This window comes from Liolophura sinensis, chromosome 10 (assembly GCF_032854445.1).
Source record: "Liolophura sinensis isolate JHLJ2023 chromosome 10, CUHK_Ljap_v2, whole genome shotgun sequence".
Taxonomy (NCBI): Eukaryota; Metazoa; Mollusca; class Polyplacophora; order Chitonida; family Chitonidae; genus Liolophura; species Liolophura sinensis.
Window position 1 is genome coordinate 15,802,704 of NC_088304.1, and position 72,089 is coordinate 15,874,792.

Consider the following 72,089-nt stretch of genomic DNA (forward strand, 5'->3'; position numbering starts at 1 on the left):
TCGTTTATCTGTTTACTAAATTCACTGGAAATGGGCACAGCGAAAACCGACTAAATACAAAATCTATTTTCTTGGAACCGGACGTTTCATAAAATTGCGTTTTAATTTAAATAGATCGCTCTACAGAAGGTTTAAACGTTGGCGTTTTTTTTATAGCTGGGTTGCTACTCCAAATGACGAGGGTATTTTCGCGTATGGTAAAGAGTAAAAAACACTTGGAATCAGTGGAAATAATAAAATTCAACATAACTCAAAAAAAAGTAGAGCGTGATTGCAGGGGCGTATTTTACGTCTGACCCCAAAAAGATAACATTGGTGATGCTATTACATTACAGTTATTAACCTATTGGCCCTATATCATTTTAATACTTGGTATAGGGTCTACATTCACGACTCAGTGCGCACGCTTTAAGTACTTTCTCCTATTGGCCCATATATCATTTTAATACTTGGTATAGGGTCTACATTCGCGACTCAGTGCGCACGCTTTGAGTACTTTCTCCTGTTGGCCCTATATCATTTTAATACTTGGTATAGGGTCTACACTGGCGCTCAGTGCGCACGCTTTAATTACTTTCTCCTGTTGGCCCTATATTATTTTGGTACTTGGCATAGGGTCTACAATGGCGACTCAGGGTGCATGCTGTGAGTCTCCTTTCTTACTATTCCTAATGACCTAAGGACTTCTCTCTTTCGCACTAGGTAGATCCATGTATTCGATCCGTTTATCATACTTTTCGCCTACATTGCCACTCGTTTGTGGCCTAGGCATTCTTCGAACTTTGCACGGCACATAAACACCTCTATGATGACTATGTTAGAATGTTTTCAGCCTTCCGTTCTCCGCGCAAAGGGGATACCAAAGAGCTGTCGCGTCAACTGTTGTAAAACTTGGGAAAACTCAAATAGCTTAGGCTATCAGAAGGACATGCATGTTGGAGTCTGTGGTGGTCCCGTACAGAATGAATATGAAAGAGCCTTTTTCTGGGACAAGCCACGTAGTAAGGCAGCTCAAAGTATGTCCTGTTTCTAGGAAAGGCGTACCTGTCAATGTCCACGAGGGTGTCGCTATGACCATCGGAGTACTGAAGTGTATGCGTGAACTTCACATCCTATCTGACTTTGAAGTCAACCCGAAAGGTGTTGTTGACCATGTTGACTAGAGGGTCGTGGTGTGAGTTCCGCTTTTGCCAACTCTGTTATTTCGATGGCCTCTGGCACCCAGTGGCGATGGGTCATTTCACCCACATGTAGTGAAAGGTTTGTCCACGGTGGTATAAATCCAGCAACTCAGCATGAGTACAGTTAAGGCAACACTAATTTACTGACTGAAAATCGTTCACTCTGGCTAACAGTCAACATGGGCATTCTAAAAAATGACCTCTTCACGGACACGACTTGCTTTTGTTCTGTGATATGGCTTGCCCTCACCCCCTCATTCCAATTTCGCCAACTCCACATTTCTACTTCAAACAAAAGGAGTTGGCAAAAGTGGAATACACCTGTCTTCAGTCCTGTTCTTTTCGCCTGCATCAAGCGGGGTAACAAATTAACACCCCGCCTCTGCATCTCACCTCACATGTTCTGTTTATCCCACGTGTCCTTCTCACTACATGACAAACAGACTCCACCCCATTCCACCCAGTTAGTACGTATTTGGCCTTCTAGTGTCCTGTTCCTTTTAGACAAGCCTGGCAACTGGGGTTTTCCTTCTAGAAACAGTTTTACGGTTTTGTGTGCCCATTTCCTGCTGGGTACAGGTTCATTGTTTCAACTGTTTCTGTTTTATCAGAAATTACTTAATCCTCGTCAGTCATGCCATTAATCTATGAACTGCCATCTGATATAGGCATCTCCGGTCGTAAGTGGGAATGTCTGTCAGCAACCTGTGGATGGTCGTGGTTTTCCCCCGGGCTCTGCCCGGTTTCCTCCCACCATAATGCTGGTCGCCGTGTATAAGAGAAATATTCTTGAGTACGGCGTAAAACACCAATCAAATCAATAAATATATGAGATAGGCATCCCGCTGGGTATAAGCCTACAATTTACCTTGTATGTTTTCAGTACTTAAGTAAACTGTCCTGTTAGATTATTCATATAATTTGCCAAGGCATATTTTGCTACCATTTGAGACAAAAAGACTTTGAATGTTTTCTTACCATACATTTACTTAATAATGACCTGTGAATTACAGTAATTTAGCTGTTGTTGGTAATTATGCTTAAATCAATGCTTTTTCTAAATCTTCTTTATTACGAACTTACGGGATACCCATTATATCCAGCTATTTTATACAAGTACACAGAATAAATCGTTATTTTAGATATGGCAAATATACTCGAAATTATTGTGATCATTTTCTAACTAAATGCGCCACTTCCACACCATTGTATAATGCTTTTATTTTATATCTCTTCTCAGTAACTTAAAATGTTGGTTGTACTTCCGAGTAAAACAAATTGCAGCATGGGAGAGTACTGTTGTACTAGAAACAAGCCAGCTGTGCGAGCATTTACACTTCAAAGTGAAAAAGGAGCATAAGTCTGAGATCAAGAGTTACCTTACCCGGGCTGGATGGGATTAGAATTGAATTAAGATTTTACCACCAAAACTGAGAAGCATTGCCTTTTGGGTGAAGATTCTGAAAAAGCAGTCAGGATGTTTACTTATTTATCTAATTGGTATTTTGCGCCGTACTCAAGAATATTTCACTTATACGACAGCGACCAGCATAGTGCTAGGAGGAAATGTTATCAACAATTTAAACGACACTTTTTCAATTCAATGATAAGCTAATCGTCCATAGAAATGTCCAAACTGCCTAACTTGCCTCTCTTTAGACACGGATTTGTGAATGTCAGCGTTCCTGAGTCTACGTTTGTGGTCCGTACTTACTCAAAATCACAAAGAACAAAAGGACGCCGTTTGAGATCTAATTATTTTACAGTAAAAGATGAAGTCATGAAACACATCACAGATTTGAATAATATGATAGATCAAAGACAATTGTATACTCTTTGTGTCTCCTTTCTTATACTTTGTGATACATTTCCTGTCTTTCCTGTGCTGATGCCCCCAATGTTGTAAGTCCCCTATAATCCACCCTCTCCCATTTTAACACAAAGCAGAGAGCATAAGCTAAACATACTGGTGGCATGTTTCCTGTAAGTCCTTTTCCGTTGTTCCTAATGGCATATGTACTCTACAGAGCACTTATTAACACAACAGACACCCCTTTTCCATCCACTTAACGAAGATAGAACTTGCAAGTACTTTTCCAGCGTTTCCTTTGTTGTTTAAATAAATGCTTCTTCCACACAAAGTCGCACCTGTTGGGAGCTAGAGTGGATAAATAAAGGTAGAATTTAGATACTGGGTAGCCATTTCTTGTTCTAGCTTGAATGTATAGCTCTTCTCTGTACTCAACTTTACGGTGCATCAAAACCTGAACACAAACTTGAAAAGTACAAACACAAAGTAACTTTATTATTTCCAGTTTTTTTTAACCACAAATCTTATTGTAATCTGTACAAGATTTGAAGACACACAAGAAATCGACGTACCTACATAAACATATATTGTAATGAATTCTATATGGGTTAGCTAACAAAAACTCCCTACATAGTCTATATAAATATATATATATATATATATAATGCCAAGTTACAATTTAATGTAGTTAACAGATAGCCTAGGCTTAAACAACGAACGATGATTATACACAATTGTAAAAATAATGTCCAAAAAATTGGATTACTAAATAAAGTAAGAAGAACACACAACAGTTATCATGCAATACTTGCATATCTTGTTCTCAGACTACGTAGCATTCTCTTCAGAGATAAATAAACTACTGCTGTCTTGGTAAAGGCCTTTTCACACGGTGCAATTTGTTGAATCGATTGCACTAATGGGTATAAGAAGAACACCATTTCGTACGACATGTAGAATCAGACAAATCATACCGCAACACCAGGTGAGGCACGAATGGGTATAAGAAGAACACCATTTCATATGACATGTAGAATTGGACAAATCATACCGCAACACCAGGTGAGCACGAATGGATATAAGAAGAACACCATTTCATACAACATTTAGAATTAGACAAATCATACCGCAACACCAGGTGTGGCACGAATGGATATAAGAAGAACACCATTTCATACCACTTGCAGAATTAGACAAATCATACCGCAACACCAGGTGAGGCACGAATGGGTATAAGAAGAACACCATTTCATACAACATGTAGAGTTAGACAAATCATACCGCAACACCAGGTGAGGCACGAATGGGTATAAGAAGAACACCATTTCATACAACATGTAGAGTTAGACAAATCATACTGCAACACCAGGTGTGGCACGAATGGGTATAAGAAGAACACCATTTCATACAACATGTAGAGTTAGACAAATCATACCGCAACACCAGGTGAGGCACGAATGGGTATAAGAAGAACACCATTTCATACCACATGTAGAGTTAGACAAATCATACCGCAACACCAGGTGTGGCACGAATGGGTATAAGAAGAACACCATTTCATACCACATGTAGAATTAGACAAATCATACCGCAACACCAGGTGTGGCACGAATGGGTATAAGAAGAACACCATTTCATACCACATGTAGAGTTAGACAAATCATACCGCAAAACCAGGTGTGGCACGAATGGGTATAAGAAGAACACCATTTCATACCACATGTAGAGTTAGACAAATCATACCGCAACACCAGGTGAGGCACGAATGGGTATAAGAAGAACACCATTTCATACCACATGTAGAATTAGACAAATCATACCGCAACACCAGGTGTGGCACGAATGGGTATAAGAAGAACACCATTTCATACAACATGTAGAGTTAGACAAATCATACCGCAACACCAGGTGTGGCACGAATGGGTATAAGAAGAACACCATTTCATACAACATGTAGAGTTAGACAAATCATACCGCAACACTATGTGAGGCACGAATGGGTATAAGAAGAACACCATTTCATACCACATGTAGAATCAGACAAATCATACCGCAACACCAGGTGTGGCACGAATGGGTATAAGAAGAACACCATTTCATACAACATGTAGAGTTAGACAAATCATACCGCAACACCAGGTGTGGCACGAATGGGTATAAGAAGAACACCATTTCATACAACATGTAGAGTTAGACAAAGCATACCGCAACACCAGGTGTGGCACGAATGGGTATAAGAAGAACACCATTTCATAAAACATGTAGAGTTAGACAAATCATACCGCAACACCAGGAGATGGCACGAATGGGTATAAGAAGAACACCATTTCATACCACATGTAGAATTAGACAACTCATACCGCAACACCAGGTGAGGCACGAATGGGTATAAGAAGAACACCATTTCATACAACATGTAGAATTAGACAACTCATACCGCAACACTATGTGAGGCACGAATGGGTATAAGAAGAACACCATTTCATACAACATGTAGAGTTAGACAAAGCATACCGCAACACCAGGTGAGGCACGAATGGGTATAAGAAGAACACCATTTCATACCACATGTAGAATTAGACAACTCATACCGCAACACCAGGTGAGGCACGAATGGGTATAAGAAGAACACCATTTCATACAACATGTAGAATTAGACAACTCATACCGCAACACTATGTGAGGCACGAATGGGTATAAGAGGAACACCATTTCATACCACATGTAGAATTAGACAAATCATACCGCAACACCAGGTGAGGCACGAATGGGTATAAGAAGAACACCATTTCATACCACATGTAGAATTAGACAACTCATACCGCAACACCAGGTGAGGCACGAATGGTTATAAGAAGAACACCATTTCATACAACATGTAGAATTAGACAACTCATACCGCAACACTATGTGAGGCACGAATGGGTATAAGAGGAACACCATTTCATACCACATGTAGAGTTAGACAAATCATACCGCAACACCAGGTGAATCACTTTTGTGAATCACTGTCTGAACAACTATCGGGTCATTATCTCCACTAATACTACACTTACAGACTTAAAACCTGGAATGTAAATGACACTTAATGCGGTCTATCATGTGATACCCGGTGTTGTAATTCAGATCGAATATGTATATCACGTGATAGCCCACATTAAGTATCATTCATATACCAAGTTTGAAGTCCGTAGGTGTAATATTGATGGACTTGACAGTTATTTGCAGAAGCGCCCCTTGGTGTTGTAATTCGGATGATCGCCCGCATTCGGTGTCATTAACACACCAAGTTTGAATTCTGTAGGTGTAGTAGTAATGAATAGTACTTTTTATTAAAATAATGACTGGTCCCCCCTTGAACTGCTAACCGCTCACTGCAAACTACTGTCTAAACTATTATACGTCTTAGAGGAGGTTCTTTCTGTTGTAATCAAATCCTATCAAAACTGTGGTGTTTTCTTCGACGCTGTTGTAACTGCGGATCAATTTTTATCGACCAGTACGCAAGTATGTGTGTGCGTTGTGTTGTTAAAGAGCTGCTGACGTGGGAACATCGACAGGTATTGTGAAAAAAATCCATGCTGTCTACCATCCAGATAAATTATAATTTATTCACTAATTACTTGTATTTTAGAGCACAGCCGTTCGCATGACGGAAATCCTCCGTAATGTCAGCTCATTTAAAATTGATTCATTCTGATGACCAAGAGTTTACTTGGCTATGGCAAACTGTTTCCCCGTACTGATTAAAGCCAGCAAGTTATCCCATAGATCCGGACTTTTTTTCATTACATTTTACTGACAGTGATTTTTTTCTACTTCCTGTTCTGCGCCGTCAGCCATACCCCATCTTTTGTCTTAGTCAGCATAAAGTTTGACCCAAACCTCAAGGGCACCTGCAAAATGTAACAATAGTGTTTAGAGCTAAACATTTAGATAACTGCGAATTTTCATTAACCACGAAAACCCTGTTTCGGCTTTGAAATTCGTCATTTAAAAACGTCAGATACCTTGGGGAATTTTTAAGATAATTTCAAATACAGAAAATTAAAAATGAAGCAAATGTCAGTGGAAAGAAAACTATTTTATTTGTTTGCTTTTGTTTTTGTTTTACTGAATGAAATCCAAGTAATCATCGGTACATGTTTTCCAGAGGGAAATTTATTGGGCACTTTAGGTGCTAATGGCGTCACGGTTTCAACTCAAACACCGGATTTAATGTGACATAACTCAATGCATGAGTAAATAATGCACACTCGTACAGACGTCACAAAAATTAAAGCAGAAAACTTCAGTTTCATAACTCTTGCTTTAACCAATATCAGAGTCCAGTACATAATGAATTCAAGCTTTTCACTGTTTTAAACCAAAACTACTCGCATATTAGTAAAAGTTTCTGGTAAGAAGGTTTTAAGGATATTTCTGTACTAAAGCTTCCTTGGTGGCTCAGTAGCCTAGTGGTTAGCGTGCTGGTGCAGCACGGTGACCCAGAATCCTCTCACCAATATGGTTGCTATGAGTTTCAAGTCCAGCCTATCCTGGCTTCCTGGAATGAAGGAAGGTCAGCCAATATCCTGCGGATGGTCGTGGGTTTCCTTCCATCATAATGTTGGCCCCAGTCGTATAATTGAAATATTCTTCAGTACAGCGTAAAACATCGATCAAACAAATAAATAAATACTGAAGTTTACTTGCATAAAAAGCACAAGTTAAAATAGACGCTTGATTTGTAAGGTCTCAGTTTCAAGTTCTACCATACTTGCTGGTCGAGCCATACAAGGATTCTTCCGATTCATTTCCAATCCACTGAGGATACCTTGATTTGTCTGAGCTTGGTATCAAAAGATTTGTCAAGTACCTTGCAAGTTATGGTGTTTTTTGTCTGGCCCGATCCGTTTCCCCAACTCATTAGCATTAACAGCCATGCTTAACTCAAAACACTCCGATAGGCAAATGTTGTGTAAATATTGAAACCTCCCAGATATACTACAGTACGCTAATCTTTTTGGTGGAGCAGAAAGAATAGCTGTTGGCCACCATATATGCAAAACGTATTTCTTTATCAACCTTTTCTTTCATAACCTTATGTATAGTCTATCAGACTCACGGTTTTGTTGTTGGGGACAAATCGGTATCTCTGTAGTAGCTGAACAAGTCCCAGCTTCATCTCCATCATTGCCAGCCTCATGCCAATACAGCTCCGGGGACCGTAACCAAAAGCCAGCCACTGGAGGGGTCGATGGGTCTTTTTGTTCTCTGGGCTGAACCTTGAAACCACATCGAAAGTTTGAATAATAAACATTTATGCTATGTGGTGGGTAAGTTAATTTAGCTACTTATTAAGCATTTACATGGACAGTTAGAATAAACCCTAACAGAGGCAAACTGAGAGGAGGCCGGATTTCATCGGCCAAGTGACTATTAGACATCTGTTTTGCCGTCGCCGCTGCTTTGGTTTTACGCGTCTTTTGCGTTTATGTTCAGAGCACCAAAGCCACTTGAGCAAGAGAGGCAGTTTTACAACGTGTATCGCACACCTAAATTCACTAATTCTTGGGGCATTATTTTGGGTGTTTGTACTTATTTTCCTTTAACTTTCCCGCAAATTCCCAACTCGATTTTTCTCACAATCAACGTTTCCTATATTACTTTTACCTTTCCGGATCAAACTTGTCCGGGTCGGGCCAGTACTCCGGGTCATGATGAATGTTGTAAATAGGCAAAGCTATGCCCATCCCCTCCGGTATCTTGTAACCATGGACTTCTGTAGTCTTGTTACACACACGATCCATCCTAATAAAAGAGAAACGCATTTCAGATCAAATTATACTTTTGTAAATTGCCTCGGTGGTTTTTCGCCTGGTCAACAAGTCATTATATGACATGGATGGATGTACATGTACTGCGAATCCGTACTGACACTCCCCCAAATATCACTTTTCAGAAAAGTTCTCTTACCAGTTCTGAATATTCGGAAAGTCAGTTCGCACATACCTTGCAACCGGTGGGTTCAGTCGCAAGCTTTCACAGATGACCATATCTAGATACTGGAGGTCTTGCAGGGAGTCGTAACTTGGTAGAGTTCCCTGCAGGAATGGTAACCCAGAAATGAAGACAAGTTTAACACGTCGGCATTTACTTCCCTGTTTAAATATTACATAGTTTAAGAGCTATAATACATTTTGTGTATTTTTTTAAAATTATAATAACAATAGAGGTAAGTTTTTACCTGAGATAATACGGTGTGTTTATCTGGAATCAAATTTATTTGTTACTTAACATTTGGCAGAAATCTAAGATTAGCGTTCATATCAATCATTTAAATACTAAATAAGAATCAGAGATTGCGGATAATATAGTTTGGGTCCCTTTTTGGGCAGTACGTATAGTTTTCTTCGTTTTGTACCAGACTTATCCACATTTCTGCACTTGTAAGAGTTGTTTTGGTGGCATTGTGGTGCATACACAAGTCATTTAATCAAACATTGTAAACGTCGGGAGGTGCACCCAACTCTCTGAGGTCCCAAAGCCACATTAGTACATGTATCAGTAGTAAAACTGTGGTAGACTGGAAAGACAAGGCTGATATGAAGAACAGTATTTCTCAATACGGCATTCTACCGGCGCATCTTCGGAGCCAAACTGTAAATAATTTTAAACTTTCGAAACATTAATTGTAAGAAATGTTTTAAAAAAATTCCTGAATATTTCTAACCTGAAATTATTCACAATAATTCACTTATTTAGACCAAATTTATAAAATTAACAAAATGATTCGAGAATAAAGGCCTTGTATGTGGTTGTATGTGCGCACATTAAGCCTAATGCAGGATCCATGCATCCAAGACCAGTTTTTTTTTTACTAAAAATGACTAACAAAAAAAGGTGTGCCTTCATATGCCTTTTAATTGACACTGTTAATATCAGCACCAGCTAAGTGAAAATGCACTGAGAGTAAAGCAAATTTTGGATGTGATGCGCCCGAAGACTACTTACACCAGGGAACTGTTCGTCAATCTCTGCGATCAGTTTGTCTTGACATTTTGGGTTTAAGGCCAAATTGTACAGGACATAGGTCAGGGATGTCGCCGTGGTGTCAAATCCGGCCACCAGAAACGTGATACTCTGGGCCAAAATTTCATCATCGGTCAGACCTTGATATGGGAGTGAATATATACAGAAATGGCATGACTTAAATGTGTGAAACGTACCAAGCCATTAAAAGCGATGTGGAAAAATAATTTATGACACATTCCAAAACATAAACAGGGAATAGATGTGGTCCGGCATAAGTCCTGCATAAGAGCAGACATTACCTTGTCAGCCAAGCAGCCAAGTTGAATATGGCTGTACAGATACATCTAACATAACCACTGATTGGTTGATTTTGTCTGTACAGATAAATCTAACATAACCACTGATTGGTTGATTTTGTCAGAGATAATTAAGTGGGTGTCTAAGGTAACTGTACCAATGGTACGCTCGAGTTAATACTGCTCTTGACTGATAGGGTACCGCGCCCTGACATACAGCTCAGTTATGAATCAATGGATTTGCCTAACATCCGGACTAACTATCTCTCCGTGAGAGATTAATCCAGGGTTTATCATGTTTTTAAAATACATTAAAACGATTAACATGTGCCCCATACAAATGTCATATAAACTTTCATGAATAAGATCAAATTTAGCTCAGTTCAGTATTTACACTGGTCTCATGTCTCATGATATACAGGTAGCTGTTTCCATGGCGGAAATAAAAACTACCATAATGTTAAGAAAACAACATGAACGGCGTTTTCCACAAAGCAGACACACTTAAGAAAAAACGAAAAAAGGGAGTCGGTCGCCGAGTTAGTCTTCTATCTGAGTGCTAAGAAAACTAACGGCGTCTGCTGGGAGACGACTGGGCGTTAACCAACGGCGTCCGAGGTTCGATTCGAGCTCTGGATATAATCCGGCAAACACGTGCAACTCTAATGATGCAAATCAACAGCTGAACTAACGACAACTAACTGGGTACAGTTTTGCTATATGTACTTCGTTGTAAAGTACCATGGCAAAGGAACCAGTTGTAACCAGTCAGGTTCTGTGGTAAGTGTACCAGGTAGGTTTGAGGTAACATGATACCACAAAATATATTTAACAACCTCTGAAGAAAAATGCATGCTGAGAGATTCTAAAGAATGATCCAATTAAGTCAAAAATGTACCTGTGTCGAACTACCTGCCGTCAAGGCATCGCGTGAAGCGAAACGAAAGAAAAACATTTGACCATGCCAAGTTGTGTTTTAGAATATGTGTACTTGGGACAATGACCTTGCCCTTTTCTCTTGTCCACCCAATGAGTAGAGTCAATCACGTTGTCCGGGTGATCGTCCACGTGAGCTGTGTGGTCACGGGCCTGGTTTTCCGCAGTCACCATAATCTGCAGAAAGTCCACGAACTCCTGCGAACACAAAATATACGTATAGTATACAAACAATAATTTGAAACACAAAATACGAACACAAAATAAGCTTTTCCTGTTGCCTGTAAGTTCAAATGTCAGAACAGCATTTACAATAATAATACCAACCTTGGGATTATTTCTTCGTTCCTTCAAGGCGTTTTGAACCAATTTTGTGAAGTAAACCATCGAGTCAGCCGGTACCATTGATACCTTGAACAATCCGATCAGAGGAAGGAGGGACGGCATAAAAACTGCAGAAATACAATTGTAGAAGAGGCTATTCATTATGATAAAAATCTTCTCGGTATTTATGTTTTTTGATTAAGTGTTTTTACGCCATACTCAAGCATGTTCCTCCTCTTGCATAAAGTGGGCTTAAATTCATAGCGACCGCATTGGAGAGAGACTTCTGGGTCATTGTGCTGAGCTCGCACGCTGGGCACTAAGCCATGGAGGCCTCATCTTCTTGATGATTATAGATTTATTTATTTGATTTATTTGATTGGTATTTATATGTAAGTTTATATGCCGTAATCAAAGATACTCACACGCCACTAGAAAGTGGGGATTCAAGAGAGAACCCTCGAAGAATTTCCTAGCATAAGTGGTGAAAGATTGGGCCGTAGTCGCATCGACATCCAAGCCGAATAAACTGGAAGCTATAACTTCCATAGAATAGCCGTTTGCAAGTCTAGAAAATAAAAGATTAATCAATGCCTTCACCTCATAAACAGGGTTACCAACTTGGCGTCTCGAAGTCATTTCCTTTATTTAGTTGATGAGTTAGAATTACACCGAGTTCAAGAAATCAAGTCATTTTTGTAAAAATGCTGTTGACGACGCAAACTAAGATAAGATGATTCCGTATTTATGTCCAAAACACTGTGTTAGGGGGCAAAATTTCCCTCAGTCCTAAATCCGAACTTGAAATGGTTGAAAGTTGCACCAAACAGACCAAAAACAACGTTGATATATTTTCATTTGCCCATAAAATTTAGAAACATAATAAAACTTTGTTCATGGAAGAGGTTTGTGAATCACTTTGTCATCTCTTTTTGTATTGAGATCCTACAGAAAGTTTGTTATGTGAAAGGTAGTCGACGAAAGTCTTACTCTTTAACATCGAATGGTTCTCCTTTGTCGGCCAATGGTTTGACAGTTTTCACCAAGTTCTGTGCCGCCTTGCTAACATTGTCATACATCTGGCAAACAACAAAAAGACAAGTTATTATGCAAAAGTCACACGAGTTGTTTACTTATGTGTAATCTAATAGGTATTGCGGTAGTATTATATGAATGTACAATAAATTAAGCGGTCGTTCCAAGAAAATTTACATATAAAGTTAGCATGGACAGAAAGACAATAACACATAAGTAAAGGTGATTTTTAGGATACAGAGTTCAGTGGTGCTTCCAATGATCACTACTTCATTTTATATGTTCTTAGGTTTTTGACGTTTTTAAAACGCCTGCGATGCTGAAGAAAACTTAAACAGAAAATCCATTTATCCTTTACTTTCAAAATGATCTAAACGCCAACGAACGTTTCGCTTGCTATAACTAGAGAGACTGCACTCGGTTCATCCGTAGGTGAGTTCAATGTCTGGAGTTCTCTCTATTTTTCTGTTATTTAAATTAGATCAATTTTGTCTTAAATTCATAGCAAGTTATAGAATTTTGGATCGAGCTGTGAAGAGCCGAGCTGAGTATTTGCTATAAATGCACCATAATTTGAATTTGATTCTATTTCATGATTTTCTTTGGCGGAGTGCGCTTTGAAGAAAAAGACTGAAAGTGATCCGTGTTTTCAGAGGTTGTGTGTACCGACTATCCTGTATGCGTATGGCAAAATATTACATGCTTCTGAACCTCGGCATATGAAGTTGGATAACATAACAAATCTATAGATCACAAATACTATTTATTCAGTGAGCGACGTTTCGGTATAGGTACTCATATTTATTTATTTATTTTATTGGTGTTTTACGCCGTTCTCAAGAATATTTCACTTATACGACGGTGGCCATCATTATGGTGGGAGGAAACCGGGCAGAGCCCGGCGGAAACCCACGGCCATCAGCCAGTTGCTGCCAGATCTGCCCACGTACGGCCTAGGTACTCACATTATAATGCTTGGTAACGGTATTATTACTTATACCCAAGCGTTGATCACTGAATAAATAGAACTTGAGACCCATACATTTGTCATCTTGTCTGTATCACGCGGGTAACTAACGAACGGTATGTGATAGAAAGCAGTGTCAAAGGAAACCCGCTTATAGAAGAGACAAATCAGATTATTTACCCTTTTAAGCTTAGCAGTGCTGAAAGCTGGCGATAAGGTTATACGGTTGTGTCTCCAGTCATCGTCCGCTTGCGCCGTAAGGAACTGTCGTGTAGCAACGGGTTGACCGTATTTCCTCACACTCAGATCCTATACAGTGACATTAGACAAACGTGGTTTGGAAAGTATGTTTAAAGACATGCAGGTTACAGAGTCATTTATCTGGACATGATATCGATTACTCAACCACCATGCCCCGGTTTCCTCGCAACATGGCCGCCGTCGTGTAAGTGAAGTATTCTTGAGTACGGTGTGAAACATCAATAAAATAAACAAATAAATCCACCTGTATCAAGCAGGGATGTACTCTTCAGATAGAACAATACAGGCCCATAGAACATCCATTCAACAGGCGTAAGGACCGGCCCCGATAGCACAGCTGGTAGAGAGCTTCGGGGGCGATAGATCCGGGGTCAATCCTGTCTCGGGTCACACTAAGGCCTTAAAGAGGAAGTTGCGCTGAGAATGAAGGGGATAGTGCAACGACTGGTTGACCCGTATCAGTGGCTGATATGGCTCGGGCGGGGCGGCTTACTTACCTTCGGTAAGGCGTCTCAGTGAAGCAGTACTAGATAAGGTGAAAATGCGTCCTGCAACAAGGCAGCACATTACACGCACTCTAAGGATTCCTTTGACGTCATGTTACTGAAAAATCGTTAAGTACGACGTTAAACCCCAAGCACTCACTCAACAGGCATAACCAAGTATGGTCATCTAACCCGATGCTTATTAACTGTAGCCTTATGGTATCCAGGGTCCACTTCTACAAAACTTCGTAAGTCCTATTTGTCGTGACAATGTTTTGTTATCTAGGTTATAGGGCCAAGAAGGGAAGGGATTTGCTATGGGCCCAGAACAGCACACTTTACAGAACTACTTGTCCAGCCTATGGTATACTCAACCTTCCGCGCTTCACAGAAAGTAATCTGCGTTTTACAGAAAGAAATATGCTTCATTCGTTTTGGCCATGGTTTAACGTCATACTCAAAAGTTGCTCACTCATAGGGAGGCGGTCAGTTCTATGGGTGGGGTAATCCGGAGTAGCCGTGTAGTAGCCGTGGTGTACCATCGACCTCTGACAGGTTACTGACGAACTTTCCCACTGGTGGCGTACAGATAAGCATTTACCATGTACATGGTAGACAAGACTCAGGGAAAGTAAGATGACTGCACAATGGCCACACTAGCATCGTGCAACGTTTCAAAATTGTTAGGCAACATTTGCTGTCATTAATTTACCAATCACCCGTCTCGACATTTTCTGGATAGGCCACTGACAACGCTTTGTTTCAGGAACTTTTTAAGTACGCAAAGTCTCAGCTCTTCATTTTTCTCCAGTGTTCGTTTATTCTAAATAACTTTTTCGGAAACTCTTCCCCAGGTCCCCATGGGATAGAAAATGTAACCTGTAGTAGTTGCCTAACATTTCTGATAGCTCACGTGGTACATTAGGATTATTTTTACCTTCAGCAACAAAAGAGTGCCCTATCACTATCACCAGGGCCCCTGTAAGAGAAGATGTCTACAAATTTCACGTCTCAGGTCGAATTTGAACCTGCACCTAGTGTATTCAGATTGTTGAAACGTAAGTCCCTTTAACACCTGGAACATGGCTCTGCCTTGTTACCGAAAATTAGACAGATCGTTACAGACATGATCACACTGCCAAACAGTTCAGTTCGACAGAAAATGTTCCTTACCCGTCTATTGGTGAAGTTGTTGAAGTGTTTGACAGTGATGTCTCTGAGCATCTCCACGTCTCCAACTATCAGCAGTGGGTAATGGCCTTCATGGATCCTAAAGATTCATGTACATTAATAAAACATGAAAGATATTAACCAGTGGGAAAGATCGTCATTAAAAGTGTTGGTATCATTTGATATCACTTTCGTGTGTGAAATGTTTTACCAGACGCCCTCTTATCTCTGTTAGGATTGGCAAGGTTTTTTTACCTTCTACTTTTACAAACACCTCTATTGCTAGAAAACATGCCTCCCGTCTCCTTTCATATACTGAAACATTTGCCCAGTTGGAAGGACTTTTACAATATGCAGATTTTGAATAAGACACCTCGATCGACACCCATCCGTCGTGTATATCCGGTAGGTAACATTTGCTGATTTAGGGTCAGTAGCAGTGGTACCCACATTTATCCTACATGTTCATCTATATTCACATTCTTTTAAACCATCTTACTAAACAAATACACGTTGTCACGCTTTTAAAATGACGTTATTTGAAACATAAACATGTGTAAGTCACGTACCCATATACTCGTCCGAACTGTCTCACCCATTCTGACTCAGCCTCAATAATGCCCTACAAAAACAAAAAAGTATTACAGGGCATTTTATTGTTGTTTTGCGGTTACTTAAGAATAATGCCATTAATTTATGGCATGAAATGGTAAGAAACGTCATCTTCATGACAAAGTCATTAAGACCATATGATTAATCAAGGCTAAACGTTGACATCATATTCGAGGTAATCATTTAAAAGAAATGAGAACTCCCGAATGACACTGACCTTTATTAACGCCTCCTTTGTTATGGCCAGAGCACATCTTTTGTCTGTTTTTCTTTTTCGAACTTTTGGGGAATTGTAGTTTCTTTGGAAAAAATCGTCAGAAACACATGCTGTCTGCTACACAGGGACTGTTGACTGTGGACCTTTATATCCAGTCTAATTGATCTGACAGTTCTCTTTGAGATATGTTTAATATTCAAAGAGAACGACACAAACTAAATTTGATTTGAAACTTGATTTGAAATATTTACGTTTCACACTAGATAAATGTAAACATATTTAGATAGAGATGTCTTAAGTAAGATCTTTGTTTCTTACGGATTCTTTTATGCCCAATTATCTAGTCAATACCTTTCTCACAATTTCGTGCATATTGCCGAACACTGGGATTGGTTTGGGACCCTTCACACCCATCTTTGGGAACATGCCATGATTAGCCGTTGAATAGCTGAAATAAGATCATTGTCATGGTACAGACTGGCAAAAACACCGACGTTAAACCCCATGTGTACACATACACACACACACACACACACACACACACACACACAAACCATGACTGGGTATTAGATCAGATACGAGTCGTCCACACAATGTTTGTGTCATTGATCCTTTGATTGATTCGTTTTAAAAACATGTGTCACCTGTGTGACGGTGGTGAGGTTTGGTGGAAATACGAGTGGCCGGAGAAAAACCACTGACCCTATTCAGGTACCTGAAAAACCTTTTCACGTAAAGCGAGCCCAGGTTTAACCATCTGAGCCAGCGTGGACCAGATGTTTACGCGAAATATGGCTATAAAACTTAAAGGCATTAATATGAGAATCTTCTGAGCTCCAGGTCTTGGCTGATACGTCAAGCTGGTTTCCAGTAACTCTGCAAATAGGTTATCTATCTTTATGCTTTATTTGTGGCTTTTGTGTATAGCACTGCTTTTTTCCCCATTTTACTTTGTTTGTAAAAACCCAAACAAATTCAAACAATAGAATTTAATGACTTATTTACATAGTTTGACAAGAAGAGTGTTATAAAAGTTCAAAATGATGTTAAGAGTTAAAGGTGGAGAAAACATAAAAATGACATAAAGTTCAGATAAAAGAGTGCGAAAAGTTATTTTTCAGTGTGGTCTTCAATATTTTTCCGATTTTTCCTTAAGGAGAAGAAGACATTTGCAAATAATTTTTGTATGGTGGGTATTTCGGACCACCTTTTGGTATTTATAGTCTTTCTTTAATAATGTTATAAATGAGGATGTAATACAGGTTTAATAAATATTTTTGCACCAGAATTTGTTCTTTTCAGCTAACAAATGTATTAAACCTAAATTTTGATCATATTCATATTTTTAATATGTTCAACAATATTATATTAATTTAGGTTAAATGCATATGTTTCGATATAAACAACAAATTTACATTCAAGTAAATTTATTAGACAAGCATCACAAATACCCTTTCCTCTTGAAAAAAAAAATTAAAAAAAATATTAAAGATCATATTTGCAAATAAGTTTTGAAGCTCTTTCATCTGATTTTGCCATCATTTTTATGTTTTCTTCTTCTTTAAAAGTAAAGGAAACACTTCTCTGTATATACACATTAATGTACCCCACATAAAGTTATCATATCCATTCACATATATATATATACATATATAAACATATCTTGTCACTTTCGTAATGTTGCATGACCGAGATGTTGTAGTTCAAAGTAAACAAAATCGGGCGCATTGAGGAAATTGAACGCGCCGCCAGCTCTTCTGCTGACGTCACGCGTATCTATTTTTGCCCTCAGGCCATGTGCATGTTGGGCACGAGAGACGCGAGATCGTGTTTCCGATTTTTGTAATTTGGCGTATCCCATGGCCACATAAAATTTCCATTTAAAAGATGATTCATAGAGTTACATGTTCCAGCGGCCGTGCTTGGGAAGGTCTGCCAGCAACCTGCGGATGGTCGTGGGTTTCCGCCGGGCTCTGTCCGGTTTTCTCCCACCATAATACTGACCGCCTTCGTGTAAGTGAAATATTCCTGAGAACGGCGTAAAACACCAATCAAATGAATAAATCAATAAACACATGTTCCAAACACGTTTAGGTCGGTTTCTGTCCTCTTCCGAAATAGTGAAGGTCGCGGTACTTGCTGTCTTTTCTGTTAAACTTAAAGCAACTGAAAAAGTTAACTGCAGAACAGCCTAGTATAGTGCTTAGCATTCCTCACAGTAGGCCTACAGGCTATCTTATACATACACCACACGCAGTTCGTTTTCTAGGTCACCTATTCTGAGTCACTTCTCCACCCTGCTATCTGAGTCCACACACCGTGAGAAGTTTGAACCATTCAGCTGTCTCGTACAGTCATAAAAAGTATGTAAAAAGGAATCGATATCCTTAAGGAAATGACAACTTTTTGCACAAAATAATACTGTTTTCGATGCATATGTGTTACGTCTTTTCCATCTGCATAACACTGTTGGGATTTTGTGAGGTTTGATTGCTAGAGTACCACCGTTTTTGACATTTGAATACACACCACACTCCACCTGCAGTCATATATGTCCTACTTGTAATCAAAAGGTTTAATACTTACAAATAAAACAGGACTGTTAGTGTCAGGAGTATTAGAAACCACAGCGGGATGTCAACCAGGCCTAGTATTTCCATGGTGATGAATCGACGAGCGTGCACGATCTACAACCCAGGGCAGAAAGAGTGCAGGCTGCTGGAGAACTGGAGGGATAGTGCAATGACCTCTGAGCTATATATATATATATATACTGTACGTGTGCCTTCAAAACATCCGCTGAATTAGTCTCGGTAAGAAGGGCACATGCGCGAGGTTTGCATTGTGGCCTAGTTTGGCCTGTTGTTCGCAGAGAAAACAGTTGCTTCACGATATGGAGTATCTACTTTACCCTCACAACGAGATTCATACGCATATATCAGGACAATTACATAATTATGACACTAAAAGAGAACATCGGCTTAAACATGTTCATGAAATTGCAAAGAACACAATGAACTGCGCATTATTGGTGTTTTTAACAGAAGTGTTTTGGAAATTCGTTTTAGTGCAAAGGTCTACAGCTTGGGCGTCACCGAGAAAAGAATCTTCGGCTTATTGCCGCACCTCCTTTGAACTTCCTTCACCATGCAGTATATGGCTTCTATTGCGAGAACGTCATCCATAGCAACCTGGTACAGTTTGTTGCCATGAAAACCAAAAGTTCATTAAAATATATTAATTACATACATTATATTTTTAAATAGTGACTAAGAAATGCTTTAAAAAAGAAAATACTTCTCTGGGGGCAATTTAAGAGACACAATTATATGGGCATATGTGGTATGTCTTTATTTCACAAACAAAACTCATGCAAATATTTATCCGGGTCAGGCTCGGTTGTCATGATGAACTCGATTTTGGAGAAGTTTCAAGTAAATGCTGCAAGTGGCCCAATATCCAATTTTGACAAAATTTTGCCTCATATAAAAAGTAATTTGTGTAGAATTAAAGTTACGAGATAATACATTTTCCAGGCTCAGAGAACCGAGCATGTCGACGTGACAAATGTACAAAGTAGTGCAGTGTTTGTTCGAACAAGACAGGCTAAACTCTAGACATGCTGACACAGATAGGGTCATAACGGGCCAGACAAGCTCGTCTTGTTCCTCTGCAGGCATAGTCGATGAGAGATTCGATATGGATATTTTAGGCCTCATCGACATACCGATATGGGCTGTTATTCTGACGATGATGTGCTCCTTATACTATTTGTAAGTACAACAAGCATTGTAATGCAAGCGGTTTTTCCAATCTATACCTTGGTGTCCATAATGTTTACTCTCGAATGTGCATAAGAAAAGAAATTTAGTCATGCAAATCAAAGTTATGTAGAACTATACTCTCCAGTCTGTTGTTTGAGTGATAATCTGCTACAATAACAAAATACATTTTAGCATGACTCAGGCAATAAACATTCGGTTACAATTATTTATTTATTGATTGATTTATTCATTTATTTGATTGGTGTTTTACGCATTACTCAAGAATATTTCACTTATATGACAGCGGTCAGCATTGTGGTGGGTGGAAACCGGGCAGAGTCCGGGGGAAACCCACGGCCATCTGCAGGTTGTTGGCAGACCTTCCCACTTACGGCCGGAGAGACCGCACTGGCGAGAGAGTGCTGGGTCATCACGCTGCGCAAGCGTGCTAACCAACTGAGCCACGGAGGCCCCCTGCTCTCTTGAACGTGTAACACAATCGTTCCCACTACATTTAAACTTCGAGTTTGGGTGTGTTTCTTTTTTTGTTGAAATGTTTATTATAAGAGTTTGTGTGTGGGACAGCAGTTTGGGTTCTGCTTTACACAGCTTGGAGAAAATCTTTTGAATAGATCTTCTTTACTCAAACATTACAGAACAAACAAACCCTTCCTGAGAAGGATAATATGTTGAGAAAGAGCGAGGTCACCATATCTCTTGATGTTTCTTGCGTTCGACTTGAAACACAACACAGTTAGATCGCTAGTGAAGCGGTTGCGAGTTCGAATCCAAATCAGCCGTTATGTGACACTCTGGGAGATGAGGAAGGAGAATTGTGGAAGTTGGGAAGTGGTGGGGTGGGGGGGGGACACTTGGGTAGGTTGAAGAGCACATTCGTGGAGGTCATGAATCTTTCTCTGAGAGATTGTTAAGCACACTCAGGAGGTAAGGGAACACGCTCAGGGAAAATGGAGCACTCTCGGATTGGTGGGGGAACACCATCGGAGGGAGGAAGGGAGCGCAAATGTGGAAATGGGGGAGGAGAAGTAAGGAAGCGCAGTCAGCGATGTGCACATTAGGGGCGATGGGGAGCACACTCGGGGAGGTGAGGCATGGCACTAGGAGAGGTGGGCAAGCAAGCTCGGAGAGGTTGAGGGACACACTTAGGGTGTAGAGCACTCGAGGCGTAGAGCACACTCGTGGTGGGGAGCACATTCGGGGAGCTTGATGATGTGGAGGAGTGTATTCGGGGTGGTGGGGAAACACACAAGCGAAAATGTAACACACTAGGGGGGCGGGGAAGCACACCAGCAGAAATGAAGCAGTACACTCGGGCAGGTGGGGCGGGGGGCGGGGGGGCACACCAGCGGAAATGAAAGAGTTCACTCGGGGAGGTGGGGAGGCACACTAGCGAAAATGGAGGAGGTCACTTGAGAAGGTGAGGGAGAACACTAGCGGTAATGGAGGAGCTCATTTGGGAGGTAGGGAAGCACACCCGTGTGTGTTAAATACTTTCGGCTTTGATGTTAAACGCCAAACAAACGTTAAGCAACCCTTCAGTGCATGATTGTATCAATCTCCAAATAAATACTCTCTCAAGCGTCGTTATGTTTTTTTTTTGACAACTCTGGTATATGTAAGAAGGCACCCGAGTATTTTCCCCACGGTTATGCCGGCACGAACTGTGGACTTTGAACCCATAACCGGGTCAGTTTGAATACACCGTGGATTGCACAATACTTACAAGGTCATGGCATGGTATTTGGAGGCAATGTGGTTGATTTGACCTCGGTACGGTTTATTTAATAAAACCTGTTCTGCAATTTATTGTGCTCATGATATAAGATAATGATCTTTACTTACGTCGGTTTAGTTTTTTCTTTATCTCACACACTCTGCATTTTACGCTGTATTTATGTCTGTCCAACACACTGGTTTTGTCACTCTCGATTACTGTTCGTTTATATATGTCAGCATGTACTAGTTTTCTTCAATAGTTTTGCCCCAGTATTTTCCCCACGGTTATGCCGGCACGAACTGTGGACTTTGAACCCATAACCGGGTCAGTTTGAATACACCGTGGATTATACAATAATTACAAGGTCATAGCATGGTATTTGGAGGCAATGTCGCGGACATTTTCCGACAACGCCTGTAAGTTTGTACACTTCTGCTTGTGGTTTTTGGTTGACATTAGAATAAATAAATGTATTGAACGCTGAAGCCGTTGTATACTGGTGAACAAACAGACCAAAACGACAAAGAAAGGACTTGCTCCCGTCTTGATCTTGCAATCACGCGAACAAAATAGGAAATACACGTAGATGTGTAATATTAAAGTTTCTATGAAAGTCATGTGAGTTGTTGATGGTTCTATAATTAGCGTCCTTTATGACCTCTATGCAATAAGAAAAAAATTCAAAAAGGAATTATGGGGCCTATATGGTTACAAATGTTGATCTACAGTTACTGAATTTAATGAATTTATCAGCTTATTGTGTAAGATTCACTAGGGCCTAAATATTACAATTTACATGTTTGTAAAGGCTGTACGCGACCTTGTATCCGTTGGATTTGTATAATTTTCGGCTTTCCAGATGGTCTGAGTATTTTTGCAGAGCTTTCGTGACGTTACTTTGTACAACTAGACCTTACTGGTAGATAGCAAAACGTGACCTTTTCTCCAGTGCTTTAACATTGGCTAGCCATTTTGTTTTAGACGCGAAAGGAAGGTCATGTGACCCCCAACTTCCTACCCGTCTTACAGAATATACCACTCCACCCAAAACATTCAACAATTGCTTTTCATCTATTATCAACAAGTACACGTAAGTTTAAACCTCGGAAATAGCAAGTGTAGAGGCAACACGACTGTGTACCAGGAGGAGTTTCCTTAAGACAATGTTGTGACTTTGGTTAGACCATCAGACGGTGTGTAGGCCTATAGGGTGCATTCACGCTGGATAGCCCCGAGCTCTATCCGCATGTGCGCATGCCCTGGGAGGAAAATATTGTACAAGTAGCTCTTCCATAACTTCCAAAAACTCAGAATTCGCGCATCCGACTCTCAAATAACGTCGTGTGTATACACTTTTCATTTTGCTCCTTTGGTTGGCGTAATCTTTTTTCATGAAATCTGATCGGAAATTATATCAGCACTCTGTCAAAGACAGGCAATAGCCTGATTTGCTCAGTTGTGCTAATGTTAATCAAATGGGTCCTTTTTGGAGTTCCTAACACTGGATTTCTCTGAAAATATGCCTCCGACCTCCAACTCAACTAGTAAATAACGTCATATTTTATCTACGTTCATACTAACTTTTATTTTTCTCAATTGATCGGAAAGTATTTCAAACTACGACAAATCGTCTTACAGCATGGTTTCCTTGAGATCACTGTAATAGCCTGACCAAGTCCCGCACACGTGTCAATGAAACATGTGCTCAAAGATCATTTTATAAGCGATTTGGAACCGTTCTTGGTGACCAGATTGTTACGATGTACGTACATGGAAAAATGCTATACACAGAGGCAATGCATGTCTTCTTTGGAGAAAGCTCATCTTCAGGGTGAGTCTAGCTGATCGTCGGTGACGTACAGTGTGCATCAAAGCGTGACAAGACTGCATGAAGCCTTTTCATAACTCATCCGTGACCAGGCCGAGTAGTTCTTCTTTGTCTTCTAACTCAATGTTTTGAAACATAGACTCATAAGAACAATGATAGTTAGTCCAAGTTTATGTTATTGATTACATCCCTCTCTGGTTTTGTTTTGTAGTTACTCCACCGCAAACTTTGGAGTGTTTGAGAAAATTGGTGTTAAGGGACCCAAACCATGGCCGGTGGTAGGAAACCTGCACGAGTACATGAAAATGGTATATGGAATAACAGAGAAGATCTATCGCTTAATAGCAATCGGTTTGTTCAGTGTATTGCTTCCAAGCAATGTGTTAGGACTTGAAAGTTTTTATTTGATTGTTGTACTATTTATTTATTTATTTTCGTGATGATTAAAGCCATTATGAAGAGTATTTCGCTCATACGACGGTCACCACGTTGTGGTAGAAGAAAACCTGCCAGAGTCCGGGGAAAACCGACAGTCATCCGCTGGCAGACCTTCCCAAGCTCGAGAGAGAAAGCTACAATGAACCACTGAACTCCTCGCGAACACATTGGTGAGAGGCTTCCTCTTCGGGAGCGGTAGATCCAGGGTCAATCCTGGGTCCAGTCACATCTAAGACTTTAAAAGAGAAAGTTGTAACTTCCTCGCTTGGCGTTCGGCATGAAGAGGATAGTGCAATGACTGGTTGACCCGTATCAGTATAATGTCTCGGGCGGGACAGCTTACTTACCTTCGGTAAGGCGTCTTAGTGAAGCAGCACTCACTCACTCACTCACTCACTCATTGAGGAGACGCTCCTGAGTCATTGTGCTGCACCAGCACGCTACAGTGTAACCACAGCCGACTTGTGTATTACGCCGTACTCAGGACGGTACTCATGAATATTTCACTGATACGAGGACAGTAAGGGTTATGCACTAAGGACACCGGACAGAGACAAAGAAAATCACAGCAACTCGACCACTACCTTACAAACCGCCTTCGTATAGCCGTAGGTGAACCCGCAGGAGTGGGGTTCGAACTTATGAATGTTAACAAGATTTATATGCAGTTAACCAGGTACATGCAATTGTCACCCAATCATTGCTACATTCCTATGAACGAAATTGAACACCTCGTTTTTATTAATCAGCTTAAACGTGGAGAAAATAACAAAAATACGTAAAGTTCAGAATGAAAGAGTTTGAGAAGTCTATTACAAATATTGTCTTCAACAGTTTTTTCCAGCTTTTCTTTAATTAGAAAAAGACATTTGAAAACACTTTTATGGTTGGTATTTGGGACCACCTCTTGGTATATATTGTCTTAATAATGCTGTGATGCAATATGTAATGCATGTTTAGTAAATATACTTGTGCTAGAATTGTGACCTTTCAGACAACAAATGAGTTTGGCCTGAATTTTAATCAAATTTATATGTTTAATATATTCATATATATCATAATTCACAGGAAATGCTTGTGTTTGGATATAAACAGCAAATTTTCATTTAAATAGTTATTAGACACGCAACACATCCTTATTTAGAACGTTATTATGCAATGACGACATATACCAACAGGTAGTCCCAAATACCCACCATACACGAATATTTTCAAATATTTTTCTTTCCTGAAAGAAAAACACGAAAAACATATTAAGGGGCATCTTTAGAAATTACTTTTCGCTCTCTTTCATCTGACATTTACATCAATTTTATGCATTCTTCTCCGTTAAGTCCTAAATTGCAAGTGCCTAAAAAGTCAACAGAACATTACATAACTCAAATTTTTATTGCCGCATTGTTCCACGATAAAGAAAAACTCTCTTTTTTGATTACTATGGACTGAGGTGATTAATCTGTATATTGTCCATAGGGACGGAACCAAACAGATTTGTAACAGGTTATTATATTGGACAATACGCAAAAATTTGCATAAAGTTGAGTTTGGTGTTTTGCTTGTCATTGTGTTTTGACTTGAGGTAATTGTATTGTACCTATCCCAAACTTGTCTGTTCACAAGGGATTCGTCAAGACTGAAATGGGGTTCTTCAAAAAGTACGGACGAATATTCGGGTAAGTCTAACGAGATACCTGATATGGACTGTTCCACAATGCTTTCGTAGGCTGAGCTGATTGTAACTACCATGAGATATGAGACACCGTCATGCTGTCATGGTGGTTGCTATCAACTTAGCCTGTACCTGGTACTTAACAACATAGATGGCCATGGTTGCCGAATGTAACCGTCTATCCTGTAGGCAGCTTTTATACAGACCAGCATGTCATGTGTAACGTCATAGATGGCGCCTCTTGTAGTATGAGATCCTTACATATTAACAGGAAAGACGTAATCGTCCATTACTTTTGAATCACAGTCTGTTCGGCTAAGGTCTGCGACGCTCGTCATTTTCAAACTGTATCTAATACCGCTTAACCTGGGACTAGGGGCCGTAAAGGCAGCCATGATGCCTTTATGAACAGTTGCAATCAAAGCGCGACTGAGAAACCTTGTTTAATTGTTATTTGACCTGGAACTCAATTATGAACTACGAATTTGAACTTTGATATGGAATTCATGCCTTGGATATCCGCTGTCTGCCCGGCATCATTGAAAACTGATGAGCGCTTCTCCCTTGTGTGTTACCGGCTTTATTTCCTATTCGTATAATTTCTTACATACCTTTGTCTTTGGGAGCCGACATGTTTTGGAAATGGATCTTGCGATTATCGACTTCGAACGCCCTTTACGGACTACGAATGGTAAACGAATGTTGGACATGACCCTTATATTAGCACTATTGTGGTAATGTCTGCGTTGTGTTGTAATAAACGTTACGAGGTAAAATACATTAAGAGAAATTATCCTGTTTGACATAGCTTCGTAGTTTTGTTCGATCTAATGACGATTGCCTGTTCGAACAGGTCAACCGAAGCTCTTGATATTAAACATTGACTACATGTGTTACTTTCTCCTTAGGATTCACGAGGGCCGTTTTCCAGTCCTAGTGATTGCTGATCTGGACATGTTGAAGAAAGTAACCGTCAAGGAATTTAACAACTTTACTAACAGACGGGTAAGGAAATGTCAGGCGAATTGATAGCCAGCAACCCCTTGAGCTGGAAGATTGCTCCATTTACTCTGCCATTGTCCGTCTTTCTAATTGTGCCGAAAGAGACAATTAAAAAATCGTTGGTGTACATTGTTATAAAATAAAACTTAAAACATGCAAGATGAATATGTCTCTGCAATGCTACTTGAAAGATGTTTTATTTTCTAAAGTAAATGTATTTCAGAGGGAGGGGGGGGGTCGTGGTTCAGTTGGTTGGCGCGCTAGCGCAGCGTTATGACACAGGCACCTCTCACTAATGTGGTCGCTGTGGGTTCAAGTCCAGCTCATGCTGGCTTCCTCTCCCGCCGTAAGTGGGAAGGTCTGGCAGCACCCTGCGGATGGTCGTGGGTTTCCCCCGGGCTCTGCCCCGTTTTCTCCCACCATAATGCTGGCCGCCGTCGTATAAGTGAAATAGTCTTGAGTATGGCTAAAATACCAATCAAATAAATAAAACAAATGTATATCAGAAGTACGATGTTATATCCCATGTTCTAGCGCTAAGAGGCGTTTAAGTTGCTAGTATTTGTATGAATAGTTAGAACAATGGCCGAAAGTAGGTAAATGGGCACCGTGGCGAATTCACTGGATTCGTTTGACCATTGTCGTGTTAACTACCACACTGTCGTCACTGCCCTGTCTTAACTTCCTGTGCTGTAGTCTTTTGTACACCACGAATAAAATACATAAACATTCATGTACCATTGCATGTTCATTTTATTCAGACGCTCGGGGTCGGTGATCGTGACAACCCTCCAAATTCCCAGTTCCTCATCAACTTATCGGACGATGCCTGGAGACATAACAGAAACACGCTTACCCCGACATTCAGTGGAGGGAAATTAAAACAGGTACAAGCTCAGTCACACAATCCTGTCATGATGACTACACCGACTTGGTGAACTCATTATTTCATTATTCAGTTCCAAACCGATGTAATATGTAGTCCCCTGAGGAATGAAAGCGACGGCAAAGGTATACCTGCAAATATCCATATGTATTAAAAGCTACTATTACAGGCTACATGCAGGGTACAAATCCCAGTGAATTTCATGCATTGTCTTAAATATCATACTTTTTGTTAAACAAGTGTATAGTCTAACTTTGGGCTGAAGAAAATATTACCTTATACAACATTAATGTACTGAAAATAGTACTGAACAGTGGTCTGTGATTTATTGCCTTGAATAGTGGCAAAGGCAATCTCCTTTCGTGTTACCCTTTTCACTTCACACTCATGTGGTATTCATATTTCCTGTTCAACACAATCTATGTTTTAGGCGATCGATTTTACGGTTTCAAACTTTCGTATCTCGTGAACGTTAAAACAAATATGAAGTGTCTGTTTGCGCTATACTAGTATGTGTTTGTGTATGCGTACCAAACTAACCGCATAGACTCTCCCTTTCTACAATCTATGTTTCAGATGAGTGGCCTCATTTGTAAAGCTGTAGATTCTCTTGTTAAAGTGCTGGAGACAAAAGCAGCAAATAAAGAGCCAGTGGACATAAGGCAGTAAGTAACAAGCTCTGCACACACAAAAATTGCAGTTATGCAATTATTCCATAACACATTCAAATGCATGTAACAGACAGATAACACTGGTAACTTTAATTAACATCCTTTAGGCCACTCCAGAATCGTCCAGTTAATTGTAATAAACATACCTGCACTTTTTTATCATCTCTATTCTGCTTATCACGGCGGTAGTGGGGTGTATAAGTTGCCACTTTTTAGGCATTTTCATGAATGGTTAGAATAAAACTATATCTGAGGTAAATTAATAATAGGTCGAATTTCAGCGGTTATGCTGGACAATTTGCCAAACGTTTTACCATCGTCGCTGCTCTGGTTTTACTCTTTATGCATTAGTTGTTTGTGCTATGCCCACGAAATTTACCATTTATTACAGATACACAGGTGCTTATACCATGAGTGTCATTGCATCTACCGGGTTTGGCATTGACCTGGATGCGCAAGGAGCTCTCCACGACTCGCCCTTTGTAACAAATGCCAACAAATTCTTCGAAATTTCGATTTTCAAGCCGATTTTCCTGATCTTGCGTAAGTGTTCTTGCATCTAACGCTTCTTTTTCATTTCACATTTTGGATAAATACGCTATCTATTAACGGGGATACAGAGCTAAATGCATCTAGCCGCGCGTCCGTAAGCTGGAAGATGATGGATACATTTCTTTCAAACCATCTTTTTTTCTTTATTTCTATTATTTCTTTGTGATAGACATAGGCATAACCTTTGAACATGTATTGGCAAATACCTCTGACAACACAATTACGAGAGTAGCGTGGAGAGAGTGAAATTACGTGGAGGGGAAAAACAAGCAGGTATATCTTCACTCTTTCTTGTATATAATTCTGATACACAATTGTGTCAGTTGAGAAGGGTTTTTAATGTCCATTGTCTTTCTGTTCACAGTTTTATTACCATGTGTGACGCCTCTGTTAGAAATTCTGAAGATTAGCTTGTTACCGAGTGATGCGGTAGACTATTTCAGGAAAGTGTTGTCCCAAGCCCTAGAAGAAAGACGAAAAAATCCTGGGGTACATGTATAAAGATTTATACATTACAAAACGAAGCGGTGAAGGGCAATTAATAGACCAATCACTTTAGCCTTGCAATAAACCAAAAAATTGTATCGTTTTTAAACTCATTTCTGTTACAGTTTAGAAATGCGTCCTGGTGTTTACTGTGTTTAGTAACAAAAGAGATCTGTGTATTATAGTTATTTTTTATTGGTGTTTTATTTCATTGGTGTTTTTCGCCGGACTGAAGAATATTTGACTTGCTACGTAGGGGCGGAGAGGAAGCCAGCATGAGCTGAGCTTGAATTCACAGCGACCACATTGGTGAAAGGTTCCCTGGTCGTTAGATATTTAGTGCACATGTGAAATGCTTATATAGTAACGTGAAGGGTGCTATCAATAAACACAAACAGTGCAGTAAATTTGACTTCATTTTATATTAAGTTTAAAAAGCTGATGAATATGTAGAAATGCTTGCTACTGTGTATATATCACATTTTTACCACGAAAAAATTTCCCATGTGTATTATAATAAACATATCTCTTTAATCACTAAATGCAGCTCGTTTGAATAAAGACCACCACACGTTTCTAAACTGTAACAGACTTATGTTTAAAAATAAAACACTTATATTGACATTGTATGTACATTTTCCTATCACAGTAGCAGAATATTCTGGAGAATTCATCATTGGAAAGTGTCAGATAAGCACTTGATAACTGTCATTTATCATAGGTTTCTGTTATATTGGAGCAAAATTCTTGGTGCAAAATAAACAATAAAAATATATTAGAGGAAAACAATTATTACGCTGGATGCTGTACGCAAATTAGACTAATGGGAATCCGATTAATCTGAAACTGGGCCATGTTTGCGTCTATTTCGAGACCCAAGATAATCTCACTACAGAACGAAGACTCTTTCATTAAACCTTTCATCCCCTTTTTAGAAGTTCAATGACTTCCTGGAGCTGATGATTACCGCGGAGAAACAAGCACAGTCATGCGTAGTCGACGACGATGACGCTGGAGATACGAAAGACGACACCGTCAACCTTAATGGGCCTTGGGTGGACAAGCGAAAGGGGAAGGGTAATATTGGTTATTGTTCCTTTCAAAAACTAAGACACAACTCAAGATTGTACTAAGCCGACGGAGTCAAGATGAATCTGAAGAAATATAATATTATTATTAAATAGAGTTGTTAATTATTGCTCAGCGTTGCGATTCTACAAAGACATTTCAGAACAATGTTTCCGTTGATCACAAACCTAGCTCAGACTGAAGTCCGACTTTGTCAAAGCTTTTGATGTTATACATTCCTGAAATTAGGTTTGATATTTAACACCAACAACCTAAGACAACTATTTACAGTAAAATAAAAATTCCTGACCTCAGGGAGTTGACTGATCCTGACTGAAGACTTAAACAACTTCATCATTTAAGGAACAGTTACTCTGGCGTTAAAACCGTTTTAGTTTTGCATATTATACAGAACACTTACTTATATTAAACTGCTGGTCGAATGCACATTTAACTAGACACTTAGTACAGTAAGTTCACAACAACGCTCTTCAAAACTATATCAGGAGTATTATTTCTACATCTCTGCTTAAATCAGAACTAAAACAGCTGCAATATACATGTATGCCTATTATGTATTGTTCGCACCGTGGCATATATGGATACCGCATATCTTGTTTTTTTTTTTTGTTTTTTTTTTTCTTAAAAATATCGTATAACATTTATTTTCTATTATTTGTCTTCAACCGTCATCAATATAACTTTATAACTTAGTTGGGATTGGGTAAGCTCCGTGGAGTTTTATTTCCGCAAATGTTGCGCTTATACATGATATATATTTGTTTATACATGAAAATCAATCATGCTGTCTTACAAGAGAGCTTGACACATTTCTCCCTTTGACCTAATTCTTATTGAAAGGGAATATTCATATAAATATTTGTATATTGTATTGTCCAAATAGGTTTGACTAATTCGGAAATATTGGCCGCGGCGATCACGTTCTTTTCGGCCGGATATGAAACGACGGCTACGACATTAGCACACGCCTTGTACTTCCTGGCCTTAAATCCGGACTGTCAAGACAGGCTGGTGTCTGCTATTGATGAACATTTTCCTGATGTAAGGTGATCTGTTGCGTTCTAATTCCATCGTAGTGCGATGATACTGTATACTGTGCTCACGCAGGGCAATTGTGTACAAATTAAATGGGACTACAGATTCACGTAATGTGTACTTTGTGTACACCATCCTTGTGTTTGTGCTTGTACACTTCAAACTCGTAGAGAATTGTGTGCACCTTGTACACATTTTGATTTGAGCTACCCACCACGTATGTACAGAATGGTACACATTATTTTTCTTTTTGAGAATATATTTGGTGTCCATGAGGTCTTCAGTTGTACATAAACCTTATTATGTGCGAACGACAAAACCAAATTTCAAATCATTTCAAAATTGTTATTTCTGATGTAACAAAGTCAAAATATTGCTTGACAACGTGAATTCTAGTTAAGTTATTGTGCAGCAAATTTCTGCTAAAAGAACGGAGGGGAAAATACCAAATTTAACGATTAAAATGTTGACTTAAGTCTAAGTTCGCTGCATCATGAGTGATTGTGTAGTAAAATCAAAACTAAGATGAACCACATCTGAAAAAAGACCGATATGAAACTCTTCGTTTGTGTCACAATTCCACGTCAACACACCCACCAAGTGCGGGTAGCCAAACTAATGCTATTCACATGTATTCAATGAGCCATTAATGAGTGTCCGCGTGTCTTCGAATAAATGCACATAAACAAGCGTTCCTGTAAATGTGAACCTTGGCTAAATGAGAAGGAATGCTGCGTACAGCTGGCGCTCGTTATACGCATGCCCCACGCATGTCTTTGTACGCTGCCTTATTCTTCTTATATACAGGGTAAATCCCCGTCATACGAGACCGTGAACAATTTGCCTTACCTAGAGATGGTCATTACGGAGACCTTGAGAATGATACCACCTGCTGGCAGGTATGAAATGATTTATTTATTTATTTCATAAGTGTTTTACGCCGTATGCAAGGGCCAGAAATGATTTATTTCTTTATCTGACTGGTGTTTTACGCCGCACTCAAGGGTAAGAAATGATTTATTTATTTATCTGATTGGTGTTTTATACCGCACTCAAGGGTAAGAAATGATTTATTTATATATTTGATTGGTGTTTTACGCCGTACTCAAGGGTAAGAAATGATTTATTTATTTATTTGACTGGTGTTTTGCGCCGCAGGATAGGGTAAGAAATGATTTCTTTATTTCATTGATGATTAACGCCGTACTCAAGGATAAGAAATACATCGAATTCTCAAAACTGTAAAAACAAATATAAAATTATGATGATTGGCGATCTGATATCCAGTAAAACACATCATTACAATATCAAAGTTTCGTTATGTTTCGCTGATCATTAAATTGCGATATAATTCCATGGTAATACCTTTATAGTTAATGAGCAGATTCGTTGAGCATTTACTTTCATCATACCAGCAGCATAACGGTGTGAACAGTTTGGTACATCTGTTTCTGTGTAGAATGGACAGAGTATGTAAACGTGACACCCAGATCAATGGCCAGTTCATTCCCGCTGGAATTACAGTGGGGATCCCCGTCTACCTTATTCATCATGACCCAGACATCTGGCCCGACCCGGAGACTTTTGACCCGCAAAGGTAACGCTTGGTCGTTAAGACTTGTGTTTTGCACGCTGGCATTGCCATTTGCATTCATTTCCTGTATGATATATACTTGATTATATACATAGTTTCATTTTACATTCCTGAGCGAAAGGATTCATGTCATGTTAACTTGGATCATCCATGTTTTTCCAACACTGCTTAAAATCTTTTGAAAAACATTTCGTTATTATGTCATATCATTGTTCATAGAGAAATTCGCCAGTACATGAAATGCGTGTTTGGGCGCGTTGATCTCTCGAAAATCGGAGCTAGTGGCTGTTCTAAATACTGGTTTATTGTTTGGGAGGCATTCTTGTATGTATTAATAATTATTCACTCATATGGCGATGAGGGTTGACTGCGTGTATGTGTATATGTACTGTGTCTTTTTGTACTGAGTTCGTCTCACCAAGGTGCTGCCACCACTGAAGTATCAGGCCGAAGACACCAAACATGAAGCCTCATTTATTCACATTATACTGACACCAGGTCTACCAATCAATCGATGCCGTTGGGTAAATCTGAAGTCAACAGCCAGTCGATCGATTTATTTTTGGCCGGGGATATCAGAAGAATCAAAGTCGTCGTTGCACTAGAATAGTGTTTAAATTCACTAAAATATAAAATGAAGATCTGGGACTGGGCGAACAGTGGAAAGGCTGAGAGTCACGTAAATGATCAGAAAGCCTAGAGATTTGTCGTTATAGCTAATCATGCTTTGCTTGACATGTATATCTTGACACATTAACTCTTCAACTCAGGTTCAGCCCAGAAAACAAGATGGCCCACCATCCTCTCCAGTGGATTCCCTTTGGGTACGGCCCCCGGAACTGTATCGGTATGAGACTGGCTAACTTTGTAATCAAAATGGCACTCGTCCGACTGTTACAAACTTACAAGTTTGTTCCAAACAGCAAGACGGTAAGTCAGAAGGCAATATGTTAAAGTGGATGGTTAATATCAGGCTTAATACATTGCATAGAATTATTAATTATGAGGAGGAATTTTCTAGGAAGAACTGCATTTCTTCTGTCAGTGCTGTTTGGCTAACTGAGTGTCCTTGCCCTAACCTACTACGTTCGGTTTAATTTTTGATTATCCTTTTTGTATTAACCTGTAAGATTAAATGACTGTACAACCGCGTATGTTCGTAACATCGAAAGTGGGGGCTTGACCTTTTTTGTTTGTCATCTCTGACTGCGGACACAGCAAAACTGAAGTATTAAAAAATGGCGGCTATACGCTGTTTCTTCTAAAATTTGGGACACCTGATCTGCCCCTTTTAGCCGATATATATGTAATTCTAGTAGGAATATTGGGTTTCTTTTTTCTCACATGGTTATACCATCAAATGAACAACATACTCATGCCTTTATTTTACCAGACTGGTAAAGAATTGTAATATTCTACTTTGAACACTTCTAATAAATGTCCCAAATTTTAGAAGAATGAGGATAGGTTTCAAAATGTACTAGTGAAAAAAGATTGTCTTTGACAGTGCATCTAATTGAGGCTTTATTATAGACATAATACGCATGAAGCCATTAAAACGAAGCCAGTGTGACTGGACTGGGTGAGATAGGTTCATCTTTGAGATTTATCTGTTTTGAAGGTTCCTCTGGATTTAGGTACCACAGCATTTTTGGCGGACAAGAAGAATGGCGTCTGGGTAACGGTCGAAAAACGACAGTAACTGAACCAGCGCCCACGTGCATCTGGCTGTCCTTCGATTTCATGTGTGCATCATATATAAATACTGTTTGAACATTTTTTAAAATTTGTTCAGCTGTCCAGAAATATGAATGTTTAATGTAGCTAGGTTTTAGCTTTTGTACATACAAAGCTACGTTTGAAAACATGAAAAGATAGGTCTCCTTGTTCAAATACGAAGTACGTTACATGTAGTAGGCCAAATTATAACACACAATCGTCGTTTTAAAGCAATAAGTTGTCTTAATGATCTGTATATGCTAATCACGTGCACATATTTTTGGTTTCCTTTTTCAGAATTCCTATGTAATATTTTTCAATAAATATATACCGTCACGCTCTTCTTGTCACAGTTCTTGCCTCTGACAAATTTAAAGACCGTCACGCTTTGTTCTGTAAGCTGTTGCAACAGATCATCATAGTTATTATGTAGTTACTACCAATGACACCTTTTAAACACATGGACTACATGCGAGGGCGTAAATCGAACGGCTTAATTACGTATTCATTTGCATGGTGTTTATCGCTAACCGAGGATTTATATTATTTTTATTCAAACTGTTTTTATATAATCACACAGGTGGTATTAAATCTGCATGTTTATGCCATTCTTAGTCCCTGGTGAAGATGAATTCGAAACATACTTATGACACATAGGACTATAGATCTTACACGTTATAATTACCAGTTGTGAGTTCTGACATTTATGGCCTGTCGGAACACCTGTGGCCGAGCTCCCATCTGACGAGTAACTAGAATTTGGAGCTGATGGAGCGCTTTGTACTTGCAAAAACAAAATTTGCAGATAAAATTATATTACTTGGTCCTTTGTCAGTCGGAACGATAATATAGTAATTCCTCAAAGGACGTCTTGCACAGCCGTATTTCTCAATCTATTTGAACTACGGAAGTGGTTTCACATGATTTCTTCAACATTAAATTTCTGCTGGGTTTAGACACATACTTATGAAGTCATCAAGAACAGATGTAACTTTTTTCTCGTTTGGACAAATAATACAACATAATTGTTTATATCTGTAACTTATCAAATGTCATCTAGTGCGTTATCTGTTGATTCAAGCACTTGAGTTCTGCATCTGGTGCAGCCCTCGCTGGATCTGTCACCTGATATGCTGGTGATAACACTCGCTCTGGTAAGTGGCATATACCTCGCAAAACAAACACATATATTATATACTGAGGGAAATAGGACTTGATCATGGTGTATTTTTGGACTGAGGCTTGGATAACAGAGAGCTTATTTGAACATATATTTATTTATTTATTTCATTGGTGTTTTACGCCGTACTCAAGAATATTTCACTTATACGACGGCGGCAAGCATTATGGTGGGTGGAAACCGGGCACAGTCCGGGGGAAACCTACGACCATCCGCAGGCTGCTGGAAGACCTTCCCACGTACGGCCGGGGAGGAAGCCAGCATGAGCTGTGGACATATGTTGGAAAGGCACTTAAGAATGTAGTCATCGATTTTCTTTATTTCCTTCGATTTATTTCTTTCTGTTGATGTGAAGATGGCCCATATGTATCAGGTCGTGGCACAGACCAAATGCTAAGACCAGTGTTGTCAGCTATACAGGCATTTACGTTGTTATCTTCATGCTAGGGCATTTATGGCGCCAGGGGGTACACAATGCTGTATTAGAAACATAGCCCAGTGTTGTCAGCTATACAGGCATTGACGTTGTTATCTTCATTCTAGGGCAATTATGGCGCCAGGGGGTACACAATGCTGTATTAGAAACATAGCCCAGTGTTGTCAGCTATACAGGCATTGACGTTGTTATCTTCATGCTAGGGCATTTATGGCGCCAGGGGGCACACAATGCTGTATTAGAAACATAGACCAGTGTTGTCAGCTATACAGGCATTTACGTTGTTATCTTCATGCTAGGGCATTTATGGCGCCAGGGGGTACACAATGCTGTATTAGAAACATAGCCCAGTGTTGTCAGCTATACAGGCATTGACGTTGTTATCTTCATTCTAGGGCAATTATGGTGCCAGGGGGTACACAGTGCTGTATTAGAAACATAGCCCAGTGTTGTCAGCTATACAGGCATTTAAGTTGTTATCCTCATGCTAGGGCATTTATGGCGCCAGGGGGTACACAATGGTGTATTAGAAACATAGCCCGGTGCTACAATTCACATCCCTCATTGCCCGAACAGCACTGCCATGTGCAAACCATGTTACCAAATACTGTCATCGCAGAATTTGGTTAACAAATAAATTGCAATACGTCTATGAAATAATCTTACAGATACACATAAACACAACAATAATAATGTACACACTATAATTTTATTTACAGTGTATATATACAATTAGGTACAAATTGGTAAGAGAGGTAATGGAGAAAACTACACCAAATAGATGTAGAGGTCGAATTAAGATGTCACCGTATTTTACCTAAACGTTTATACTTGCGTACACATGACGTATGGGTGACAAAATACGCAGGAAACCGACAACGTAATAGTAAAAGAGAATAAAAATGAAACAAAACCATAATATCGCTCAAAAGCTACACAGTTTTTTTTAACTCACATATTTTTTGTTACGAACGGGTACAAAGGTAAGAACACTGTAAAATCAGAAGCGTAGGCAGACATAAATCTCGTATCTACGTCTCTACATGTCTCTTATTTTTAACATATCGATGTATGCTCGTGTTGACACGTCTACGGCAGCATCGTCTTTCTTAATGGCGGTTTTCCGGAGTCACCCATACTCCATCCTTCGTGTTTGTGAGCAGAAATGTGCTGCCGAACTTCAGAGGTTTCTGAAAGTAGAATGATAGCAGTTGAAAGAGCTGCCATCAATAATGCCACAGAAATCACTAAAAGACGTAAATGTCTGAGAAAAGATCAGTATTGTACTGTACAGAAAAAACAATTTGATTTACTTCTGTGAATTTTTCCGATGTAGTTAAACGTTTTTCAACACGTCGGATTCAAATCTGGTCTATTAGAACATTACATCTTAGGTTGTATTGATTACTATGTGGTAGAAGTTTAATTTACTGACTGATTTGTATTCCTGTCTAAAAAAAACTCAAGAATATTTCACTTATATGACGGTGGCACAGCCCTGGGGAAACCCACGATCATCCGCAGGTTAATGCCAGACCTTCCCACGTACGGACTCCCAAAGTAATCTCACTGCATTCTGTGTTGACTTGAAAATACAAGGCTGGTGGTTCTTTCTTTTGATGCTACGTGTTAACGTTTGCATATATCAAGGTTTGATATACATATCATGCGACCTAGAGGCTGGTAAGTTGCTTTCGGTGCCCATAGCTGACTATTTGAACTGGGTGATAGAAGGCGACAGTAAACACGAGGATGAATGACTTCTTAAAAACGGTAGAACCAGCTTTGTGACATAACAGGTCTCTAACCTCAGGAGGCAAATATCTTTCTTAGATAATAATCCACTTACCGTCTTGCTGTTTGTCTTGAATCTGAAAGACTTCATCAGATGAATCAAAGCCAGTTTCATCTCAAGAATGGCAAGTCTCATGCCGATACAATTTCGGGGGCCATACCCAAAAGGAATCCACTGAAGGGGGTGATGGGTCTTCTTGTTTTCTGGACTAAACCTTCAAACAATAATCACAAGATTTTGAATGTGTTCATTCGGTGTTCCTGACTTATTCTAGATTTGGTACCTGTGCGAAAATGTATTACGATTCTTCCCTCCATTCGGTAATTGAGAGCTTGTGGTTAAACGTCCCACTATAAGATTGTTTTCTACATGACAGCGGTAAGTTGTATGGGTCGGGGAAACTGGTGTACCGGGGGAAACTGGTGTACTGGGGCAAACCTCTGTACTGACAAACTTTCTCGTGTGGCATACAGGCTGGCAGGAAATGTAGGTGGTCTTCGGCGAGCTCCATCTACCACTTATTCTCACCACAATCCATACAAAATGTGAGAGCGGAAGAATCTACAAATTATCTGTCCACCTCCGGAATTGAACCCACATCCCTTCTGCCTCGTGGTTATGAGTGGCATGCTGACCTCTACCCTCTAATTCCTTGACAGACAAAAATAAATATTTTCCACACTATTTTATTCAGACAGAACTGCTGATCTACATATAGATAAAAAGAATATAGCACCATGTTTCACTGACATAACCAACGTTCTCGTGAAAAGTGAAGAAGAAAAGCAGGTAAATGGGTTATGTTATAACAATATACACCTGATCATGAAACCAATGAGAGCCCCATTCATACTGGACGAGGAAACCAGAAGGAACTTTGCGTGCGTTGGGTGAGAAAACCTGTGAGAACCATGTGTTCAAGAGACTAGTGTACTCTGGGTCTAGGAAAGCAGAAAGAACCTTGAGTACTCTGGGCGAGGAAACCAGTGTACTGGAGGAAATATGCTTGTGTACACTGGATGAGGAAACCAAAGTGCAACTTGTGTACATTGTAATAGAAAACCGGAGGGAACTTGACAGTGGGTTTATGATTTTTACACACTTTATCCCGGCTGAATATTATTGATAGATGTCGAAGAATGTGAATACTATTTTTCCTGCGATCTCAAACATGCACATTTCATATCGAGTAAATCAAAAAGAACTTAGCTCTTTTATTATGCAACTCTGTGTGGACAAAATGAAAATAAAGTGATATTTTATTTTTGATTTGGTACTTAAAGACGCGACTTGCGGTGTTGATATTATGCTCGACACGGTAGGAAAATGAAAGTCACGTTGTGATTGGTTATAATTACATTTACGTTTGTGCTCTATCTCACACTTGGGGATCATAATCAAGGCCTCTGATCCAATGACACGGTCGAAATTAACAAATAGTAGGAGGGTACGTATTTTAAAGCCATTACGTAATCTAATACATTTCACACTTTTCATTTTTGACCCTTAAGTTTTCAATAACTTCCCGAAAAGTTGATATCTACAGAGATGTCTTTTCGAATTTCTATATCCTTTAACCCATATTACCTTTCCGGGTCAAAGACGTCCGGATCCGGCCAGTATTCCGCGTCATGGTGGATTGTGTAGATGGGCAGACCAACCACAGTGCCAGCGGGGATGTAAAGTCCACGGATTTCAGTGTCCCGTTTACATACACGATCCACGCTGTGAATAAACAAACCAGTCACGTGCGGGATTTATTTATTTATTTGGTGTTTAATGTCGGGCTCGATAAATTTTCCAGTTTTATGACTGCGGTTAGGTGAAGGAATCCAGTGTGCCCGGAGAAGATACCTGACAAACCTAGTGACTTAAAGTCACAGCCGAACAGGTCAGGACTGGATTCGAACTCGTGACCTCATCGGTCAAGCAACAGACAGGTCCCAGTTCACATGATAGTTTCAAGCAATATTGTAGCACATTCCATTTGGGCTGGTAATTTGTGTTAGGTTCCATGAGGTAGGGCTCTCGGGGATAGGGGGTAGGGGAGGAGGGGCTTTCGTTTATTATAATGGGCTTACAAGCGTTTATGTTCATTTCTTTTTATGACATTTTATCCCTCTCTGGTTGCTACTTACCGAGCTGCAGGTGGGTTAATTCTCAACACTTCCATGATCACCATGTCAAGGTACTGTAGCTCTCCCACCGTCTCGTAAGCAGGCAGTTTACCCTGATTAAATAGTATAGCGTTAGTTTGTAAAATAAAAAGCAGAAAAGCAGGACATTTTAAATATAATAAAATATTGGCATTTCCGATCAGAAGCTGTAACGCACGTGCAATTCGACCAGAACTTTGAGAAACCTGGGGTATCCGACGGGTTGAATTTATTCATAGAACAAAATTTGTTATAATTAACTGACATGATCTCATAAAATTAATACCGTGTACGATGTAAATACACACCAATTATACATGAAGTGTTCTTTTCAAGAAATCGACACATTTCGTGTTTCATTTGACTTGAAGAGAAGAGACGCATGCGCATTTCAAAATCCACTTCCGCTTAAAAAAAAACAAGAAATAGGCCATGCGTAACAACAAGAACCTTTTAGACTCAAGCTTTACTTTCTTTCTTTCGTTCAAAGTAATAATTTGGCGATAACATCAACCACGCTTTTCAAACAAAGAATGGAAATGAATAGAAATAGGTGGCAGCAAAATGTCGACCTTAGACAAGCATGACCTTATTACAGTTATCCTACCGGCGGGAAATGTTCGTCGATCTCGTCTATCAGTTTATCTTGAACGTCAGGGTTCAAGGCGAGATGGTACAGCGCATGCGTCAACGTCGTGGCAGTGGTGTCATAGCCAGCAGAGAAGAACAGAATACATGCGGCAAGAATCTCCGAATCTGATAAACCTGCAACAGGATTTTTTGCTTACTTCATACTTTTGTTCAACAATTTGTTTTTGATAATGGTTAAAAAACTTACTTCTCATAAAATATTTGCACGCTTTACGTCACAGCAAAATGTTCGAATACTCAAACAAGAGGAGACAATATTCTGCATTTCGGTGCTATCTGTTATTGGTGAAGAGTCGTTTATAACACTTTAACCAATCGAAACCCGGATTCGCACCACCATACATGATTGGTTCTTGGCCGTATTCACACAGTTTAATCCCAATCCATATATAACCTTTTCCGTGAAAGACAACGAGACAGACAGACAGAAAATAAATTTTACAGATTGGTGAAGAATTACCACTGACCTTTTCCCTTCCTCTTATCGACCCATGCGGTGTCTCCGTTTTCATGGTTTTCTTCCCGTTTGCTTCCGGTGGTCACGTGACTTCCCTCTTGTTCCGAGGCTTGCGCTTCACGTTCAGCATTTGCCATCATTTCCAAGAAGTCGCTGCATTTCTAAAACACGGACGACTGGTTTAGTGACACTGTGACCTAAGAGAGTGGCAAAGCTCTTGTATTTTTGATACCATGAATTCCAAACCAGAACGGCGACGACAAAGCGATGGAAGGAAAATAGTCAAACGTAGCTGGTGAAATACGGCCTATTGCCAATTTACCTTACAAAGTGGAGTCAGTGAGTGATTGGAGTTTAATGGTGTACTTAACAATTTTTCAGTGATTTTATCTTGTGCTGCTTCACTGAGACGACTTACAGAAACAAGTAAGCTGCCCCGTCCGAGCCATTATACTGATACTGGTCAATTGTCCTATACCCTCAATGCTGAACGCCAAGCGAGGAAGTTACAACTTCCTCTTTTTAAAGTCTTAGGTGTGACCCGACCCAGGATTGATCCTGGACCTACCGTCCATAACTGAGCTAACCTCACTAATGCCTTTATTCTCTGTTCATGTACACGCTTAAACAGAAGTAACTTAGACCTCCCTAGAACAATGGCTCAAGCAGAGTTAGGTTTTGAAAATGCAGTGATGGCAGTTTCAAGACTTTAGATGTCACAAGCATAGAGGTGCTTTGAATGATATGTTGTCATTATATACAATAACCAATTACATAAAAATAATGCAAAGGGACTAGGTCTTGGAGATGCTTAGTCCACCTTCAGTAGATTCCTGTTTTATTCTGGCACAGAATATAAAAGATGACAATAAGCCTGTAAATCAGGACCTGTAATTGGCCATGCTAACAATATATAATGTTACTTTAATCTGTGTCTCACCTTGTCATGACACAGAGAAAAAGCTCATTTAATGTTGAATAGTAAGTCACAATTCCTGAACCGACCAAGTGCACCGTTGAATTGTCATTCGTCAGCATCAACCAGGTGCAGCTTTGAAATCGATGGTCTTTTCTTGAAAATCGCATCCTAACAACCACCGCCTTTCTCAGGCACGTTATGATCGCATCAGATGATATGAATTAATAACTCTCAGATTTAATAGCTTACCGTAAATCAGCCGTTAATAAAAATGCTTACAACTATACCTACCCCTGGATTCTCTCTCCTCTCCGCTAATGCTTGCCTCACAATTTTTGTGAAGAACTTCTCAGCATCCTGTGGCAAAGTTGGTAGTTTCAAAGCTCCAATTATTGGCAAGAAGCAGGGAAGAATTACTGAAACGAAACGAACTGAAAGATAATCTGAGAACAAAAATGAATAGTGATTCTGAAAAAAATGCGACCGAACTGACTTCAAAATTTGTAGAAGACAAATATCTGGATAGGTATAAGACATACCTATGTCAGTTAACCGTTTTTGTATACATTGCAACTTGTGGCTTATAAACTTTACAGCACATGCCACATCTGGCCAATATTTGTGGAAGACGTCTACTTTGTATCCATTTTAAACACACCTTATACACCTCACAGAGCATGTTTCAACGCCGGCCCAGGTCAAAACGACTGTAATTTTCCAATGAAGTACTCCTCAGGTTACAATTTTCAGACCAGATTCCCTGCTCACCACAATAAGGGATTTTGTTCCACTAAATACGATTTCTATCTGAAAGTTGTGTGTCAAGTTTTGTGGTACATTAAAAGTAGAGAAATACTGTTTTCATTATGCCATGTTGAGAACGTAAAACTTTGATTATGCTCACTTGACACATGTTTAGCTTTTGATCATTTAAGCATTTGCTCTGCAAGATAGAGCATCAAAAAACGTACACAGATGGTAAATGAGGTCAGAAAGTATTCAGATAACAGGCCCTACACCTAGTAACTACTTACGCACGAGAAGGAACATAGGGTCTAAGATGGAAAACTCGAAAAACTTCCTGGCGTATTTGACAAAAGGGTCATCTTCCGTGTTTTGTGCATCAAGATCCATACCAAAGGCTGTGGACGCGATGACCTCCATTGTGTAGGCTCCGGTGTACCTGATGGAAGTTGTGTTAAAGCACTGGTTACTTGGTTTGCGGGCAGGTAGGCTTTTTGGATGAATGGGAACTTAAGAAAAACTTTGGAACACGATTTAGATCCTTATTAACTGCGAGCGACTAAAACAATCTTTGACGCCTTTTCGGTATCTTTACAAACTGATTTTCCGTCATACTGTATTACTGTATATACATACTTGGCTCTTTCGTGGTTTTTGTTCAACGTTGTTTTAGAAATTGATCTTGCTATTATTGAGCCGCAACATCCACTATGGTTGACGACTGGTTATGGGATGTCTTACATGTGCATTATTACCGTTTGGCATCAACAGGCTCGCTGTTGTAGGCTGCTTTCTTCATCGCTTTAATCATCGACTCTGCTGCCTTGTTGATCAGACTGGTCATCTGATGTGAATAACGGCGTCATAAGTGATGGTCATTGAGGTAGAAATCATTATTGTCCTTACTGAAATTTAACTTTTACCACAAGATTAAGGGGTGAGAAGCAACCTATCTTTGGGCATACACTTGACAAACCCTCTGACAAAAAGTTGCTGAAAATCAAACGAAAGCTGGTTTCGAGCGTACGACTTCACTGGCCGGGTAAATGACACAGCACATGAGATTAAACATTGTGCACACGCTTAACATCAGCTGTTAACATCAGGTAACTGTGCACACGCTTAACATCAGCTAACTGTGCACACTCTTAACATCAGCTAACTGTGCACACGCTTAACATCAGCTAACTGTGCACACGCTTAACATCAGCTAACTGTGCACTCGCTTAATGTCAGCTAACTGTGCACACGCTTCCCTCTTACGGACGAAGAGGAAGCCAGCATGAACTGGACTTGAACTCACATCGACCACACAGCTGAGAGGCTCCTGGGTCATTACGCTGCGCTAACGCGCTAAACAACTGATCTCATCGATGGACGACTTGGCTATAGATGGTCTCCTTCAAAGAGAAAGTTATTCACAGCTATAAATAGATGTATCAAATGATGCTTCAACTGATGCTTGCTGAACTTGAGGTATTCATTTTTTTTATTTAAAATAAAAAAAAAATCATTTAAAATATGAATTACCTTCTTCAGTTTACCTCCACTAAATGTTGGAGTTTGGGTGTTTCTGTTATGTCGCCATTCGTCATCAAACTGCATTGTGAGGAAATGAGAGTGTGGAGGCCGTGCATATTTGCTCAGCCCAAATTCCTGCAATGCGAAAACACAAGTATTAATAGCTGAACGAAAGAGATTCACGTGTATATGTAAGTAGACAAGCAGACATAATGAGAGATAACCCAAAAGACTGACGGACATACAGACAAAGAAACATACAGACCGGCAGACAGGCAGACAAATATAAATATATATATAGAGAGAGAATGACACACACACACACAAACACACACACACACACACACACACACACACACACACACACACACACACACACACACACACACACACACACACACACACACACACACACACACATGAGGAAAACAAGTTTAGGCTTCAAACTCAAAGCTAACACCTTACCCTTCTGTTGGTGAAGTTACTGAACTCTTTGACGGTTATCTCCTTCAGGATGTCCACATCACAGATCATTAGCACGGGAAAGTGGCCTTCGTGAATACTGAGTATAGAAAAACTCCAACATGAGAGTACAGGCAAATATATGGCACGCTCACATGATTGCCAAAACAACTGAAAACAACTCTCCTGAAATCTGAATTATCAGATAAACTGTTATGCTCGAAGGTCGCCAAGTGTGAATTCGATTGATTTATATATTTGCTTGATTGGTGCTCCGAATATTTAATATATAAATGAAGCACTCTGGTCTGGAATGCGGTAGAATGAAACCAGGCAGTGCCCGGTGAGAGGAGAGGCGGGACACACGACAATCCGCATTTCGCTGCCACATGAGATATATTTCATGCATGCTACATGTTGCATGTAGGTATATATATATATATATATCATCTATTATGCAACACAAACACGGTGGTGTACCCTATTTTAATGTCAGGAACACTCATTGTTGCCCACTATATGTAAGTACATAATTTATAACAAAACCGATTTGAATATATTTCACTTTGAATGTCCCAAATGTCTAAAAATCGGACAATACCAAAAATTTTAATCTTAAATGTTCAATTTTAGACGTGCAGCCTGACCCTGCGCAGTCGTTGTGCTACTTCAATGTCACTGTATGTTTTAACTCACCCGAACACGCGCCCGTACTTTTGACGCCATTCAGACTCAGACTCCACAAATCCCTGAACAATACAGAAGAAATTTATTTAATTGCTTCTGTTGTACGAACAACAAGCCAGAACACCAAAACAAAACTGGAACAAACTAGAAGCTTTTGTAACCACAGCAAATGTTCCTCACTTATAACAGTCTAAAAGCTAATGAAAATATCACAATGATTCGACGATGATCTAACGCATAACAGTAAAGGCATCAAAATCCTGTTAGTTACATGTTCCAAGGATGTAAGAAAGACTGCAATCAAATTAGGTCAAATTCGTCGAAGTGGTTCAGCACTTAAGATTGGTACACAACCAGTGGCCAATCAAAAGAGTTAAAAGAAGACATGGTGGAACGGACAAACGGATTGGCGTACAAGCTCCAAAATACATGTTGTTTATGAGCATTTATTAACGGTCTCCAAAAGAAAAATTGAAACCAAGATTTGTCTGGATGTTCTGGAGATTTATTGCAGGCAAGCAGTAGCTAGCAGTAGGAGAATTGCTAAAACATAGCCCATCGGACAAAAAGACAAGCATCAAAATTTAATCAGTTGTTATTTTATTTTAAGAACGATTGAAGTCAAAATCAGTTTTGAAGCTGTCTGACCAACAAACTGAGGTGATAGACGCAGGACGACAACAACACAAAACTGTCGCAGAGCCCCCCATCTCTTTAGTATAAGCTGGGGGAAGACACAACCACATACAGACATACATGTATCAACTCTAGCACACTCCAAATCCATCCTTGTCTCAGGTAACTTCATCATATTAGATACAACCACGGGCGTAAATTGCGTCAGTTACATCCACCTACCTTTCGTGCAATGTCCAAAATATTTCCCACGAATGGCAAAGGCTTGGGTCCCTTAACTCCAATCTTGTCAAATACTCCATAGTTTATGGAAGTGTAGCTTAGACAAAGAAAAATATGATAAACAATTAACAGGATTTCACACATCAAACACCTCAGGACGCCACAGATACAGATGGATTAATAGAGAGAAACACGCCCCTGTGACAAAGGAGGAATATATGGTTCGGAGAATGGTGACGTACAGTTTTCATATATTTTCAATCAATGTCACTCTTGCTTTTTAATATTTACCAAGGTCACGCAAAACGTAAATAAAATTTGAATAAATATGGAGAAGGAATCCAGAATGTGGTGCTCTGCTTCCTAATTACACCTAGTTCCGCTTAACCGGGTGTAAAGGATGTATCTGCATCGAATAAAATCTCCACATTGGATTTATATATATACAGTTGCAATGAAAGCATAGTCTTGATCAACAGCAACTTGTGTGCTAGGATGGTACACAATTCAGAACCTAGTTCAGTTTACATGTCTAGTGGGAGGGGCGTTCCGTTTGTCTTTCGACATCTTTGAAAACTACTTATCGTTTCTCTTTTTCTTACTTATATGCTTTGTTTAGTACTGTGGTGGTTTGTGATTATTTGACTGGAACGCCCATTATGGTTTACCATTGATATACAAATGTCGGTTTCAAAAATTACGTAAGACAAATGGCAAAGAGAATATAACAGCACAGCAAACTGTTTGCTCACCGCGCTGTCGTCTCCGCCTATACTGCGGAGGTTAAAGGTAATAAGCAGAAAGGGAGCTGCAGAACAAGTTTTAAGCGTGTTATGAACTAAACCGCAGACGATATCACACGTGTTGTCTGTCACCTTTACTGAATGGTATCTGCACTGCAGTTAACTAATGGAACATCCAGACCACATAACGTATTTCATCAGTAAAACATTTTATTTGACGTCCCATCAGGCCGTACATGGGAAGGTCTGCTAACAACATGCGGATGGTGGTGGATTTCTCCCGGGTTCTGTCCGGTTTCCTCCCACCATAGCGCTCGCCGCCGTCGTATAAGTGGAATACTCTTGAATAAGACGAAAAACACCAAACAAATATATAAATAAATATTTGATACTTTTCTGACATATAGGAAGAGGGATGAGCGCTTATTTATTTTTTGTTCCCTGTAACCTGGAAGACACGTCCATCAGCAGGTACTGGTGGACTAAGCATCCCCGAGGCCTAGTCACTTTGCATTGCTTTATTATGAGTTAAATGTGATATTAAAACATAATATTATGACATTTTGCACTGACACCAGGCAAACAGTAGTTCGGTGTGCGTTATTGCTCTTATTTTAAATCCTTTATTTCGGCGGCGATTTTCACATATATATGTATTTTTTAGGAGAATAGTAACAAATTTAGTCAACTTCAAAATTTTAAAATCATCTGATATTTTAAATTTAATAGGGGACTTTTGAGTTCAAATTCCTTTATTGTTAAAGGTAAAAAGGTACTACATAAATTGTATGAAAAACCAATGCGCTTGTGTAACGTGAAGCGGTCTGGAACGTTTGTTCATGGAGAGCATCGCAAAGAACTGCATATTTACAAACAGTGCAGATCGCTTTGTGGCCGTGGCATAGTTTTCAAGGCGGGTTCCCCACTGTGAGGAGTTTGTACGTGCACTAACACCCAGGTGAAAAGCGTCGATAATGTTAAACAGGTATAGACGACAATCAGTAATGTCACAGGTAAATTGTACCCGTACCTTGTACCTTATCATGGCTATAGACAGCAAGAGGATACTTACAGGTACAGGAGAAGGAGAACAGCTATTAAAAACAGCGTCCATAGCGGGACGTTCACCAGTCCCAAGATCTCCATTTTCCTAACCGTGTTTGAGGAAAGGCTGTCCTGTCAAAGTCCTCTGCGGTCTATGCGCCCCACGGCTTATGACGCGCAGTGTATTTTGTGTGCAGCGGACTTGTGCGTTTGACCCTCCCTGAGGCTAATCTGGTGGGTTGTTCATGCGTATCGAGATCTAGGGTTTATTTGGCTGGACGTTGTGCCCTGTATGCTCTGCACTCGCTAAATACGATCCAGGCCTGAGGATTGCGAAACGTGTTCGCCGGTGGAAAATAGGTCGGCGTGAACAGTGTGTAGATAAGAAAGGCTATATCAGATGTACACGTAATACCACTTTTACGCTGACGCGCTTGTCTCTCGACCCAGATACGGTCGCTTAAAATCAGGGGGCTGGCTCAAGTTTAAATGTTATCTTCATGCATCGACGCTGTAGCGTTTGCATTGCCTTTTGATTGTTTATATCTTTAATATTTCATTCTACATTTCAGGAATTTTCGGAATACTTCCTAACGGACCTGGTACGATAAGGAGGAGAATCAGATCCAGAGAGGTACGATAAGAAAGTGCAAAAATCAAAACCCAGGACAATTTTGTAAATTTCTGAATCAGCAGAATAATACTTGGTCGACGTATCCATAAAGTTATATGGTCGTTAAAGAGATGGTTGCTTAGTAACAACCCGCCAAAAATGCACTCTCAATCGAAAACCCAAACTTTTCGTTCAAACGAGGCAGTGTGTTTTTAACTTGCAGTATGAAGATCAACTTTAACCAGAATGATAGTTTTACCAAAACATTCATGTGTGTTTTTATACGTTCTATCAAAGTTTCGTTTTGATTAACCTTCGTCGTCACGATATATAGACAGCCTTGCATTAATTGGGTGTAACCATGAATAAAAATGGATAATTGTTATGGTATAGTATTACGTAACGTCTAGCAACTATAGCGAAATCATGCCTGAAATCTGGTTGAGAGCACAATTACTCGTCTATCATTAACATGTTACGCTTAGTGGAAGTATAGGCTGAAACTGGGGCCTCCGTAGCTCAGTTGATTAGTGCGCTAGCGCAGCGTAATGACCCAGAAGCCTCTCACCAATGTGGTCGCTGTGAGTTCAAGTCCAGCTCATGCTGGCTTCCTCTCCGGCTGTAATTGAGAAGGTCTGTCAGCAAACTGCGGATGGTCGTGGGTTTCCCCCGGGCTGTGCCCGGTTTCCACCCACCATAATGCTGGCCGCCGTTGTATAAGTGAAATATTCTTGAGTACGGCGTAAAACACCAATGAAATAAATAAATAAATAAAATAGTGATATTTCAGTGTGACTGGTCAGGAATAGGCTACCATATTTCGACTTAACCATGCCAGGTCCTTTGGCTTGCAAATTCCTGGCCCGTAGTTGGCAATATCCACGATCTGATGTGAGAAAGGTGTGTTCAAGTGTATTTATGTACACTTTATTAACTTTATGAATCAGTTTACAATTTCCAACCAAGTGGTTGGCATATTTCTCCACCAAGTGGCGCGAACTTCTACAGATGACGTCACATGTGTACTGGGTCGTGGAGACTAGCCATAGGGAAAGGATATTATCCTATAATGCAGTAGACTGATGGTTAGCAACGAATAGTTTCCTATTTCATCGCCTACATAGGTTACATGACAACTTCAAAACCACCAGAGTCAGCCCTTGCGTCATTTCACACATGATCTGTCACTGCGTGCGGGTTGGCAATGGATCTGCATGACGATATCCCAGGGGTCCATTGCAAATATTGATTTTTTTTGTCTACATTTGTCAAGTGACGTTACATGTAGATGTCTGATAAGAAAACAAGCTGTGTTTCACACTGAGGATTTGTATATACACTGAGAATTTGGGTCAACTGACTAAAAAATCAGAGTAATTCAATGGTCTCAGTTTTCTGAGTCGAATTAGCTGTATTGAATTACTCAGTTTTTTGAGTCAGTTGACCCAAAATTTTTCTCTAAGTGTAGCTAGTAAAATTGATCGAACGTTCACGCCTCGATTTTGTTAAATTTTACTTGAATGCAGTTTTAAAAAAAACTTTATGACTCGTATAATAGCTGATTCCACAAACCAACCGTAAAACTAGTACGACAACTACAATGGTCGACGCAAGTTATGTTTGTACCGCTTGATGTTATCTTAGGTGATCGTAAAGTTCCGTCCTCGAATATGCTCAATATCTGCTGGATAACCAACGGTAAGAGTAAGAGTAAAAGTAAAGAGGGGCCTCACATTACCATCCATTATCGACAACATTAGAACGATTTCACTTTGACAGATATAGCACAATTGGATTTTCCACTTGCATGCAATTTCAGGACATTAGGCCACACTTCCTTTGTCTTTCAGAAACATTCAAGTTTTTCGCAAAAGCTGATTAATGCCAAAGATGTCGGCAAAGAGAATGAGGAGGAGTCAAGGGCAAACCAGCAACCAACAGACAGAAAGTCAAACCACAAGGGTAAATGCTTGTAATGTCATTTTATTAAGGATGAAATGTAGAATTGTTACTCACACGAAACTACACGAAAGGGGTTTGACTGCAAAGCTATTTGTGTCTTCAAACGTCCAACTAGTCACCAGTATTCCATTTGCACTTAGGAGTGGTAGATCCAAGGTCAGTCCTGGGTCAGGTCGCGCCTGAGACCTTAAAAGGGGAAGTTTTAGCCTCCTCGCTAGGTGTTCAGCATTACTGGAAAGTACAACGACTGGTTGACCAGTATCAATGGCTCGGGTGGAGCGGCTTACTTCACTTCGGTAAGTCTCAGTAAAGCAGAACTAGATAAAAACAGCGATGGAAATTCTTCCTGCAACAAGGAGGCATATTACATGCACTCTAAGGACTCCTTCACCGTCATATCACTGAAAAATTAAGTACGATGTTAAACCGCCAAGAACTAACTCAATCACTCCATTTGCACTTATAATATATCATGAGTGATAATTATCATTCGTTTTCCAGGACTCCGTTACCACGGCAGCAACAACGGAGCATGCGATGTATCACCTTGCCCTCAATCCTCGACACATTGTCAGGCTAATAGAGGAAATAGACGAACATTTTCCCGCAGGTGAGCTGGGCTTTGGCTGATGACGTCATAAGCTTCTTTACTTCTGGATGTATTACGTTACGTTGAAACTGCAACCAACTATTCGCTCAAGCCTAAAACAAGACTAAAACGCCCGTTGATACTTTCTGAAATGTTTTGACAAGATATGAACATTTGCAATAATTAAGGCCGCGGAATTAAGCGTAATGCAGAAGTACGTATTCTCAAGAGAGAAAGAAGGAGCCGTTTTAAGAGCAGTCACATCTGATTCATATGTCACTGTGCATAGGCACCTTAGTCGATTATTTCGAATTGAAAATGTACCAGGCCAACTTCGAACCAGACCAAAGACATTTTATTTATTTCATTGATGATGAGTGCATTATTAAAGTATTTGTCACGGAGAAAGCCGGAGTGGCCGGTGTAGATAAATCACCTTTCCCTTTCACACAGCCTTAAGCTTGTCCATATACGCAAAGTTTGGTGTTTCTATCCTTACATGTCAGACCTATTTTCCGGGGAAAGGTCCCGGACTGTGAGAGTACAGAAAACCCTCCTTTTCTAAAAACGGTAGTCATGGGGACTTTGAGAATACATCCACCGCCAGAAAGGTAAGAACAGGTGTCTTTCGTTATGCCACAAATGACACCTTGTGAAACCATAGCACTGTTTGTTACAAGGCTGTATTATTTTATTCTTTTTATTCTTCTTTATTTGAAGTTCTCTAAATAACAAAACAAAACAAAAAACACTCTTTGCACTTTGAAAGGTAGATGTAGAGACTGTTCTCAAAGCCTCTGTTTTTTTCACAAAACCTCCTAACGTAATTACCGTGATTGTTGAAAGGCCTTTACTCAAAAATATTATATACAGGTTTTAATGATATTTAATTTTGTTAAAGAATTATTAACGTTGCGAATTAAACCAATGAATTCGGTCTTTACTGTAGGGTAGAATCTGCATGTTCTTCGAACATCGAAGTCAGTTACATTACGATTCGAACAGGAATGAACATATCCGTGGCCATTTACCCCATAGCTGATGATGCGCAATGCTAGCCTGATCCGGAAGTGTTGCCCAGACAGGTGAGTTATCAACCTCAATTTCCCTTGCTCTCTCACATCTCCGTTCCCTCTTCATTGGCACCAAGACAAGCTATTTGTTGGCACATCGGAACATCCTTTCACACGACATATGGTGATATTTGTACCAAATCATGCCTCCATCAGCAAACATAAAGCAAACATTTATTAATGCCTAAGACACATGAGATGAGGGTTCACTCGCGGCCTTTGACAGAACCGTTTGCTTATGTATCGTCAGTGACTTGCCAAAGATCACCGGTTTATGGAGAGAAGTTCGGTATCCTCCGCCCATACATGTAAAACTGACCACTATCGTTCATACGAAATAAATCTTATAGGAAAAGACCTCTAAAAATCGAAGTAGACCTCACTAAATGGATCACTTAAAACTATGTACAAATATAAGTTTCATTTACTTGTGAAAAGAGTTAAAGGCGCTCAAACATTTGAATTCTAAGGTGGGCTTATTGACCATATTATCAGAGGTTAGGGACAGGAAGTTTTTCCAACTCTAATTGTGACACTGGATGTTGGAATCACTCTACGTATGAGTAAAGCATTACTGAAATAATGTTTCCAGAAATTTCTTCCTTCTGGTGAACATAAGAAAAAAATGTGATGTGACGTCAGAGTTCCTAGATACCGTCAGTGTGACTTGTAAAGCCCACCACAGTGTTCAAATATTTAAATGCCCTTCAACACTCTTAAAAGAATATAAAAGTAAATGAAAGTGTTTTTATGCATAGTTTTCAGTTGTCTGTATGTTAAACCTTGCCCCATATTTTAGCTTGCTTTTAATTTAAATATCGTGTTGAGAAACAGTCAAAAAATAAATGAATCTATTGAAGCACTGGAACGTCGCTCGTAGTTATGTGTGTAGAAATAAAATAATGTGAGCTACTGAATTTAACTTGACCCCAGATATAGGTCAACTGGACATAGTAAGTTACAACGTTCATGTAACCAGCATATAAAGCATACCATGAACAGAGAATACAACTGAAAGTTTTCAAAAGCGAGATGCAAGCAGCGACATGCCGAGAAACGCTCGTGCCTACCTACACTCAGGTCCCTCGCAGAGTGGATGGAGTGCACTAGACCAAGTACATGTGTAACCTACCCAAAACTAAAAAAAATGTTCGTATTTAATGTGTGGTTTTGAGATAACGCGGTTTAAAACAAGGTAAAATGCACCCTCTGAATCCCAAGCGCAGCCATTTTATCAGATTTAACTAATCCAGCGCGAGTTATTGCACTAACCCGAGAACGCACCTGTTTCTGCGGTGATGTCACGCGACCGCTGTGTTACCTTTTTGTTATATAGCCTGGTGAGCGTAGAGTACTAAAAAAGACCATATAGTGTTTCCGGTTCAAAATGGCATGTCTCGCCAGGTCTAGCTAGATTGCCAGATAAATGTTGACTTAGCAGTGTATCAAGCACGTTAGAAAGAATTCCTGTTTCACCTGTTAAGGCTATGTTATTTGTTGTCCTGTCGGTTCATGGTAGTTTTTACTGGTGGGAGTGGGAATTTCGTTTCCTGATGTAAACACACATTCTAGGAATCTAACTTGAAAACGTTAGTTCAAAATCCAGAGTGGTCTCAGCCAAGTTTCAGCGCTCGACTTGTGCTCAGAAAATGCGATTCACGCTAGATAACAATACTGTTCTGAAGGTAACACTTCGGAAAGGAAGAAGTGATTGCCTAATGTCATGAAAATCACTCACTGTCCCTACACACCATATATAGTACACATCCCCATATAGCTGTTATATAAACTTCACCCACGGCAGGTTTATCCCCGAAAAGCGGGGTTTACATCACCCATTCCAGTGGATCCCATTTTGCCATGGTTTAAGATTCTGCATTGCTTCTAGACTTCCGATGTTCGAGATTAAAATGGTACTGGAGCTATTGTTTCACAAGTACAAATTTGTCCCATGCAGGAAGACAGTGAGTTGTAGTAACATACCCAAGGACGAGTCAGAAAAGAGGCTGAGATCCTAACTATGCATAGAAAAGTTTGGGTCAAGTGACCCAAAATTCTGAGTTATACAAATGAGCGAACTGGACTCAGAAAAACGACCCCTGTGGGTTTTCCAACGAACCAAGTGAGTCACAATATGACCGGCTGAATTTTGTCAATTAGCTGATTCGGTCATACGACTCAGTTTTCAGAGTCGAATTAACTCAATTGTATATCACAGAATTCATTAGCGACTTGACCCAAACTTTTTTCACCTTGTGCCAATCGCGAAGAAATACACAAAAAAGCGATATTAATAATATCTAACCGACCCACACAACTATGGGTGTAAATGTTAAAGTGTCCATATCGTATTGATCGCCTCCTAACCACCGATATGTCATTACACACTTTACCCTTTCACATCCCCCCCCCAACTTTCAAAACCACTCGCTACTGTCACTAAGCCCCGTAATTGGATAACTGATGGATGTAGGGTTTGTGTACTGTCACTAAGCTCCATTGGAAAACCGATGGACGTAGGGTTTGTGTACTGTCCAGCTCCATTGGAAAACGGATAAATGTAGGGTTTGTGTACTGTCACTAAGCCGCGTAATTGGATAACGCATGGATGAAAGGATTGTGTACTGTCATTAAGCTCACTGGAAAACGGATAAATACAGGGTTTGTGTAGTGTCACTAAGCTCCATTGGATAACGAATGGATATAAGGATTATCTTCTGTCACTAAGCTCCACTAAGAAACAACCAACGTAGTGCATATCATGGCCTAATTGAATACCCAATTTCTAAATACTCAACATTGCTTGGGTCCTGAGCGATACACCCATCAGGTTTAATGGAGAGGAAATCAGGACAGACAGACATAGATGTCTATGCAGGCAGAGAGGTGTTTCTGCGTATTACAGTTAGAAATTTTGTTTGACTTGTGCCATATATTGTATTTAATTCAGAAATACATGTAGCAGAAGTGCACACAGCTTTATATGTAGCTTTATATGGATACAATCTCCTGGAACAGCGTGAAATTAATAAAATCTATCTACATTTTAGGTGATCTTCACTGATCCGACCGTGTAGTAAGTCGCTGTATTGATCAGTATGGTGGCATTTTCTAATCCAGCTCACGTCAGATCGTCTGTGGCTATGTATATGAACCCGTAATATTTCAGGGATATGGGAAGGCGATGGGGTGTTTTAACAATGCAAACTTTTAGTGATTTCAGTTTCAGTGTGAAACAACAGACTATCAAAGAAAAAGGTACTGTTAAAACTACCACTAAAGGTGTGCTCTTCTGCCTTGAGCCAAGGGCTCCATACTTTTGCTATGGTTTCTTAAGGCTATCTTCTCTTATGCAAAATCACTTTAATCATTCATAAAGCCTTTACATGGAACAACGGTAAAAAATGATTATTTTGCAGTGACCATGGCACTTTGGTTGATCTAAATAGGCATGCCCTTAATTACGTTCCATGTTAGGCGACATCGACCATGACGTAACGCCAGATTAGTTTTTGAGGCGTGAAACTGCGAGAAGTGGGACCTCGCCTATCAAAACATGCAGTTTGTAGGTGCTTATGTCGCTTTAACTCAGAAACGTGTCCTAAACAATTTTTGCCGGAGTTTCCACCTCACCACAGCTTACTCCTGTAAGCACTTTTTAAGCCGGGGAGTGACCTCAAAACGGTGGATTCAGTGTAGCCCTATTAAACGGTCATACGGAAATATTATTTAAGTTGATACATTATGACAAAAAAGAAGAACTAATCAAAAACCACCACCACCCTGCAACTTCACCGAAAAACTAAATCGAGACGGAATACCGGACGAGAAGTAGGCTCAATGGTAAACACACAAGCAAAGTATATTTGGTGGACGTTTTATTTTAGAGCAATGTATTTACATTTTCACTGAAGTAAAACGGAGAATCGACAAAATTCAGAAATATGTTGAGTAAAACACATGGCATTGTTTAACCTTGCATTATAGACGTAACTAAGGCATTTATTTATATCATCACGACTCTACTTCCCACACCAATATTATTATTATGACTGACGTATATTTACAGGCGAAAAATACAAATATATATTATTTTGAAATGAACAAATATTGCTCCACGCGCCAGCACGTTATACATATACCAGTGAAGATGTTACTGATGGTGAACATTTAACGGTACCTAAAAATTTATTTACTTTCTCCTTCATTAGATGTCATGCTGCATGAAATAACAAATATAAAAATTTGGTTCGTTTAGAGATAAAATGCAAATGTCGAGGTAATATGGCTATGTAAGTTTTTAGCAGCACGTTAATGGTATGTTTCTCATCACTCGACTTGACGTATTGTAGGTGGTATAACTGAGAATTTCTGGAAGGGAAAATGTAACTGTACATGTAAAGGAAATGTCGAAGTGTTAACACGTAGCCCTTCGTTATAATAAAGTTCATCAACGTTGAAACCAAGTAAACGCTGTGGTGAAGATAACGTAAATAGGGCAAGGTAAGCATGGAAGTACATATATTTTTAAAAAAAACGCAAGATTATACATTTATACGATGCCAATATACTTAGATCATGTCATGGATTTACCGGTTCTAGAAAACCAACCATCATGTTACAATGATTATGCTTCACAGCTGGATCAGAGTTATAGAAATGCTGCATGTTGGCATACCCAGCACTGTTCAACAACAGATGAGAGAACGTGAGAAAAATAAGGGAGGTAACTCCCAATATCATTGCTTGTTCGTGCTGCTAGCGACAGTAGCATATGTCGTCCAAAAACATTGCTGATCTCTCTAGGCTATTATGTGCGGCACCATTTTATCATTTTCTGCTATCACTTCTACAGAAATGAGAAATTTTATATTTTAAGCCATCCACATCAGAGAGATTTATTTATTTGATTTGCACTTTACGCCGTGCTCAAGAATGTTTTACTCATTGGACGGCGGCCAGCATTATGGTAGGAGGAAAACGGGGCAGAGCCGGTGGAAACCCACGACCATCCGCAGGCTGTTGCAAGATTTCCATGTAGAGGAAGCCAGCGCGAGCTGGACTTGAACTCACAGCGACCACACTGGTGTGAGGCTCCTCGGTCTTTACTCAGAGAGATGAAAATGAAAATTATAACAGCCGTGTCGTTTTCTTTTAACGGGACTATTGTGTTCCACATCTCAGCTTCTCAAGTTGAATCAGTTTTTTCAGTCATAGTCCGATTTCTCGTTGTGTTGATTAGACGAGTAACAACATGTTAGGATAGTGGACCCAGTGGCCTGTTAAATCTCTGTTTCCTCGTCTTCCATGAGCTCAAAGTCTAGCAAATGAGCGAACAATGACGACTCCCTGTTCACTGTGAAGCGCGCCATAATCTTCGCCACAGAGCTCGTCTTACCCGTGTTGATGTTACCTTCCCACGTGTAGCCCACTTTTCTCTTCAGGTGATGCCAGATCTCGCCGATGGCGACGAAAACTTCCACAGCCTGGGGAATATCCATTTTAAAAGTGTACCTTTTGTCTTGGAGGAGATCTCCCGACAATGGTTCGTACAGCGTACATCTCTGCCACCGGTGGTAGGTCTTGGGGAAAGCGCTGATGCTGGATTGTGCTTCCTGGCAGACAACTAGATAGCGGAAAACACAGTCCAGTCCGCTGGATTCCGCCTTCCCGTCGGTACCGAACAGAGAGAAGATGTAGTAGCCCTCTCTGGAGCAACGGACCATGTACGAAATGCTGGTGTCGCTTCGAGACCGAACGAACACGTATCGGTCAATGTCCGTGACCGAGTCGTCTTGAACATCGAAGTACTGGAAAGTATGAGTGACTTTTGTGTCTTTGTTCATGTTAAACTTTATCTCCAGGTTCTCACCAGTGGTGACAATAAGTGGATCGTTGTGGGTGTCTGTGGTAATGCCCAGTCTCTCCATGATAGGGGTGGGACCGTAGTACGGCACGGGTGGGTACACGGGCGCAGCCGGTCCCGTCATGGTTGGACAGTTGATGAGAAATGAACAGGTGCTCTCCAGGCACTCAGAATGCCAGTAATCCCCTGCATACACAGAGAAGTAAAAGCGACCGGCGCGGGGCAAACTAACTGTAAAGATGGCTTCGTTTTTGATCAATCTTAGTAAGGTGCGTCCATCCAGGCTCTTAGGCTCTGATGCCACTCTGTCTATGGGTTCCAACATTGACCCGAATCCTAAGATTTTAGGAGCGATCAGACGTATCTCTACCATTCCGTTTTCCGCATTTAGAACAGCACCAAAATTTGAGTAAAACCGGAGACCGTAGTTGAAGAATGGAGATTTTACAACGGGCAAGTTTATGAACTCTGAGAAGGGTAGGGGAATTTCCAATAGCTGCCAGGCTGGTTCGTCCGGATAATGCTGGTAAATGTAGTCTTCCGGGTCTGTCAAAAAGTAGAACTCGTCATATTTATGGAACACCTGCGGTAAGTCGTCCTTGTGTCCAGTCACGTGACGGGCAGCCCAGGTGCAGTTCACGAAGCGCCAGGAACCGTCGATAGCCACCGCTGTCCAAGAGTTCCGGAATGAGTTGTTTTCAATGCGCATGCCTGGTTTATACCCAGCTCCTTTTGAGTAACCCAAAATAATTTCACAGTGCAAACCAGCATAACTGCAAAGAGAGAAAAATCAAAGATTTTCAAGGAGATATCCTTACTTTCTTCTGCATGCATATAATGAAGAGACAGATGAACAAAACTTCGTCATATAGTTATATCAAAAAATTATACTCATGAAGACAGCCAACGCGGTATCTCTCGAAATATTCGATTTCGCCTGAAATCTTAGATAATACAAAATGGCCGATCGAAAATCATGTCCCCAAATTACTAATGGCCAACAAGCAAGCGGAACGAAATGAGTTCTATCAGCTAATTGTTATGTATTAGATTGTGGCGAAAACTGGGTTGGCAACATAACCTTAAGGACTAGCAACGGGCCCTCACTTGTTTCCTAAGTATAAATATGTAGGTTTTCAGTGCTGACGTTATACTGAACAATTTTTCAGCCATATGTCGACGAGGAGTCTTTATGTTTATTTGTTTCATCTGGACATGACAGACGTGATTCGCAGTCATCGATCAACTGACTTCATCACAACAATATTCACATGTCTACATATCCTTGCTGGTAGTATTTATGGGTCATTCCGGAAATTAAAAACCAAGACCATAATTCACCCAAAAAACCCCAAAGAACTGTTTGTATTACCTGCAGAGTTTCTTATACAGCTGATGGTATGTCTCTTTTCCGCTCCGCACACCCTTGAGTAGATTTGCTGAGGAGTTCGGACGAACAATGTCCGTGATGTGGTTTCGGTTAAGATCTTTGGCTATAACCCAGCGGAATAGAACTCTGTAACAATAAATCATAAAGTGGAATCAGAGTTGGGTCAGTTTGTCTGTTGTTGTTGCAGCATATTTATTTATAATGTAAATGTTCAACTTCCAGCTAAATCTGTCTATCTCAGACACAGTTTACACTTTGCAAATAACACGGCAACCCACAGTATAGACTAACTCATAACTTTTCTTTATTTGGCCTGCATATTCTCCATAGCAACACTGCTGCCTATTTTTCCTTCATTTTGGATGAATAAAAATATCGGATCATACCTGGCTTTTTCCAGTTCGTTGTGACAGTCACGAGTGAGGTCCCTGACGAGATCAGTGAAGGCTGTGTAATCACGGTTCGCTAACTGTGTCATGGAAAGTAAAACAGATGTATTTACATGTATTTATATTATTTACCGTTGCTGTAAAAACCCGCTACTCTTTGATTTTGTACATACATACATAAATACATTTGCTTAAATGGTGACTGCATTCCATGGAATGGTTTCCGCCAATGCAATAAGATGTGTTTCAGCGATTAATATACTTAAGACGTGCAGCAAAGAGACAAAACCCAAAGCAGCGACGACAGTGCGATAGCTGTCAAATGGTGACACGTAACAGGTGAAATAGGGCCTCGGGTTTTTTTTTCTAACTGTTCATGTATATGTATAAATAGTAGCAAACTACACGCCCCCAGCATCATGGCTTAAGCAGAATTAGGTAAAAAAAAATGCAGCGGTGGTAACTGCAATTTATTAGACGTCAGTGGTCTAGAATGACTCAAAATGCTGTGTTGTCACCACATTTAATATACGATAACAGTATGGATATTCTAATCAACAGTTGTCCTTTCACAGATAACATTTTGCCGCAATGCGGTGGATTAAAATCTGTGGATCCAACATAAATAAGTAGAGTTTCAAAGACTAAGCTTGCATTTTTCGGTGGACAAAGCATAATTCTCAGAGTTAGGATTACTTAACTATTCCAGTGTCTATTTGATTTAGTACCTAAGTTCAACAACAAGTAAATAATATAGTTTCGATATTCCCAGCCTCAACAAAATTCTGACAAAATTTAACCAATGAGAATGTACTCACAGTCTTATACCAATTTCAACAATCCTTTGGTAATTATATTTTTACACACATTTCGTCAATTGATGACAACTGCAACATTTAAAACTTTAGATGGGCTAAGCATATTCACCTCGACAGCTCTCTTGTCGAGCTTCTCAAAAAGCGTTGGTGTCTTATATAACGCTGTCTTCTTGGACTCTGGTGGCAGTACCGGTGGGCGATGTGAATGGTCGAACAAGGCGCTGTTATCAACTTCACGATCCTGGAAAGTGCAAGAACAGACAAAATTGCAATCGGAAGCCTTTGATTCATAAATACGGAGCAATACATAGCTGTCAATCATGCAGACATTTGAGCTTTATGGATGATATGGTTACAGCTGGAGAAATGTAAGAGCACTTGCTAACTAGTTAACCGGCAGGCTTTCTGGTGAATGCCACAAGGTGAATTTATGTTACATTTCAACATGTAATCAATTCTGCAAAGAATAACTGACGCAAAAATGGTGAATTGTAGGTGAAAAGTGGTTCCCAGCAAACACAAAGAAACATCAGGTGAAGAGCGACGCGCAAGACAGCCATTGGCTGGACTGCCTAGCAAACGTCACAATAAGATATTATATCCTATATTATTGAAATTTGTTGTAATGGATTACATTTGCAAATTCAATTAATCATTAATTCGAAACTAATTTTATGGTGTCAATACTATATGCACAAATCATGGCGTTTTACCTTTTCTGCAATCAAAGTCATCATTTCCTGTCCATGTCTCTCCACCATTTTCCCTACTCTGTTCTTTTCCTCAGTCGCTATTTTATCAACCACCACTCTCAGGCGATCATCGCGCTGTCGTCTGAAATGTTCCTCCAATCGATCTCTCTCGACGACGAGATCTCGTGGACTTCTTTGAATGGACATCTGATCCAAACTGGCCAACAGTTCGGCGGCTGCCCTCTCTTTCTCCATGTCAATGGTTTCATCCAGTCGCCGCATCTCTTTCTCACGCTCTTCGGACAGGTACCTCTGGAGGCGTTCTTCTTCCTCTTTGTGACGCTGCTCCAGTACACTCTGTGCCTCGAACACACCACTGTTCTCAAAGTCCTGAAAACATTATATGTTAAAAATTATTAGCCATTGAACTCACGGTGATATCGCATTCCAAAATACCAATAACTAAATTTTCAAACAGATAACTCTTTTGTCAAATCTTCTCGGGAAAAGTAAATTCTCAATATTGTGAAAAGTTTCAGCTTTAATCATGAACACAACAGTGATTTCAGGCCACACTGTCAGTATACATTTGAGGCCACACTGTAAGTATATACTGTCAGTATATTTTACGGAGTTAGTACTGTATTGTTGGGTATTCTTGACACTTGACGATTTTTCAAACAAACTGACTGAAATAGTCACATACCAATGACGGCAGTACATCCGAGAGGTATATGTGCATTGCCTTTATTCTTGCTAACATCATCACAAATGTGTCACAAACACAAATGTGCCACAAATTTAAATGTGTCACAAACAAAAATGTGTCACAAACACAAATGTGTCATAAACACAAATGTTCCACTAACACAAATACACATGCGATTTTGGTTGTATTGCGCGGGTTCCTCAGTTTCACTAACCAATCGATGGACAGAATGGTCGTGGAAGAATAACACGCGTATCTGGGTACAGTTAAGATCGTTAGAAAAATGTCCATACTGAAAAACAGACAACATATGTGTCCTGATAATTAAGTGTTATTTCACTTCATGATCATCGTATCTATTTATTTCACCAGGAGAAAATCACAATCATTCGCTTAACAGTTGGGAAAGGCCTTTATTTCCATAACATAACGTGGACCCTTTCTCAGTTTGCTTGAAAAGCACAAATTGCTCGTCTTATACTATGCAGGGGTGTCTCTATGAACTCATGAAACTCTCAGCCTCGAAACTGTTTTATGTTCAATTTATTGTGGGCCTATACGTCCATAAATACGTCCATGCAACAAAAAATACGTATCACAAGTACCCGATGAAATTCCTGTCGATTGTTAATACATGTGACAAAATGTTTCAAAGCATATCAACTGGTTATGCTTAGAGTCTACACCATGCTGTAAATGTAACAATCTTGCACGACTTCACGTCCGCAATCCAAGACATAGATTGAAAGACCAACAATCTAGCTAGCCGCCTCTGCTCCCATTACATATTGTGTGTGGCATTTCAGTCCTTAGAGACGTTATTCCACGTACGGTTGGGCCGTATTTTTTTCTGATCCGCTATATTACCGTTCTTATTATGTGAAAATATGTTGGTATGTCATTTCAGTATGAACGCGCATAGCAAATCTGTAGACTGTAGTATATCAAAATCAACCTCTCGACTTTCTTATTAAAAATACTTGCCTGATTCCTTGTACTTAACTTAATGAACAATGTAATAATTGCTACGTGCACACCATAACGCGGTGATAATGAAACAAATTTAGGAGGACGATGCCTGTGAGACACCTTGCCCATTTAGATTTCTTTTCCATTTTGTAATTACCAGACAGTGGAAAGACTCACCTCGTAGCTCTTGAGAACGGGTTTAGGGTGGGGGAAGGCCCTGTCCGACGCCCCATACAGGGAGCTCTCCGGGGAGTAGCCCCATACTGAAGACGTCCCGTTACTCGCACCGTGTGGGGTCACCATGGTCATACTGGAACCTGGGCTGGGCATGAGGGCATCCTGCCCCGGTGTTGCTACCTGACCAGGCGGCCGGGACTTTCCATGGATCTGCTCATACACAAAAAAAAGAATATTACTAGAGTATATTAACTAGAAGATTTATTTACTTATTTACCCGATTGTTGTTTAGCGCCATACTCACGAATTTTTCACTTATATGGCGGTGGTCAGTTTTATAGGAGATGGACTGCCGGGTGTAAACCACCGAAAGCTGGCATGTTATTGACGAAATTTTTCACATGCGACATACAGAGAACATATCAGTGGAACACGTACGGTATTTACTAAAAAGTTGGGCTATAAGAAACGCACGCACAAGCATAGTCGAACACTAACTGTCACCAATAAATTCCCTGTCTAATGACGGTTTTGAACTCGCACCTCCTGCGTCACAGGAATTGGAACCTCTAGACCGCGGCCCGTTCCCTATTTTGATGATTAAACAAAACTTCTGAGATAGTCCAGAATAGAGGTTGCTTGTATTGCGATATGGTCATTTACAGCTTGGATAAATCTGTACCAAAAAGAGAATCAGCTGGGTGTTGAAAACAGCCCTGCCATTTCTGTTAGAAATGAAGAAGACTTAACTAAGGTTGTATCAGTAATGTTTATTAGATTAAGACTTAGTAAATCAGATCTCAACTTAGAAGTATCTATATGCTGAAAAGGTAAAGAAAGGAAAAACCAAGGTTGAAGAGAGATTCACTCTAAACATCTAGTTTATGACCTTTGTGATAAAGTATATAGGTCGTGTATTCATCAAATGTGATTGGTGCGTTTAGAAACTAAATCTTTACTACGAGCATTGTTGTGAAGCATGCACGATTAGCTGATATTAACAAACATGTGCACCACAGCGTTTCTACTGTAGTTGGATCTCAGCAAACGATACATCCATACATGCTAATCGATGACACTAAACACTTATAATGCCCTCAAGTACCAGATGTTCAAGGTTTCTAAAGAGAGCTATCTGACCAATCAATATAGCAGGTGGTACCTGCAGTAGTTGTTGTCTTGTGTACACGTATTCTTCGCTCAGACCACGTGACTACGACAGGATGCTACGATAGTATAATGCAATGCACGGTCTGACTACCGTGAGGGCTTCAGATATACAGTGAAAAAGAAAAATGCATTTGGCTTCCTGTACTAAAGACAACGTAAGACTTTATACACCTATACCACTGCATCTAAACATGTTAATTTCATATTTAACTACATGTTTTAAGTAAAACCATGATAAAGATATGTTTTACATGTTAAGTGTGATTTAAGCATCCATTTCTTTATATGTAATCAGACGACTCATTTTTGGAAATTTGCTGTAAACGAGGTTCAGTATGATACTGTGGAAGGGACACACTGGACTTGGTGTTAAGTTGTGGACATATTCATCCGACTCATATCGACCTATTTACTCGGAAGAGGGACACGGTTTAAAAATACACCTCGTACGACGGAACATGACAAAAGCGGCCAAATTCTACTTATTTTTTTAGAAACAAGCGTCCTCGAGATCATAACAACAAATAAAATCGCGACTGATTTAAATAAATTTTAAACAAAACTCAGGTGTCCTCACATGAGCAATGCTGACCTTGATGACTGTTTTAACTGCTTAAATTATATACAGTAACAAGCCCCCAACAGTCCCACTCTAAGCTAATAAGACAAAACCCCTTTCCTGTTGGTAAGACTTGGGAAAAATAGGGAAAGTCTCTTATCAGTTTTCCCGTATAAATGTCAGAAACATGGATCTACGTTTGAATTGTCCATGACAACGTTTCTACATCGGTACAGGACTATACACACAAGGAGGTTGTGAGCCACATCTCGGTACACATGACCGGCAAACACTCAGTTCTGTCATCAAACATGGCTCTATCAAAACAGGACAACCTTTATGAACAGCAAATTTTCTTAAAGTTATAACCACAAACACAAGTCTTCATGAATATGTCCATTCGTTGCCATTGTCTACAGCTGTGTTAACAGGTACTTTTTTGAATTGCCAGTAAATATTCATTAGATCATGTTCAGTTGAAAAACATTATTTGCGGACAACAGGTTTAAAAATTATGTAGTCCACATTTTGCTTAGACTGTCTTCCATCTGAAATATTTTGATTTCAGAAATAGTCACTCTTATGGTTTTAAAACAGTTATGGTTAAACATCTCCAGGCGTAAATGTTTTCTCATGTTATACTCCAAAATATATCTTTGCGGAAAAAAATTATATACTATACGTTTATATACACATATATGTTTTGGCTAAACTCCACGCTACTAAGAAAATTACAGCGTTAGTTCATCTCTACTAAAATACTTATCAGCATTATAAACAGGGCACTATAAATACATATATATTTATATAATATATGAAGGTAAATGCCAGACGTATAAGTATTGGTAAATTCAGAACGTTCCGCCGCTTTGCAAGAATGTGTTTTTCTTTCTGACGTAAACAATTGCTAAAAAAAAAACGTTCTTTATACATAATCGAGATTGAATTGTACAACTGTAAATGACAGGCTATAAATACTTCGCATGTATTTAATCCGAGACATATAAGAATTCCTGCAGACACGGAATATTATAACTCGTTCGGCTTTAAGTGCGTTTATGTTCTTGATTCTCTACATTACATTTCACCAGAAATCAATACAGCGCAGGTGATAGTCACGGTAGATTTGTCAGTATGTGTGGTAGCTGTATGTAGCTGTATGGTCGAGTGGGATGGCTTGGTGACCTAGAATAGATCAACGGCTTACGATCCTATTTTTTATTATCGCAAGCAGCACAAAGTGGTAAATAGGTTACTTCAGTCAGAGAAAGTCATGCAAATATTCCCAACTCAATAATATCAACAATATGTACCGCTGTTTACAATTTTATACTCAAGGGTGTCACGTGCTTTTAACACTGCTTCGTACAGCGTTGGTTTCACACAGTATATATATAATTTTTGATACAACGCGGGCTCAAACTATTTTCAATGATTCATACATTAGCGTACTCCGACTGTTTCCTCTCTCCCAGCGAATCCCATTGTGTACAGCATTTCATACAGAAGGAAGGCAGATTGTTTTCACGGTTTCATGCAAAGTTTCCTATTTCCTATCACCATGGTGACTGGGGGCGTGTACTTTGTTACTATTTAAGCATTTACAGTTAGAATAAAACTCAAACTGAGGTAAATGGACGTGATACTATATTTTCACCTTCTATTGCTGAAAATCTGTTATCATATTATATTACAGTGTTTTTAAAGGGAAACTAATAAAAACATCTAATGGGCTTGACTTTTTTCACTTTATCATATTATTCTTCATTTAAATATGCAGTGTTCCCTCATTATCATTTGTTTTCAGCACAAGGAGCCAGAATGCTAGACGCAGTTAAAACTTCAAATATCATCTATAGTCATCATCTGTAACGGTATTGTAATCCGTTTAACTACTAGCACTTATCTATTGAAATTTTTTCTACTTGGAATAAATTATTTGCCTCAGAATTTTCTGGCAAAGGCTATACGGGTAGGGCATCTACGCACAACGTAAAAAGAGACATTTGACACCAACGACAGAATAGGACTACTGTACACGTGGCTGATTAAGATATGCGGTCAATTCAGACAGACACACAGCTAGGAGATAACAGCGAGGTCAGTGTTTAAAATAGAAACATACTGTTCCTATTTTTTATACGTCAGACGTCCCCCTCGCGTAGAAGTACCTAGTTCGTAGGCGTAACATGCATAAAGGCCTGAGGACATGAAGCTTCTGAAAGCTAGCTGAATCAAATGTACACATCCTTCGGCTAATTTATATTCATGGTGTATTTTGACACCTTACTTTCAACATTTGTAGAACGAGCCTTTCGAGGCAATGCTGAAAGATGATCTCCATCTGTACCTATTGGGTTCGTTAAGACAGACGATGAAATAGCTGTGTATATATCTATGATATATCCTTAGCCCACAGCCTTGGCAATCTTGGTATAAGTTACAAAAAAAACCCTCTGTGGTAAGTCACTAAACCCTTACTGAAACTGGTAACAAAAGGAGCAAGTGAATAATAGTTAGGATTCCCAGTTTGTTCACTTTTTTAGAGAAGTACCTTAGAAACCTGATCTGCGGGTGGTCGTGGGTTTCCCCCGGGCTCTGCCCGGTTTCCCCCACCATATTGCTGACCGCAGTCGTATAAGTGAAATATTCTTGAATAGGGCGTATAACACCAATCAAATAAATAAATATATAAATAAATAAATAGAAAAGTATATAACAGTAATCCCAGCACGAACAACAAGCTTCCATCTTCAGCTCGAAAGCAAAATAATTGAATAGACTCTACTCACGGATATTCGCAAAACACATGCAAGCGTCGTCTTAATGAAACACGCACTCTTTCAGTGAAATGCACATTTTAAAACGTCCACAATACTTGTAATTTTGACATTCATAGATATTACCTATAGAAATAACCAGGGTGGATTACCCCAGTAAATGAGAGTAATCACCAACCGTCTTATGTTATAAATATGTGATTGTTAGCGAGTTATGCTGTAGCGGTGAGTACATGGTCCTGCAACAAAAGTGGCGAACATCTGTAAAACTCTTTGTCTAAAACAGTATGATGTTTGCTAAACTGATCTCTTTAATATAACTTCTGTGCACTTGTAAATATTAAAATCCTCGTGTGATTTGAAATAAGCCATCTGTTTGTTTGTTTGTTTGCTCCACTGATGTTTCCTGTTTTATAAAAAGACATAGCGCTTCTAGGACAACTGTCTGTTATGTTAACTGGAAAAAGTCGCGCAAAGCACGAAGAAAACGAACAGCGTTTTGTAATGTTCGCGACGCACAACAACTGGCATAATATTTTTGTAGTAATTCTGATATATCGGTATTTATTGGGCTATCTTACATATCATTTACTCGTATGTATCGTCATCTGAAAATGCTGAATAAAGCATGGACTACCTGTCAAATCTTGTTTTCTTTTGTGCGAGAGCAACAGTCTGTAAACCATGCTGGGACAACGGAGTTGCCATTACATCGCGTCGCATTCACTAACATGTTTCTACTTCTGCACACTTATAAGGGAGCCAAGATGTGATAATGCTGGCTGTCATTTGTGTTTCACGTGAAAGAAGAACTTGTTTGCCAGAGGCGTGAAAACGATGTTTCAATCTAATAAGTATATATAGTGAAACAGACTAAGCCGAATGCAAATCAACTGGTGCGTAAATCTGGTTCAACGTTACCGTAATATCTTTTAGACAGGTTGACCCAACTTTAAGACCAGCACCACTATAGTTCTCTGAAGCAATTAAGTTGAAAAATTTCTCAGTACACCCTAGGCATGTAACAAAGGTGTCACGGCTGTTTACAAAATACAAATAATCATGTGTACAAGGTGCATTGCATTTCTCCTAATTTGAAACAATCGGTGAGTTACTTTACATGCAGACGTTGCACGCGACGCGTCGTGTCAAACCACACGAGAGTCATCATCTCTGAGATGATTGCAAGTAATGCAGTGTTGACCTGACCTGAATACCAGAGGCCCTGCGTCCTGCCGCCTAACCATATATGACGAGAGAGTTCTCAAGGGGAGGTGACTCACGCAAAGGCCAACCGAGAACACGCATTACCTAAGTAGATAAAATGTAGGTACATTTCTAACCTATAAAAAAAACGATAGACAGATAGGTTATCTTCTAACGCTGTGGTGATTGAATTAAACGAGAAATGACCTCATTGTTTAGTAATGGATAATTTTAGACATCAAGTCATGAGATATCCAACGACGTAGAGAATGCAGAGATACGGAAATGAGTAATGACGACAGATTACATTTTCCAATAATGGCGTCAGGTATACCGGCACTAACTTAAATAGGACAAAATTAGATGAACTAATCGCAAATATCTGCGTAATGTAGTTCACAGCAGCGCACAACGGCGGTAGTGTTGATGTGTATTAGGCAATATTGCCGGGACATCTTTGCTTGAGAAAGTTTCGCAGCGAGATTTAACGTGCTTCGCATATATGCCAAGTCAAAATTAGCAAATAGAATTTTTAAAAAGTCCACCCTGTGTTACTGGCTTATCACCCAACAGAACATGTTTTTTCTGTGTGTGTTTCACTGCTGTGTGCCTATTGCAGTCATACTGTGCCGGCGTTGCGTTAAGTCATAATAGTACATTCATCTCTATGTATTTAGGAGACCAGTCATAGGCATACCAACTGAAAGCAAATGATCTAAGAAACCAGGCTACGGAACGCAGGCGCTGTCTAGCGGTTCACCAACTCTACGTTTCTTTCCTTTCTTATTTATTGCTAAATTTTCGTCCCATCACACTGACTTGCAAGTTCGATACATCAACTATGTACACTATTCATTACGAAAGGTAACTGAGCCAGGTCAATGAAAGGTTCCTGTCGCTGATACACTGGTGTTAGCTTGGTGCTACTGAATTAAAACAACAGTCACGTAACTGGAGAAACGGGAGCCGGGATAGTCGCTTTAACGACCTACATGTACAATGTGCATCAACTATGACAGCCAGGCGTTAGAGAGGCTGATTTGTACACGACAAATTGGTTTAGGATGCTTTACTTTTGCAGGGAACTTTTGTATTAAACGTGGTTAACGTTTAATACAGTTTGCACTCGATTTTCAGGAGAACAGTTTAACCCTAATTATGGTTTATAACCATTAACAACCACATGTTTATACATATATATAGACCTCCCTGCTTGACAACGCGTACAAGCAGATACAAAATATACTGGAGTCAATGACCCCTAAAAACTTGAGTTGACAAAGAGAACATGAGCTCGTCTAAACCAGACTAAAAAGACCGCAGTGATGTTACCACCTTGCCTAACTCCGGTCTTTAGTAAGGGGATGTCGTCAGATTAGCCCTGTTTACAGCAGCAGTATTAGTGTAATGACACGGGCGTTTGATTTATCAGGTTACTTATCGTAGCGAAGTTGAATATTCACGCTTATCACAATATACCGCGAGCTTCGGTGGGAGATGTAAACATGCGCACATACTATGTTTGACAATGAAACTAAACTACTTCGAGTGCCAATTTCATAACTTCAAAAAATTATTGAGCCCAGTGTCAGCCTGCGTGCAACACGGAACTTACAGGAAAAGGCCTCTCAAAATTAAAGTAGGTATCACTATACAGATCATTTAAAACTATGTTTAAATATACTTTCATTTATTTTTTTTTACATTTTTGTGAAGAGAGTTAAAGGCGTACAAACATTGGAATTCTAAGATGAGGTTTATGGACAATGCTGTCAGAGTTGTAACAACGCTTTTTAAAGTAAAGGATAACTGGTAAAAGATTCCCAAAAATCCTTCTTTTTGGTGAACATCAGAAAAAAAATGTAATGTGACGTCAGAGTTCCTAGATTCTGTCAGTATGGCTCATAAAGTCCACCACAGTATTCACATATTTAAATGCCTTTCAACACTTTCAAAAATCTGAAAAAATAAATGCAAGTATTTTTACCCATAATTTACAGTTGGCTTCTGAAAATTTGAAGTGCTACTCTACTGAAAGCTTCCTAGAAATTTCCCTATCGACATGTTTTTACATTTGATGCCTAGTATGAATGGAACGCGCGCATATCTAAATTGACAATGTAGAACAAATTAAGGTGAACAATGCATACTACTGGCCTTGGACGGCTCTATTATAAATGTGTATCACGCATATATATATATATATATATATATATATATATATATATATATATATATATATATATATATATACTGTATGTGTGTGAAAACATAATTAGATACAAACGACTATATCATGATTTATTATATTTATAAACCTTGCTTCATGACAATCTATATAGTGTATGAACAAATGATTGTAAATTATGATACATAATTAAGGGCTGTCTGATCTTTAAATTAAGGCGGTCAGGGATTTTTACCTGCGCATATATTTACAAACCATATAGAATGAGCGAATGCAGAATACTGTGGTTTCATAAATGTAATGATTAATTAATGGATTGATTAATTAGTCGATTGGGTTTTAATGCCTTATTGTGGGTTTACTCAAGAATATTTCACATATGACGGCGGACAAGTTTATGGGTGAAGAAAAATGGAGCGTTCCGAATAATCGGCCGCACATCTACAGGTACCAGAGAAACCTCCTGACCCAAAGCCACAGCTGATGTATATGGTTTCTGCCCAG

The 72,089-nt window shown here is 39.6% G+C and overlaps 4 protein-coding genes across 5 annotated transcripts in view; 1 reads left to right on the top strand and 3 right to left on the bottom strand.

Annotated features, from left to right (window-relative positions):
* Positions 1 to 2,926: 2,926 nt before the first annotated feature.
* LOC135476101 (cytochrome P450 3A24-like) lies at positions 2,927 to 19,021 on the bottom strand. Its single transcript, XM_064756000.1, has 14 exons — positions 18,898 to 19,021; positions 16,663 to 16,759; positions 16,052 to 16,104; positions 15,486 to 15,582; positions 13,747 to 13,875; positions 12,555 to 12,643; positions 11,990 to 12,132; positions 11,568 to 11,692; positions 11,309 to 11,438; positions 9,988 to 10,145; positions 8,986 to 9,077; positions 8,647 to 8,784; positions 8,099 to 8,258; positions 2,927 to 6,887 (listed from the first exon to the last, which is right to left on the bottom strand). The coding sequence occupies exons 1-14, from the start codon at positions 18,969 to 18,971 to the stop codon at positions 6,807 to 6,809; spliced, it is 1,566 nt and encodes a 521-aa protein (XP_064612070.1). The 5' UTR covers positions 18,972 to 19,021; the 3' UTR covers positions 2,927 to 6,806.
* Positions 19,022 to 19,949: 928 nt separating this feature from the next.
* LOC135476100 (cytochrome P450 3A24-like) lies at positions 19,950 to 35,118 on the top strand. 2 transcript variants are annotated; one of them, XM_064755997.1, is made up of 14 exons: positions 19,950 to 20,084; positions 23,853 to 23,949; positions 25,700 to 25,752; positions 26,657 to 26,753; positions 27,512 to 27,637; positions 28,213 to 28,301; positions 28,699 to 28,850; positions 29,224 to 29,348; positions 30,281 to 30,422; positions 31,318 to 31,475; positions 32,277 to 32,368; positions 32,929 to 33,066; positions 33,834 to 33,993; positions 34,685 to 35,118. In XM_064755997.1, exons 1-14 carry the CDS (start codon positions 20,011 to 20,013, stop codon positions 34,763 to 34,765), a joined length of 1,584 nt encoding a protein of 527 aa, XP_064612067.1. In that variant the 5' UTR covers positions 19,950 to 20,010; the 3' UTR covers positions 34,766 to 35,118. The 2 variants fall into 2 exon arrangements, with proteins under 2 accessions (XP_064612067.1, XP_064612069.1); XM_064755999.1 differs by lacking the exon at positions 19,950 to 20,084 and having other exon boundaries at positions 23,918 to 23,992.
* A 1,970-nt stretch (positions 35,119 to 37,088) lies between these two features.
* LOC135476099 (cytochrome P450 3A24-like) lies at positions 37,089 to 48,668 on the bottom strand. The gene is made up of 14 exons (XM_064755996.1): positions 48,464 to 48,668; positions 46,649 to 46,745; positions 45,800 to 45,852; positions 45,107 to 45,203; positions 44,651 to 44,776; positions 43,876 to 43,964; positions 43,411 to 43,559; positions 42,668 to 42,792; positions 41,468 to 41,618; positions 40,957 to 41,114; positions 40,332 to 40,423; positions 39,781 to 39,918; positions 38,248 to 38,407; positions 37,089 to 37,588 (listed from the first exon to the last, which is right to left on the bottom strand). The coding sequence occupies exons 1-14, from the start codon at positions 48,535 to 48,537 to the stop codon at positions 37,508 to 37,510; spliced, it is 1,590 nt and encodes a 529-aa protein (XP_064612066.1). The 5' UTR covers positions 48,538 to 48,668; the 3' UTR covers positions 37,089 to 37,507.
* An 8,796-nt stretch (positions 48,669 to 57,464) lies between these two features.
* Positions 57,465 to 72,089, bottom strand: part of LOC135476474 (lim and transglutaminase domain protein ltd-1-like) — a 16,399-nt gene continuing 1,774 nt past the window's right edge. Inside the window, exons 2-7 of the mRNA XM_064756503.1 lie at positions 63,683 to 63,892; positions 61,849 to 62,217; positions 61,245 to 61,376; positions 60,315 to 60,397; positions 59,911 to 60,054; positions 57,465 to 59,311 (exon numbers count right to left, since the gene is read on the bottom strand). Coding sequence (XP_064612573.1) covers positions 57,955 to 59,311; positions 59,911 to 60,054; positions 60,315 to 60,397; positions 61,245 to 61,376; positions 61,849 to 62,217; positions 63,683 to 63,892 — 2,295 coding nt within the window. The 3' untranslated portion in view covers positions 57,465 to 57,954. The remainder of the gene's footprint in view (positions 59,312 to 59,910; positions 60,055 to 60,314; positions 60,398 to 61,244; positions 61,377 to 61,848; positions 62,218 to 63,682; positions 63,893 to 72,089) is intronic.

Bases quoted from the DNA above. Each gene is read 5' to 3' on its own strand.
- LOC135476101 (XM_064756000.1), bottom strand. From the start codon at position 18,971: ATGGAAATACTAGGCCTGGTTGACATCCCGCTGTGGTTTCTAATACTC. The intron at 12,644-13,746 runs GTAAATAATCTG...GTTGTTTGCCAG, and splicing joins GCACTGCTAAGCTTAAAAGG to ATGTATGACAATGTTAGCAA. The intron at 11,693-11,989 runs GTGAGTATCTTT...GTATTTCTGCAG, and splicing joins TCCCCACTTTCTAGTGGCGT to TTTTTATGCCGTCCCTCCTT.
- LOC135476100 (XM_064755997.1), top strand. From the start codon at position 20,011: ATGGATATTTTAGGCCTCATCGACATACCGATATGGGCTGTTATTCTG. The intron at 23,950-25,699 runs GTATATGGAATA...TCTGTTCACAAG, and splicing joins TGCACGAGTACATGAAAATG to GGATTCGTCAAGACTGAAAT. The intron at 26,754-27,511 runs GTAAGGAAATGT...CATTTTATTCAG, and splicing joins ACAACTTTACTAACAGACGG to ACGCTCGGGGTCGGTGATCG.
- LOC135476099 (XM_064755996.1), bottom strand. From the start codon at position 48,537: ATGGAGATCTTGGGACTGGTGAACGTCCCGCTATGGACGCTGTTTTTA. The intron at 42,793-43,410 runs GTAAGTAGTTAC...GTTTCGTTTCAG, and splicing joins CCCTATGTTCCTTCTCGTGC to TAATTCTTCCCTGCTTCTTG. The intron at 41,619-42,667 runs GTAGGTATAGTT...TCCGTGTTTTAG, and splicing joins AGAGGAGAGAGAATCCAGGG to AAATGCAGCGACTTCTTGGA.